The sequence below is a fragment of the Aythya marila genome (assembly GCF_965140915.1).
Source record: "Aythya marila genome assembly, chromosome: W".
Lineage (NCBI taxonomy): Eukaryota > Metazoa > Chordata > Aves > Anseriformes > Anatidae > Aythya > Aythya marila.
This window is the reverse complement of record NC_139081.1, coordinates 3,566,033-3,632,399: the sequence shown is the minus strand read 5'-3', so window position 1 is coordinate 3,632,399 and position 66,367 is coordinate 3,566,033. Positions and strand designations below refer to the sequence as shown.

Sequence of the window (66,367 nt, the reverse complement as noted above, 5' to 3'; positions counted from 1 at the left end):
TACTTCCCACAAATGAGCGATGATTGACCACGTCCTTGAAGCAAGGCCTCAACGCACACAGCCGGTGTTCGAGAGGAGGACTGATGTTTTCCCAACGAGAGCCCACCCCTCCCCTCTTCTTCCTGTTTCCACCTTTTATTGCTGAGTGTGACATCACATGGTATGGAATATCCCTTTGATTGGTTTAGGTCAGCTGCCCTAGTGATGTTTCTCTCCTCACTTTTTGCCCACCCCCTAGGAGGGTTAGAGAAAGGCCCAACGCTGTGCCACTGCTGCTCAGCAGTAGACACAACACTGGTGTGATTACACTGCTGTTCCAGCTACAAGTACAGAGTACGGCACTGTATGGGCTGCTGCAGGGAAAGTTAACATTCCAGCCAGACCCAGTACAAGGGACACCTAACTTGATGCCATCTGTTGTGGCTTTATGAGTGGGAGTTCAGATTTGAGTGAACTTGGGCACTTTTTTCCAAAGAACCTAAGATCTGGACACCAATACTTATGAATTCTAATGGAAACTGTATAGCCAAATCTTCTAATTAGCTCTAAAATGTGAGATTTGGAAGGCGGCTTCTGTCCTGTGCACGGTGGTTCTGCGTTCTTGCTGGTGTACTGTAGGTTTTTGTGACACCATGTGCTCTAAAACTGGTGACAGTCCTTCTCTTCCCACTGTTCTTTCATCTCTCTTAAGGCTTAAGTAAATGCAGTATTATTTGAGAAATGCAGTATTCTGGCAACTAGTGTATCCCTCAGAATAGGTGCTTATGGATCACTAGAGCAAATTCAATGCTGTAAGCTTTGTCAGGAGCAGCGGTGTGCTGAGCAAGTGCTTGCTGCTACAAATCACAGGTTTGAGGGGAGATTGCCTCATTGTATGAGGCTCAGAGGTGAAGCCTTGAAGCATGATGTCTCTAGGGATTAACGTGAAAGATCACTTACCACTAGGTAGATAGGCCTTAAGATAACCAAATTCTCACTGCAAGTACTTAAATCTCTGTGCTAGATTAAATCCTAGTGAAGACTGATAGAGGAGGTGTGTTCTCGACAATGCTGTAAGGGAAGGTACAAAAGGTTTTAAAAACTAAAAAAGGAATTTCATGGGCTAGGTTGCTAGAAGGCAAGGGTGCATGTGAGAGCTGGGCTACATTTAAACAGCACTTCTTCCAAGCTCAGGATTAGAGAGTACCCAGCTCCACCTGGGGGAGGGTGAAGAACAAGTGGAGAGCTTGTGGGTGAGAATTAAGGGGTGGGATGGTATGGGGGACACTGTTGTGGGGGTATACTACAGGTCACCAGATCAGGAGGAGGATGTCGACGAGGCCTTCTACAAGCAGCTGGTAGTAGCCTCACGATCCTGGGCACTGGTTCTCATGGGGGACTTCAATTATCCAGACATCTGTTGGGTAAGCAACTTGGCCAGGCACGCGCAGTCCAAACGGTTCCTACAATGCGTTGAAGACAATTTTCTGACACAGGTGGTGGAGGAGCCGATGAGGAGGGGGGTGCTTCTGGACCTTGTCCTTACCAACAGGGATGGGCTTGTTAGGGATGTGAAGGTTGGGGGAAGCTTGGGATGCAGCGACCATGAGATGGTGGAGTTCAAGATGGAACTTGGTGGAAGAAGGCTAAAAGCAGGTTTGCTACCCTGGAGCTTCGGAGAGCCAACTTCGACCTCTTCTGGGACCTGCTTGGGAGTATCTCATGGGCTAGGTTGCTAGAAGGCAAGGGTGCATGTGAGAGCTGGGCAACATTTAAACAGCACTTCTTCCAAGCTCAGGATCAGTGCATCCCTAAGAGTAGGAAATCGGGGAAGGAGGGCAGGAAAACTGCATGGATGAGCAAGGAGCTCAAAAGGATCCAAAGGAATCAGGATCAAAAGGAAGAGGAAGGTCTATGAAATGTGGAAAAAGCACCTGTCCTCTTGGGAGGAGTACAGAAGTGTTGTCAGGGCCTGCAGGGACGCAACGAGGAAGGCTAAAGCCCACCTAGAGATGAGGCTTACAAAAGAGATAAAGGATAATAAGAAGGTTTTTTTTTTTAAGTACGTAAACAGTAAAAGGAAGACTAGGGATAATGTGGGTCCCTTGCTGAACAAGGGGGGTGTCCTGGTAATGGGAGACACTGAGAAGGCAGAGAGATACTGAGTGCTTTCTTTGCTTCAGTCTTTGCTTCAAGGACTCTCCCCCGGGACTCCTCGACCCTGGAGGGAGGAGAAAGAGTCTGGGAAGTGGAGATCTCCCCCCTTGTTGACAAGGGAGTGGTTCGGGAGCGTCTGAGTGGGCTCAAAGCACACAAATCCATGGGTCCCGATGGGATGCATCCACGTGTGCTGAGGGAGTTGGGAGAGGTGATTGCCGAATCGCTCTCTATCATCTTTGAAAGGTCCTGGAGAACAGGAGAGGTGCCTGAAGACTGGCGGATAGCCAATGTCACTCCGGTCTTCCAGAAGGGCAAGAAGGAGGATCCGGGAAACTACAGGCCAGTCAGTCTCACCTCTGTTCCTGGAAAGGTGTTGGAACAGCTTGTTCTGGATGCCATCTCCAAGCAATTGGAAGAGAAGAAGGTTATGAGGCATAGTCAGCATGGATTCACCAAGGGGAAGTTGTGCTCAACCAACCTCGTTGCCTTCTATGGTGGCATCACCAGCTGGGTAGATGGGGGGAGAGCAGTGGATGTACCTTGACTTTAGCAAGGCTTTTGATACTGTCTCCCATGACATCCTGCTAGCAAAGCTGAGAAAGTGTGGGATAGAGGAGTGGACAGTGAGGTGGGTTGAGAACTGGCTGACTGGCCGAGCTCAGAGGGTGGTGATCGATAGCGTGGAGTCCGGCTGGAGGCCTGTGACTAGCAGTTTTCCCCAGGGGTCGGTGCTGGGTCCAGTCTTGTTCAACATCTTCATCGACGACCTTGATGAGGGAATAGCGTCCGCCCTCAGCAAGTACGCCGATGACACAAAGCTGGGAGGAGTGGCTGACACGCCAGAAGGCTGTGCTGCCATTCAGCAAGACCTGGACAGGCTGGAGAGCTGGTCAGGAAGAAACCAAATGAGGTTTAACAAGAGCAAGTGTAGAGTCCTGCACCTGGGAAGGAACAACCGCATCTATCAGTACAGGCTGGGGGACAACCTGCTGGAGAGGAACTCTGAGGAGAAGGACCTGGGGGTCCTGGTGGACGACAGGTTGACCATGAGCCAGCAGTGTGCCCTCATGGCCAAGAGGGCCAATGGGATCCTGGCATGCATTAAAAGGAGTGTGGCCAGCAGGTCAAGGGAGGTGATCCTCCCCCTCTACTCTGCCCTGGGCAGGCCTCACCTGGGGTACTGTGTCCAGTTCTGGGCTCCCCGGTACAAGAAAGACAGGGATCTCCTGGAAAGAGTCCAGCGGAGGGCCACAAAGATGATACGGGGCCTGGAGCATCTTCCTTATGAGGAAAGGCTGAGAGACCTGGGTCTGTTCAGCCTGGAGAAAAGAAGACTGAGAGGGGATCTCATCAATGTGTATAAATACCTGAGGTGTGGGAGACAGAGGGATTTGGCCAACCTCTTCTCAGTGGTTTGTGGGGCCAGGACAAGGAGTAATGGTCACGAGATAGAGCACAGGAAGTTCCGCATCAACATGCGAGAGACCTTCTTCACAGTGAGGGTGACGGAGCATTGGAACAGGCTGCCCAAGGAGGCTGTGGAGTCTCCTTCTCTGGAGATATTTAAGGCCTGTCTGTATGCCTTCCTGGGCAACCTGCTCTAAGGAACCTGCTTTGGCAGGGGGGTTGGACCCGATGATCTTTCGAGGTCCCTTCCAATCCCTTCAATTCTGTGATTCTGTAAATTAATAAATAGACTTACTAGGAGACGTAATAAAAATCATCACTTGAAACTGTGTGTTTTGGAAGTAGCAAGCCAAGAAATGGGTATGTTGACAGAACTAGTTCTTTCTATTGAATTTCCAAGGCTTTTGAATATGCTTGTTTCCTATTTCCACAATAAAGGTCCCAGTGGCTGGAAAAGGACAGCAGAGTTGCAAGAAGTTGAAGTATAGGCAAGGACCGTAACAAAAATCCTCAGAGTATGAAAAGGATAGAGAAGGAAATCAGAGTAACCCATGTGGCCGACAGAAGGAGGACACAATCCTCCTACTGCAAGATTGCATGAGAAGAAGCCTGGTGATTTTATAAAGCTTCAATACACTTCTGTCCCAGTGTGTTGCACAGTGCTGTTTACATACACATTTTCCCTCACAAGTTCAGAAATCATAACTTTGGATTTGGAGTTACCACTGGAGCATGTTTTACCAGTAAATTGGATCTAAGGTTTTTTTGGATGCAAATAAACTTGTGATTTCTCTGCTGCACTGATTCTGGCCTGGGTGGTTCCCTTTTTCCTCACAGTATTTCTTGAAGCTCACAGGTTTACTTTTTGCAACTTTGGCAGAGGAAGAAATGACTAGAGAAGACAACCAGTTGAAATTAAACAATTGTTTAGAGACCTGAATTTGTATGGAATGTCTTATTTGTGGAAATATTTGGTTATGGACACTCCCGATTCAGAATGGACATGCTCCCAGATGGTGTACTGTAGTGGGTTTACGTGGCAAGGTTTTGGTAGCAGGGGGCTATAGGGGTGGTTTCTGTGAGAAAGATCTAGAAGCTGCCCCATGTTTGGGAAGGGCCCCATTGTTTTCCAGATACCTTGCCACGTAAACCCACTACATGTACAAAGTCCCTAAAAGTAGGAACAGTGTGCAAGCATGGGCTGAAAGCACTGCATGCCTTCTTGAAAGGCACTGAAATGCAGGCTTGAGTCTTAAGGGAGCACAGCTTCTGAGTGGCCAGCTCTGGCTTTGTCTCCTGCAGTTCCTTTAGGTGATTCTGTCCTCCACTGGAAGTCCTTTGATCATGAGCACAGGTTATCAAGCTCAAGTAGATCAAGGAGCTGCTTTTCTGCGACTTGAATCCCTGGTGTCAGAAACAGTTTGGGTTCTTCTCGCTGTTGCATTAATAACAGAACATCGTTCATTTGGAGTATTTGATAACCAGCTGATTTTAGGGCTATTCCAGACTCCTTTTTCACTGTATCCCATATTCTAGTGCTTTATGCTCTGCCAAAAGAGTCTGGAGAAGGGTGTAATTTGAAGAGCTTTCAAACCCCTCTTATGACCATCAGGACCAGGTTCTTAGGTAAACCAGTCTATCAGACTGCATGTGATTTCTTGTGCTTTGTCTCCTGGAAGAGAAATTGAGTGACAATGTAGAACAAACCCCCTTGCCTCCCCCAGTCCTTCTTGGGGCCCAAAGAAGGACTTTGAAAGAAGTGGGCAAGTTTTCAAGCAATTGATGTTGGCTGAAAAATATTAAGAAAGGCCATATACTGAGGGTTTTGGCAAAGTGATTTATTGCAGCTTCTTCTAATTCTATTTATTTGATTCTATTTAAGTCTTCCTGCATTTTAAATGTGCAGACCTTGGGCAAAGTAAAATAGAGCTGTTGGTTGGTTGTCCCCCTTGGCAGACCAGTTCTGCAGAAATGGAGCAGGTGTACAGCCCTGACACAGGTGGGTTTCCTTGCCAGGCTGATTTGGAAACTGAACAGGCAGGACAGAGGAGGCTTCTCTGAACTAGATGTGCTACTGAAAATGGGTAATTTCTGTGCTGGCTGGCTGGAACTTCTCAAAGAAGGGCCTGCTCCCCATTGCTTACTTTTCTTCTGCCAGCTGTTTAATTAGCAATTAACAGCCCAAGTTGGATATGAGAAGTTTGATATGAGTGATGTGAAACAGCACTTCAAGGTGGCTACTTTAAGGTTCCTCTTGAAGTAAGAGCATTTAGCTCCTTTTCAACCCAGCAAAAAGTTTACTAAGGGAAATGTTGTGGTTTAACCCGGCCAGCAGCTAAGCACCACACAGCTGTTCACTCACCCTCCCCCCTCCCTCTCTGGGATGGGAGAGAGAATCAGGAAAATGAAGCCTGTGAGTTGAGATAGAGACAGTTTATTAGGACGGAAAAGAAAGGAAAATAATAATGATATGTATATACAATGTCCAACTCAGTTTGTGTAGCCCATGACTGACTTCGGGCTCCATCTGTCACAGCAGTCTTTTTAGAGCAGAAGAGATGGTGTGTGATGTTGGATTGTTGCACACTGAAGCCCGTTCTCGATCTATCACACCACTGTGCTTGTCCAATTCTATCAAAATTCATTCATCATTGCCTGCGTGCCTGTTACTGTGATACCATTAATGGGACATTGACATATAGCAATCACAACGGTGATGGCATGCAGTATTATATAATAATTAACATAATACAATTCAACTCATGGGCTATTCTCACCCAGTATTAAATCCCCTTGAGGTACACACCGGACCTCCCCATTCTTTTGCATTACCCACCAAGTGCATCCAGGTCCCTGGGCAAAAGCAATCCCACAAATGGGTTTGCCTTTTCCTGAGGCAGGAGTAGCCCAGACTGTTTTCCCCAGCATGTTTCTGATGTGCAGTACAGGAACTTTATCCCCTTCTAGAGTACGTAGCAGGTTTGATTAGGCAGGTCTAGCTCGGTTGGCAGATCCCCTAGTGTTGACTAACCAGGTGGCCTTTGCCAAATGCGTATCCCAATTTTTGAATGTCCCAGCATCCATTGCCTTCAGTGTAGTCTTTAACAGTCCATTGTATTGCTCCACTTTCCCAGAGGCTGGTGCATGATAGGGGATGTGATACACCCACTCAATACCATGTTCTTTGGCCCAAGTGTCTATAAGGTTGTTTTGGAAATGAGTCCCATTGTTTGACTCTATTCTTTCTGGGGTGCCATGTAGCCATAGGACTTGCTTTTCAAGGCCCAGGATAGTGTTCCGGGCGGTGGCATGGGGCACAGGCTATGTTTCCAGCCATCCGGTGGTTGCTTCCACCACTGTAAGTATGTGGCGCTTGCCGTTGCGGGTTTGAGGGAGCGTGATGCAATCAATCTGCCAGGCCTCTCCATATTTATATTTCAGCCATCGTCCTCCATACCAAAGAGGCTTTGACTGTTTGGCTTGCTTGATTGCAGCACATGTTTCACAATCATGAATAACCTGTGCTATAGCGTCCATGGTCAGGTCCACCCCTCGATCACGAGCCCATCTGTATGTTGCATCTCTACCTTGATGGCCCGAGGAGTCATGGGCCCATCGGGCTATTAATAATTCACCTTTATGTTGCCAGTCCAGGTCCACCTAAGCCACTTCAATCTTAGCAGCCTGATCCACCTGCTGGTTGTTTTCATGTTCTTCAGTAGCCTGATTCTTGGGCACATGAGCATCTATGTGGTGTACCTTTACAACCAGGTTCTCTACCCGGGCAGCAATATCTTGCCACAGTGCAGCAGCCCAGATGGCTTTGCCCCTGTGCTGCCAGTTGTTCTGCTTCCATTGCTGTAACCACCCCCACAGGGCATTTGTTACCATCCATGAATCCATGTAGAGGTAGAGAACTGGCCATTTTTCTCGTTCAGCAATATCTTAAGCCAGCTGCATGGCTTTCACTTCTGCAAACTGACTCGATTCACCTTCTCCCTCAGCAGCTTCTGCAACTCGTCGTGTAGGACTCCATACAGCAGCCTTCCATCTCCGATGCTTCCCCACAATAGGACAGGACCCATCAGTGAACAGGGATTATTCTCATTTTCTGGTAGCTTGTTGTACAGTGGGGCTTCTTCAGCACGACCCACCTCCTCCTCTGGTGATATCCCAAAATATTTGCCTTCTGGCCAGTCTACAATCACTTCCAGTATTCCTGGGTGACTGGGTTTTCGTATTAGAGCCCACTGAGTAATCAGTGCAACACACTTGCTCCATGTCGCATCAGTTGCATGGTGTGTAGAGGAGACACTTCCTTTGAACATCCAGCCTAGTACTGGCAGTCGGGGTGTCGTTGGGGTGGCAGTCAGTGTTTAATGTCCTCTGTCTCTAAGGCAGCTATGCCAAAAGCCCACCGGAACCCTTTTGGGTCCTTGAAATATCCTCTTCTAAGATAGTCTATGCCAAAGATGCACAGAGCATCCGGGCCAGTCACAATACAGTGCTTTTGCCACTCAGTCCCGGTTAGACTCACTTCAGCCTCCAATACAGTCAACTGCTGGGATCCCCCCGTCACTCCATAAATACAGATGGGCTCTGGCCCTTTATAGCTTGATGGCATTAGAGTGAGTACATTGTGCACCAGTGTCTACTAAAGCCTTATACTTCTGTGCGTCTGACATGCCAGGCCATCGAATCCACACAGTCCAATAAACTCGATTGTGCCTTTCCTCCCCCTGGCTGGAGGCAGGGCCCCTCTAGTCCTGGCCAGAACCTTCTTCGTTTCTGTGTTTAAAGGACTGCCTGCTGGAAGTTGGAGCAGCAAACTTTTCAGAGAACCCCTTTTTTCCAAATGTTTTCTTTTGCAACTCACACACCTGTGCCTCTAGGGTCAAGGTAGATTTTCCATCCCATTTTCTCATGTCCTCTCCATCGTCACGTAGGTAAAACCACAGAGTGGCATGGGGTGTTTACCTACCATATCGTCTTCCTCGCACGGAACGACACTTAACCCCTGATAGCTGAGACACCAGTTTGTACAGGTGGGGAGGAAGATAAATTCTCTTAAAGATGGTAGACCGCTTCAGAATGTTTCTCCACAGCTGACATGCAGGCATGTAGGGAAGAGGAGAGACTTCCTTCACACTGCCGGAGTTGTTTAGCCACTTCATCCACTGTGGGTTCCTCATCCTCTTTCCAGGCCATGATTGCCAATGAGCTGGCATATGATGATGGTGCACTCCGTACAAACTTCCGCCACGTGGGTCGTGTACACCTGACTTCATCTGGATCTTTGGATGTTTGTCTGAGGTCTGGGTCCTCATAAATCACCTCCCGTATGGCTAATTCCCTCAGGTACTGGATTCCCTTCTCCATAGTGGCCCACTTGCCTGGTAGTCATTCAAGTTCTTCCTTGAAGGGATACCTTTCCTTCACAGCTGACAGGAGACACCTCCAGAGGCTGTAGCCTGGTGCTCCATCTCCAATTGCTTTGTCAATGCCTGCACCTCTAGCAAGGGATCCCTTCTGCCTGGCTTCCCTGCCCTCTAATTCCAGACTATTGGCTCTGGTGTCCTAGTACCGGAGCAGCCAGGTGACAAGCTGCTCACCTATACAGCAACCAAAATCTTTTCGCACATCTTGTAGCTCACGTTGGTATAGGTTTCAGGTAGTTACTGTTGTTTTTGTGACATCTTCATCTTCATGCCCTGACACTGGTACAGTTTGTTTCCCTGGCTCAGCCTTGGGGCCCATTGTAGGGCTTGGAGTGGCTGCTGGGCTTGTCTCAGGGGTTGAAGTGGCCGCAGGGTCTGTCACTGGGGTTATATTGGCATTGAACGCAGCTCGGTAAGCATAGGCCAAGCCCCAGCACATTACAGTGATTTGTGTGTGTCTGGTACTGCCAGGGCGATGACACACCTTTTTCAAGCACTCTACCAGTTTTTTAGGATTTTGCAGTTGTTCGGGGACACATTTCCAAAGCACTTGAAGGTGCCCACTACTCTAGATGCCTGACCATATCCTCCCACTCTCCCTGCCACTCATAACTATCCTGCCTCAGGGCAGATCTCTGGATGACGCTCTTAAGTATTTATTTAACCTTAAACAAAACCTGAAGCGCATTCAGGAGACATAACAATATCACCATGCTGGTCTGAGTATCCCAAGGATATTCAAAATCTTGGAGAACTATTGTAACAAGCTCGGAGGATAAGAGGGTGGTGAAGGAGAAAGGGAGAGTGATCAAGGAGGATAATGGGGTGGTGAAGGAGAAAGGGAGAGTGAACGTGTAAGAAAAAATATCTTCCCCTTTCCCCTCCAGAGATTGACTCCCTAATGAAAAAAGGCAACAGATATAATTGCTAATAGTTTCTGAGATACGGTTTCCAAAGTATAGAGTCGACAGCGTTGCTGAGTACAAATACCAAGTTAGAGTCATGACCAGATATTTCATCGTCTCATAAGCCACTGTTACAACACGCAGTACCATAATGATCTGAAACCAGGGCCCGGAGAGGATAAACAACATGACAGAGAGAACATACAGAAAATAACGTGCTATAATACTCAATTTGGAAAACAGGCGCAGCAGACTTGAGATTAAAGCAATCAGCATTATGACAAGTGACTATTAAGCAGGTCTACTACTTATACCAATTTTAGTTTAACATACTCTGGTCAGATCTGCCGTTATCTCAACCCTTCAGGCCCCACTTTGGGTGCCAAAAGGACTGTCATGGTTTAACCTGGCTGGCAGCTAAACACCACGCAGCCGTTCGCTCACCCTCCCCCCTCCCTCTCTGGGATGGGAGAGAGAAATGGGAAAGTGAAGCCCGGGAGTTGAGATAAAGACAGTTTATTAAGACAGGAAAATAATAATAACAATAATAATAATGACAATAATGATGATAATAGTACTACTACTAATAATGTGTACAAAACAAGTGTTGCACAATGCAATTGCTTACCACCTGCTGACCGATGCCCAGCTGAACCCCGAGCAGTCCAGCCCCCCTCCCCTGGCTAGCCACCCCTATATATTGTTTAGCATGACGTCAGATGGTATGGAATACCCCTTTGGCTAGTTTGGGTCACCTGTCCTGGGTCTGTCCCCTCCCAGCTCTTGCTGCACCCCCAGCCTGCCCGCTGGAAGGACAGAGCAAGAAGCTGAGACATCCTTGGCTTGGTGTAAGCACTGCTCTGCAACAATTAAACCATTGGGGTGTTATCAGCACTCTTCTCATCCTAATCCAAAACATAGCATTCTACCAGCTACTAGGAAGAAAATTAACTCTGTCCTAAGTGAAACCAGGACGTTATCACAGTTAGATAAGCAGACATTTCTTCTCTATTGGAATTACTCCTGGTCCGTGGCGGTGGGGGGGGGAGTGAGTTCTTTCATTTTCTTGCATAGCTGCCTGGCAAATCATTCCCCTCCTAAACGTTCTTCTCCAGTGAATAACATACTCAAGATTGACATTCTCCCCCCCCCCCCCCCCCCCCCCCCCGCCGGAATACAAATTGGGCAATATAAATGAATTTGACTGTTCTGCTAGGCCCTCAATTAAAGACTTCCATTTCATGGCTTCCCGGTCCGGGTTATCAGCAGTTATTCCTGTGCCTGTACCATGTCTGTGCTGTGTCTGGGCTGTACCTGTGGTATGTCAGTGCTGGCCTCCCTTCTCCCCAGAGCTTCGCAGGGACTGTCTTCAGATTAACAGTATCGTTCCTTTGCTGACCTCAGCGAGATAACCCACCACCCCCAACGGGACCGCTGAAATCCTGCTCCCATTCTTCCATTCCTGGCTTCAATAATAACGATTGTTTTATTTAGAAATCATTAATGTGATTAAGCAAGCCTACATTCTTCTATCCCTGGCTTCAGTCCCCCATTTTCTAAATATTAGTAAATTCTTTTACTCACGGCAAAGATTCCCAACTTCTTCGGTACTGATCACTCAATGCCATACCATGGACACGCAACAAAGAAGTCAGCGTGGCTATCCAGTATAACCTTCTCTAGTTCCAGATTAGTATACAATACGAGACTTATACCAACTAAGATCAATATGATACTATGACTATGATCGGGTGACACAATCCATTGAGAATGCTATTTGCCGTTGGTGATCACCCGAAAAGTGTATCCCGCCAGTGATGACTAGCGTCTTATTTCACCCTTCATAGAACCTTACTTATTTCCTGTAATGGAAATGTATGGACAGTAATTAATGTCTTTTCTTCATTTTCCTGAATGCCTTTTAAAATTTTGATCAGGTCTTGGTGTTTAACTAATTGCCTCACTAACGTGAGGTTCATCCCAATAGGTAATAGGTAATAACTTGTGATACATTGTGTTTTTAGACTTGATCAGCTGGTGGGATACCACTGGTACCAAATATAGAAAATCACACGCAACGATTCTAACAAAGTTACAAATACAAAAGTTAGAATGATTTTTGCTAGGGAGAGTTATATTCTCCTTATCTACTTCTACAAAAGCACAAGCAGTTCTTAAACACACACAGCCTTGACCAATATATACAAGCACAGTCTATTGACTAGTATTTGGATGAATTTCAAAGTGGCAAACACCTTTCTCAGTGTCAAGACATTCGTCCTGAGGGTCAATTGTGTTGCTTTCACAAATAAATCCTTGTTGTTCCCAGGTAACACATGATTCTAGATTTACAGACTGACATTTCCCACTCCCCATCCGTGCCTATGTTCTATGCTCTGAAGGATAGAGCACTGTCTCCTCATGGTTTAATCCTAGTGCAATGATGGGGTGGATAACATAAACTGTGGCATTATTTATAGTAAGCACAAAGGCAGTAGCCATGTTAACAATGGGATTGTAGGTAAAATTTACCAGGGTCCACCAAGATTGGAACTTCCTCTCAAAATCATTGGCATTGTCCCAAACAGCCTTTCGGACTTCAACCGGGAAAACACCTTCACTTCCTTCCCTAATGATCTTCATTTCAGTGAAGGTAGTAAGGAGCACCTGGTATGGTCCTTCCCACTGTAGTTTCAAAGTTTTTTCTGCAAGAGACTTGACATATACATAATCTCCAGGCTGTATGTCATGCACTGGTCCATCCAGCTCTCTACTCTGAGTTCCAGCCACATGTTTTTCTATTTCTCTAAGTTGCTTACTCAAAGCCACCATATAGGTAGTCAGTGTCTCTTACCCAACCTGGGTAGACATTCCCTTCTGGACCTTGTATGGTTTCCCATAAAGCGTTTCAAAAGGACTTAATTTTTCTTTAGTTTGGGGCTTAGTCTGAATCCGCAGCAATGCTAGTAGGAGAGCTTGGGGCCAGGGCAAGTTAGCTTCTTGCCCTAACCTTACAATTTGTTGTTTGATCAAATGGTTCATTTTCTCCACTTGACCACTCGATTGAGGGTGGTATGGAGTGTGGAGTTCCCGATCTATGCCCAAATGCTGACTAATTTGCTGTACTGTTTTTGAGATAAAGTGTGGCCCCCTGTCTGAGGACAATGGTGGCTGGAACTCCAAAGCGTGGTATTATTTCCTGTAGCAATACCTTGGTTACCTCTTGGGCTTTGGCAATTCTAGTGGGTACTGCCTCTGGCCAACCTAAAAAAGTATCCGTTAATACCAGCAAATATCAATACCCCCTTTTCTTGGAAGTTCAGAAAAGTCAATCTGCCATTGTTGTCCAGGCCCATGGCCTTTTCCAATTTGGCCCAATTTTGGTTTGGGGGTATTTCTGGGGTTGGTCTGGAGGCAGAGGTCACATTGTTGGGTTACTTGTGTGACAGTAGCATACAAATTCCTAGCCGTGATTTTCCCAATCAGATAGTTATATAGGGAATTTATTCCCCAATGAGTTTTCCGGTGTTCTTCCCTTACTCGTGACCATAGCAAATTAGAAGGGACGACTAATTTCCCTTTCCCTTCTTTGGTAATAGCCCATCCCTCTTGGTTATACTCTCCCTTTTGACTTTCAATTAATTTTCTGTCCTTTTTGTTATATACTGGCTTACCTTCAAGGGGGGTCTGCCCATCTGGGATTAGGGCTCCCTCAGTTGCTATCTCACCTTTTGCTGCTTCTTTTGCCTCTCTGTCCACCAGATCGTTTCCTTCCTCCAATTCTGAGCTCACCTTCCGGTGTGCCTTAATATTCATGACTGCTACCTTTTCAGGTAGCTGGACTGCTTCCAATAAGCATATTATCTCTTTCGCATGTTTGATATTTTTTCCTTTGCGAGTTCAACAGTCCTCTTTCTTTCCAGATGGCTCCATGTGTGTGCACAACTCCAAATGCATACCTTGAGTCCGTATAGATGTTTATTTTCTTTCCTCTTGCTATTTCTAAGGCACGGGTCAGAGCAATTATCTCGGCCTTTTGTGCAGAGGTATCTGTTGGCAAAGGTCCGGATTCTATTACCTTTTTGCAAGTGGTAACTGCATACCCAACATGTCGTTTTCTGCTGATGATGTAGCTGCTCCCATATTTCCACATCATCAAAAGGAGTGTCCTTCAGATCTGGATGGCTGGAGTAGGTAGCTTCGATGGTCTCCAGGCAGTCATGGTGTACTGGCTCCCCTCGGTTTAACCTTTGTGGGGAAAGCCAGTGACCATCTTTCACTTCCAGCACTGCAGACACTGTGTGAGACACTAGCACAGTTATTTTCTGGCCCAAGGTGAACTTGCGTGCTTCCTGGATATTTAGCACCACTGCTACAACAGCTCTGAGGCATCCCGGCCATCCCTTGGCAGCAGCATCCAGCTGTTTATTAAAATAAGCAACTGCCCTTCAATATGGGCCCAGGTCCTGTGCTAGTATTCCCAGGACAATCCCCTGTTTCTCATGGGAGAAGAGAAAGAATGGTTTATTCACATCTGGAAGTCCCAGAGCTGGAGCTGACATGAGAGACTTCTTTAGTTGGTCCTAAGATCGCGTGGCCTCCTTTGTCCATTGGAGGTCCTTGTTCCCATTTGCAATGAGCACATACAGCAGTTTTACAAGCAATCTGTAATTATAGATCCACAATCTGCACCACCCCGTCATTCTCAAAAAGGTTCGCAGTTCCTTTATTGTCTCGGGTTTTGGGGTTTGACATATCGCTTCTTTGCAGTCCTGCCCCAAGGTCCACTGCCCATCACTAACCTCATAACCCAGGTAACTCACCTTCTGCTTTACCACCTGAGCCTTCTTCTTCAATACCCTGTACCCCTGGAGTCCCAGAAAGTTTAGGAGGCTTACCGTCCAGGCCACACATGCTTCTTCTGTCTGGGTGGCTATTAGGAGGTCATTTACATACTGCAACAGCCTTCCTTCTCCTGATGGGGCTTCCCAGGTCTCCAAGTCCTTTGTAAGTTGTTCTCTGAACAAGGTGGGTGAGTTCTTAAAGCCCTGAGGCAGCCTTGTCCATGTGATCTGTGTTTTGCACCCACTCTTTGGGCTTTTCCAATCAAATGCAAAGATTTTCTGGCTGGCTTCATGGAGAGGGAGGCAAAAGTAGGCATCCTTCAGGTCTAAAACAGTAAACCAAGTTAGCTCTGGTGTTAAGCATGTTAATAAAGTATATGGGTTTGCCACCACAGGGTAAAGATTAATGATCCTGTGATCTAAAGATTAACGATCCTGTACTACCCAATATGATACATCAGGTTTTCGAACAGGTAAAATGGGAGTGTTGAAGTCAGACTGGCACTCTTTTAGCATCCCTAATTGTAAGAAATTTTCAATTATCAGGCTAATTCCTTCTTCACTAATTTCCTTTCTTGTTTCAGTAGCCGTCATCATCAAACTCAACACTTCCACATATCTTTGATCATTTACCTCCAGAATAGTCTCCCCATTTTTAAATGAAATGGTTGCTTGTAATCTTTCCAATAAATCTCTCCCTAGGAGTGACTCCAGGGAGTTGGGCATGTCTAGGAACTTGTGAATGCCCCACTGTTTCCCATATTTATATCTCAATGGTTTGCAGAAATATGCTATTTCAGATTGGCCAATTGCCCCCTTCACTACAATGTAATAATTCCCCACTGGTACTAATGTTTTATTTAAAACTGAATACGTTGCCCCCGTATCCACCATAAGCTCCACCTCTTTTCCCTCCTTCCCCAGCTTCATTTTTATAACCAGTGGATCTGCTGGGGTAGATTTCCCCAGTCTTCCCCAGTTGTTTTTTGCATGTGCAACCACCACCTCCCTTCCCTGGTTCCCTTTTCGATTACTTTTCTGTTCCAGGTATTCGTTTTTCCAATGCCCAAATTTCTTACATAGGGAACACTGATCCTTGCCTAGCTAGGACTGTTCCTGTCTAGGCCTCCTTTTTCCTTCTTCCCTAATAACTGCTATCAGCCTCTTCTGCATGTTTAAATGGATAAAAGTCCTCTATCCTTCCAAATTGCCCTGTGTGCATACACCACACCAAAGGCATATTTCAAATCTGTCCAAATGTTTGCCAGCTCAAAAGCTCTTATGCCTGTGTGAGTTTCTCCACAGACAGAGAAAAATGGGCTCTTTGGGAGCTGTTTGAGCTGTGGGTCTGAGCTATGGGGTCTATTCATCAGGAGCAGGTTCATCTGGCTTGGGACCCCTGAGAGAGGGAGTTCGGAGAATACAATAAAACACTAACCTTTTAGAAAAGAATTTATTAACTTTTAGAAAAGGGGAAACTGAGAGAAGAAGTTAGGGGAATCTTATCAAGTAGAGATAGAGTGATAGACAGCATGAAGCTAGGATGCTCAAATTAATTAAAACAAGAAGCCTTGGGCCCCTTTACCAAGGTCAGTCTCCTAATAAGAGTGTGAGCCTATCTTAAGAAACTGGTCCTGCAGATAGACAAGAGCCAAGGAGCAACTGAGTCTGCGCAGAGACAAGAGGTCAACTAGCGGTGACGAGGCAGAGTCATCAATCTTCAACCCCACGACCCCCGAAAACCACCACCAGAATACACTGCGCAAGCGCAGATGGGAGGATGTTGTCGACGGAAGGAAGACACAGACACTCAATATGAGTGAACAATGAACTTCAACTTTAATGGATAGCTCAGTCGCCTTTTATCTAGTTCGAACATAATCAACTCATACATATTGCAAAAACTAAGCTCAGGATTGGCTAACACTTCCCGCTCTTTTCAGGTAGTTCCTCCTTCTTTTAGCCACCGTCCCGCCTTAGGGACTTTCCCAATCGCTCAAGGGCATCGTGTCCTTGAGCCTGATTGGCTCTCAGCCAGCTGCGTACGTGCCAGACTCATGTGAGTTGAGTATGGTACTTCACTAGCCCATTGCCTCCTAACTGCCCAACATCCACGTGTCTTATTTCACTTAACCATTCCTCCACAATTCCCCCGTTTTTATTTTGCGCTACAAATACCTTCTCTGTGAGTTGCTCTAGTTTCTTAGTTAGGCAGTTAAAAGATTATACGTGCAGCAACTATAATCAATATAATTATAAGTAGAAAGCGAAGTCCCTCTTTAACTAACAAAACCCATCCACCCATGTTCCCAAAAACAGATTTAAGCCAACCTTCAAACCAACTATCTTGTACTACAATTTTTTGCGTATGATCCCTTAACCATTTCAACTGGTCGTGAATTGACTAACCATGGTCGGAAAGAGAAAAGCAACACATTCCTTCTACATCTTCACACCCATGTCCCTGAGCCAGCAACAAGAAATCAATAGCGGCCCTATTTTGCAATACAGCATGTCTTAGACTCTCCATATCTTGTGACATTTCAGAAAGAACTTGTGTTGTTACATTTGATTGTTTAACAGCCCAACAAGCAAGCTTATTAATGTTAGTCAAAGCGTGTGCAGTTCCCACACCAGGCACCAAAGAAGCAAAGAATCTTTCTGCTGGACCCCACAATTCTACATCATCATTACAGTCAGAACCCAAAGTTTTTAGTTCTCGTTTAATTCTTCTGCTCCTTGTCGAGTTCTGCCACGAGAGTAAATCTGGAGCGAAAAGTGTGAGTCGCCCTAGGTAACACGGTCCTCCAAAAACATTGGCTGGTACTCCTTGCCATGCACGGTCTCCACAGATCAAAAACATGCCAGAGAGAAGCAGCACAGCCGCCGCTGCTTCCATGGTTACGTCAGACAGGCTGCAGGGTCCTGATGTCCGTCCCTCTGCTCTGTGCCGACTCGCCACACGGTGAGCTCCAAGCGCAGCGCTGCTCGTGGCGGTGACTGAGGGGGGGGAGGCTCCCATTGCCCCGTAGCCCCCTGAGGCAGCGTTACCGTCCTCACTGAAGGCGGCAGTGGGCAATGCCCAGCTCCAGCACTTCCCGGCAATCCCAGTCGCTCTGTAGCGGCACCAGCGACTCTCTGCTCAGCCTGATGTGTAGCTAAAGCGCTAGTGACTGTTCTCCAAGGCTTCAATACTTTTTTAGCAGACTTAATATCATTAATAACATCAAACAATTTATCTCCAAATTTACGCCACTCTGTTTGTTCAAAAACTGTATCAGGATTTGTAAAACAACCCTGCGCTACTGCACATGCTAACAACCCTGGTAATTCTTTTTTACAATCTATATCTAAAATGCTCCGCTTTTCTAAAAAGCATCTGAGCAAATTATACGCCGCTTGTCTTTCATACCTTTATATATACAGTTGCAGCCTTTGCAAAGACCTCGGCGGCGCTTTTCCGGAGGGACCCTTTATAGGCTCATCCCGAGTGCGGGGACTCCCTTCCACCTTCCGAGCTGCGGGTGCGGGGACTCCTGTCCCTTTCACCTTTCAGACCTCGGCGACGCGTGACCGGCGGGATCCTCTCCCGGGTGCGGGGACTCCACGTCCCTTTCACCTTCCCGACGCGGGTGCGGGGATTCTTGTCCCTTCCACCTCCTGGGCTGCGTTGCAGGACCGGTTCCTCCCTTATTCCGTCCAACTGTGGCCCAGGATCACTGCCAGCAGTGTCCAAATCCCCTTCAGACTGGTCCCTGTTCGGGCGCCAATTTGTTGTCGACGGAAGGAAGACACAGACACTCAATATGAGTGAACAATGAACTTCAACTTTAATGGATAGCTCAGTCGCCTTTTATCTAGTTCGAACATAATCAACTCATACATATTGCAAAAACTAAGCTCAGGATTGGCTAACACTTCCCGCTCTTTTCAGGTAGTTCCTCCTTCTTTTAGCCACCGTCCCGCCTTAGGGACTTTCCCAATCGCTCAAGGGCATCGTGTCCTTGAGCCTGATTGGCTCTCAGCCAGCTGCGTACGTGCCAGACTCATGTGAGTTGAGTATGGTACTTCACTAGCCCATTGCCTCCTAACTGCCCAACATCCACGTGTCTTATTTCACTTAACCATTCCTCCACAGGAGGAGTTTATGGAAATGACTCATTGGGACTAATTTTAATACGAAGCGGGGACAGGTTATGAATATGTATAGGCATAGTGTGAAACTTCATGCATATGTAACTCTTTGCTGCATATAACCAAGGCAAGTTGCCACGTCAGGTGCACACGATTTCAGTGGGGCTACCCCCCCCCCCCCCCCCCCCCCCGTACTGCCCAGCACTGAATAAACATACATACTTTACAATCTTACTGATTGTGGAGTCCGTTTTCCACACGTCACCCTCTGCCCCCCCCGAATCACCTGCTCCTGCAGGAGCTCCTCTCCATGCACTGCAGCATGGACATCTGCTCTGCCGTGGTACACCATAGTCTTGGGGGGGGGGACACACGACAGCCTGCTCCACCAGGGGCCTGTCTGTGGGCTGCAGGGAGGCTTCGGCTCCAGCACCTGGAGCACCTCTGCACTGCACTCCCCCTCCTCTGCACTGACCTTGGTGTCTGCTGGGAGGTTTCTCACTCCTCACTCTCCCAGCTGCTGTTGTACAGCAGTTTTTTTCCTTTTCTTGGATGTGCTCTCACAGAGGCACAAACTGCATTGCTCATGGCTTGGCTCTGGGCAGTGGTGGGCCCCTTTGGAGCCAGCTGAAACTGGCCCTTATCTAACCTGGGGCAGCTGCTGGATTCTTCTCACAGGGGCTACCACTGCAGCCCCCCCACTACCAGAACCTTGCCATGCAAACCCAATACACTGGGGCAGCTAGGTCATTACTGGCCTGTAAAGTATCAAGGGTTAAATTAACTAATGAAACCCTAAATGTGATAGGGATAGAAGGGGCTGGAATAACAGTGCCACTTTTTGGGGACACCAAGCTGAGACTAGGGGATAAAAAGATCATTGGGCAATTATTGTATGCACCCGAGGCAGGGACTAACTTGTTGGGAAAGGATTTAATAATGAAAATGGGCATTCAAATAGCAAATTGTCAGGCTGGAATAACGGTGTTATTAATGGGGTGCTCTCAGACCCTGGGAGCAAAGATATATTTGCCTTTGAGTGGAAAGACCCTGAAATGGGGCGGAAGCAGCAATGCAGATGGACAATTTCACCTCAGGGCTTTACAGGGCCACCAATTTATTTGGGCACGTTCTAGAAGAAATTTTGAACAATTACAACCTCCAAAGGAGGTGTTAATGTTACAATATGTGGATGATCTTTTATTGTCAGGACAGGAGAAAACAGTCGTGAAGGAAGCTACTAACAAGCTATTCAAATTTCTGGGAAAACAGGGCTTGGGAGTATTGGGAAAAAAAAACAAAAACAAACAATATATAGAAAGAGACATCAAGTATTTAGGGCATGTATTGTCTGAAGGCGAATGTAGAATAAATCCAGAGGGGATTCAGGGAATTGTTGAGCTACCCCTACACTAAACAAAAAGAAGTACTTTTGGACTGTGAACTTAGGCACATGGTCTGAACTTTTGGGTAGACCTGTGCGGTGTCAAGAGTTGGACTTGATGATCCTTAAGGGTCCCTTCCAACTCAGGATATTCTATGATTCTATGATTCTATGATAAGTAAAAATTTTTAAGAGAAAGAGGTTTTTAAGGAATTAGGAGTCACGAAGCCCAAAGGAAAACAGATACTCCCTGAGGGGAGAGAAATTATGAATAAAGTGCTAATGAGGCAAATATTAACTGTTTTACATCAAGAGGGTCATTGGGGAACTCAAGCAATGTGTGACGCTGTGCTATGGAAATATGTATGCGTAGGAATATATATATATACTCTGGTTGAACAAGTATGCAGGAGTTGTGTAGTATGTCAAAAGGTAAATAGGAAAATTATCCAGTCAGCCCAAGGGAGGGGGGGCGAGAATCACGAATTCACCGCTTCCAAAATGTACAGGTAGATTTTACAGAGCTCCTTAGAGTAGGTAGATGTAAATACTTATTAGTCTTGGTTGATCATTTGTCAGGGTGGGTAGAAGCTTTCCCTTCAGTATCTGCTAATGTGAATATAGTAACTAAAGTAACTACAAATAATTCCCAGGTATGGAATTGTTGAAAATATTGACTAAGTTCTGGAAACTCAGCTTCCCCAAACAAAGTGCTTACCTTTGCCACTTCTCCGAATTCAAACTGCACCAAGAAAAGATGTGGGAGTTTCACCATATGAAATATTATTTGGATTGCTGTACCTGGACAAAGGGAATGAATTACCTCAATTTGAAACAAAAGATTCTTTTCTTAAGAACTATATACTTATTACTTATATACTTTGATCATTAGCTCAAACTGCACCCTTGGAAGTCCTGATCCATCCATTCCGAACAGGAGATTGGGATCTTGTTGCAGGAAGAACAGCCAAAAACATGACAGACACTAGTATGGTCAGATCATGCTCCTCTTTATTACCCGAATAGCCTAACTTTTATAGCAAACTTAACAGGGGCGGATAGTGTCTCACACAAGATTATTGGTCAAAAGCACTGAGACAAACAACTGCAAGAAAACAACCCCACCTGCAAGAAAACAACCTCCTTGTGATTAGCAGTCACGTAGACCTTGTCCTTGAAGCCAGCTGCTGGTAACAATATTTTTCTAAATTCCTCAATTGGGCGATGTGGGAACACTGTCATGGGAACTTCTCATAGTCATCCTGGTAGCTTGGTTTGCTCAGCTGCAGCAAGCCATGGGATCTTTGCTGTTTCAAAAATCCCTCAATAGGATCTGATGTGAACATGGAGAGAATTGAAACTGCAACCTGACTGGGACAGACTGTTCCAAGTGCTCCTGACTACTGAGACGACAGTAAGAACGGCTGAGAGAGGGTGGACTCATTCCTGGGTAAAAGCATCAGTTAACCCTGATGCCTGAGAGACTGCCTTAACAAAGACTTTTAAGGTTAAAACTGTTAAAAACTATCTATTGTAAACCTTTAACTTCTCCTTAGAAGAATTCTTAATGAAATAATGAGTAAAAGGGATTGAATTACACAGAATTGGAGTGTTTCCAGGGAACAGTCCCCGGAAGTGGGAGAAGGAGAGGCATTTAATCCCCACCAGAAGAATCCTTATCAGTTTGTAATTTTTATTGTTTTTCTTAATTATTATTTCTGAATTATTATTTCTTAATTATTATATGTGTGTATATATACATATAGAAATGATGTATTTCAAGTTTATCTTAGTAATATCTATTCTCAGTGGATTAGTGATAGGATGGAGGGAAAGTTCGGCATTTCCAATTAATCCAGAACATCTCTCGCGTTCTATCTCGAAATAATTGTTGTATTTGTACCCAGATGCCTAGAAAGACTGAAAACGCCTTGTCCCTGATTGCTATTTCCAGCAGCAACTGTCTGGATTCTCTAGATTTCTAAAAACGACAGATCTTACTCGGTCCCGGGAAGGAATAGATTTTGAAGTTGAGCTCCCTACGCATAGTCCTGGCTACAACATACTGTGTTATCAAAGGTGCCTTTTAAACAACAATGATAGAAAACTCAGGGGGCAATATTACTGACCCTGGATGTGTTAATATTATCCATGAAGTAGGGAATAATCCATAGTGTAATATGGTAGCCACAGGAATGCTAATATACATAATGCACACCAGATACAACATGAGAATCCTGTAAGCGGATGGCCTGTCCCAAATGGTAAAGGGGTGGTGCTAGCTATGTAGCAATAAATCCAGGAAGGTGTTGCCCCTAGGATGGAAGGGAGCTTGCACCCTGGAGGCAATAATTCCAAATGTAACCATTATTGAAGACCCACAAAGCCAAAGCCCCCTTGTGACCACACGCAGAATTACACAGACTCTAGATAATCCTTTAGTAAAATTCTCTAGCATTTCACAGTTTTGAAAGGTGGTTTTTACCTTGGTTAGGGGTGAGTGAATTAGAAAAAGTTATTGTAAATATCTCAGCTATAATTGAAGAACTAGGAAATAACAGCCTAGATGCAAGAAAAAGGTTTGCAAAAATACTCTAGAATTGAATGGTACTAGATCTGTTTATTAATTAATAAATCTAATAAATTTGTAATTAATACTAGTTGCTGTATATATGTAGATCAAATGGGATGAATTTGACTGATCTCAAAAATATTTGGGGAAAAAGACACACCAAGATCCTACATAGAGTAGCTCAAGATGACAATTCCTGGGGATTTAGAAACATTTGGGAGAAACTAACTTTGTGGTTACTGTTGCCTTCAGGGGGCAGTGGCGACCTGGTTCAGGAACGGCACGGCGACCAACCCCAGGCCGCTCGGTCCATCGGCTCACAGACACCAATGTGGTGGATGGCAAATGGCATTTATTGTCGAGTCACATGGTGTTATATAGCCGAGGCCCATAACATCACTTCCGCTTGCTTACATCACAGACCACGTGCTACTGTCCATCAAGGGACAGGCTCCACCTTTCCGTACAGCGCGACATCTTCCGGCCGCCAGACCCTAACTACCCACATTTCCCCCCTCCCTATGCACAACCAAATTAGCTAAAATGTAACAATCTTAAGAGGTAGACATGATAACTTAGATAAAAAACATAAGGCACAATAACCAGGAGAAAACTAGGAGGTAACTGGTAACCCTGAGTAAGTACACTCTTAAAGTAGTTGTTGGTGTTCTACCAACATAATGCTAACTTTCTCTAACCAACTTTTAACAAACACAAACTTATTTAGTATACAAGGTCCAAAGATAAGATCATACAAAGGCATCGCAGACCCCCGCCCACGGAGGCCGCTTCGCTGTTTTCTGGTCTGGATTCTGCCAGTGTGGAACTCTCAGGCTTAGACAGGCTTGCTGACTTATTGCCTTCTCTTGTCACCGGGGTATACAGATTACGGGGGTGTCCGATGATCCGTTCCTGTGAACAGAAACTCAGTTTTCATTAGTTTTATTCTGAGTCACGGTTGGGTCACTGCACCAAACTGGCGCCAGCGCCTGATCCACCGTGATCTGGCAGATAATAGGCGAGTTGATCATTCCTTGGGGCAGCATTTTCCACTGGAAGTTGGGGCGTTGGCTGTTTGGAACTTCTCTGGCTGCACGAGTAGTTGCCATAACTTCATGGGCCCGCAGGCCCTGGGCTTGTGCCTGGGGGGTGATCACTGTTGGGTCCATACCCATTAGCCGCTGCACGCTAGAGCCATATAGTGGGTGATCCACCCCAGTTACTTGGGCCAGTAGTCTCATACAGTTGTCCTCCCATTCTTGTTTAAAAACGATCATCCCCCCCGTCAAAGATCAGTCTACAAGTTTGTTTTATATCAAACAGGAGCATATCGTCTCCCCCGAAAACACCATCTATGAGGGTGGAGACCATTGCAGAATGAAGCCCTTTATCCGCATTGGCTTTAACAATCGCTTGTACATCCTTAGGGTTTATTGGCAAGTGAACCCTCTGCCCCCCATCTGTCACCCAGACCAGGAACGCTAGCGTGGCCGATAGAGCCCAGTCGGCGCACGCAATCTTAATTTTCCTCCAATCCGTGAGAGGAATTTCTCCCCCTCGCAGTGCAGCTTTATTTCGGATGGGGATATTTTTGCTATCTGTCCCCATTTCCTCCTTCGAATTTGAATCAGTATCTGATCCGGAGTCAGAACTCGACTGACTGGTCACCTCTGAGTTCCGCTACCCTCCCATCGAGTTCCGGCCCTGCCCACCACCCCTGCGGGCAGGCCGCTCTCTCCCTCGTGGCTCGCCCCGCCGCCTTCTCGGCAAGGTGTTTGCCCCACAAGAGCATTTTTTCGGATGGACGTTCCGATTGGCTCTCTGCCCCTCTCTCGCGCTTCTACCTCCTCCCCGGTCGCCCCCACAGCCATCCTTTCTCCCATTTGCACGTGTTAGTAAAACCTAGCACTTCATCCCCGTTCCCGCCGGAGGCTTCTTCACCCCACCCTTTGTCTTCTAGTTCGGCACCATATTGGGGCGCATATGGCGGTGATCTCTCCCAGATTTCCTCAGGCTCTGGTTCCCCACCGGCACCCCTGGCTTCCTCAGCTGAGCCACCCCATAGCTTCCGTAATTTTGATACGACCTTCACAAGGGTTTCCATCTTCCTTGTTGGTCCGGGAGCGTCCTCCCCGCCGGGCTGGTCCTGCCGCTCCAGTCGCCGTTCACCCGAATCCAGGAGTTTTCCCGGGTTTCAGCACCACTTGTTGCCTTCAGGGGGCAGTGGCGACCTGGTTCAGGAATGGCATGGCGACCAACCCCAGGCCGCTCGGTCCATCGGCTCACAGACACCAATGTGGTGGATGGCAAATGGCGTTTATTGTCAAGTCACATGGTATTATATACCCGAGGCCCATAGCGTCACTTCCACTTGCTTACATCACAGACCACATGCTACTGTCCATCAAGGGAGGGGCTCCACCTTTCCGTACAGCGCGACATCTTCCGGCCACCAGACCCTAACTACCCACAGGTTACCTGAATAGAATTGGCTCAAACAACCGTTTGTTGGTATTGTAATAATAATGGCATTGTATATCTATCATCCCCCATGACAGCCAAAGAAGAATATTGCACCTTAATGTTGGAAAAACTCAAGAGTGCGGTATGTGAAGAGGTACAAAAACAACAATAGGAGTAAGAAAAGGTGAGGGGGGAATTGTGAGAAACTAAGTTGTGTTTTTGCAGTAAAGAACTAATTTTCTGTATGTTATGGTTTCAGTTAGGATAGAGTTAATTTTCCTCCTAGTAGCTGGTAGGGTGCTATGTTTTGGATTAGGATGAGAAAAGTGCTGATAACATAATGATGTTTTAATTGTTCCAGAGCAGTGCTTACACCAAGCCAAGGACTTTTCAGCTTCTCACTCTGTCCTGCCAATGGGCAGGCTAGGGGTGCAGCAAGAGCTAGGAGGGGACAGACCCAGGATAGCTGACCCAAACTGGCCAAAGGGGTATTCCATACCATATGATGTCATGCTAAACAATATATAGGGGTAGCTAGCCAGGGTGGGGGGCTGGCTGCTTGGGGATAGGCTGGGCAACGGTCAGCGGGTGGTGAGCAATTGCTCTCTGCTATGTGGGCAACAGTTGTGGTGGATGAAACTAGTCGCCGTGTCCAGGCTCACTTCAGTGTTGCTTTCGCAGTTCTAGGCATCCCAAATGAAATAAAAACCAACAATGGGCCTGCCTATGGTAGTCACATAGAACAGGTTGGGAAAGGCACTTTATGTAGTGAATCACCTATCATTACCCTTTCTTCATAAAGAGGTACCACTCATAGTAAAACATTACAAAAGTATGAATTCTGCCCTGTCACGGGTGCCACAATCAGAGCAGGCCTTAGTAATGGTAAAAAATTTTAAATACAGGTCTTTGGGAGGGACCCCAGCCTCTAATAACTTGGGGTCGAGGATATACTTGCATCTCCACAGGTCACGGACCAAGATGGGTACCAGCAAGGGGGGTAAGGCCATGGTTGGCCTCCTCCTCACAATTGCCACTGTCATCGGTTATTGCCAGCCCTGGGTCTCCATCCAACCACGCCGCAACATCTGGGTCACCCTCACCAACATGACAGGACAAGAAGCGATGTGCCTGTCCCTGGCTAGTGCTAACGACCCGTTTATGACATGTCTGGTGGGGATCCCAGCAGATAACAATTGGACTGTCTACTTACCATAAGGACCCCTAGAGCCACAGGAATTAGATATCCTGGGAAGTGTAACAGCAACAGCATGTGTAAGGTTCAATTGCTTGGGCAAAAAAAAGCAAATCATGAAACAAATGGTCAATGCCACACTCCCTCCTTATCGCAATGCATCTCTTTGGTGCAATTATATAAAACTATAATAGCATCATTCCTTGTGCCAGGAGCCACTCTGCTCGGCTGCGGGATCGACTGTGGAGCGGATGTCCCTAGGTGCACCCCAAGCATTTTCCTTGGAGGGGTCTCCACTCTCAGCTGCTCATGGGAGTAGACAAGGACCTCCTGAAGCCATGGATAAATTATTTTAAGTGATATTTTCTTGTGGTATGAATGAGAAGTGCAAGAGGCCTCTTTGCATGATTATGTGATTGTGCTGTGTGAGTGAGAAGCAGCATCGCTCCGAAGCAACATCTGTAGTGCTTAGTGGCTTGTTGACTGATGTACATTCTAGTAGGCACGCTACTTTACAATTGTAACTCTGCTTGTGATTTTCACCCTGTTGCTTACTGTACCTTGCTTATTGCAATGTCTGCGGTGCTTGATAGAAAAATCTATAGAAAGCATTTGGTTGATTGAAAATAAAAATGGGGGAATTGTGGAAAAGGAATTTGGAGGTGGCTTCGCGGTTTCACACAGCCCTGAATTAGAGATAATGAGGAAACAAGTGGTAGAAACAAAAACTTGAGCAAAGTCAAGATAAAGTAACTTGGCTACAGTGTTAAAGATGAGCTTTGGGCAGTGGCCAATTGCTGGCTGGCTCAAGGCGCATCTGAGGGTCTCTAACCAATTGTATGACAGATTCGGGTGTGTGGACAGTGAATGGGGCTATGGGGAAAGTATATGTAGTAGTGAAAAAGGGCAATGTCTCCTATTCAAAAGCCATCAGGAGTCCGTGTCTTACAGCCCTTCAAGCAATTGCATTGTGCATCACTTATTTCGTACACATTATTATTAGTAGTACTATTATAATTTTAATTATTATTATTATTGTTATTATTTTCCTGTCTTAATACACTGTCTTTATCTCAACTCATGGGCTTCACTTTCCTGTTTCTCTCCTCCATCTCAGAGAGGGAGGGGGGATGGTGAGAGAATGGCTGTGTGCTGTTTAGCTGCCAGCCAAGTTAAACCACAAAACTGTATTCCATGGTAGTTGTGTAGTCATAACAAGAAATGCTAAGTAGATAAGTGGACAGCAGGAGGCCTCACTGTTCCAAAATAAGGTAGAAGCTTGAGAAAAACAGGATGAGCAGTGTGAGAACAGTAAAACAAAGATCACAAGTTCTCAAAACATAACGGAGAAATTAAAGGGTTGAAAAAAGAAGAAAAATTGTACATATATGGTACAGAGGAACATTGAGTAGCTTGTGAACCTGTAGTACTCAGCCAATGAGGAAACAGGGGAGGTGATGAGGTGTCAGGTAATAGGGAATAAAAGGTTATGATAAAAGGCGGTATGCTGGCTGGGCAGCTGCATCGCTTCTGGGCTGCCAGCTGAGACGACGAGTATTTTACTGACTCGATTCACCTTCTCCCTCAGCAGCTTCTGCAACTCGTCGTGTAGGACTCCATACTGCAGTTTTCCATCTCCGATGCTTCCCCACAATACGACAGGACCCATCAGTGAACAGGGCATATTGCTTCTCATTCTCTGGTAGCTTGTTGTACAGTGGGGCTTCTTCAGCATGACCCACCTCCTCCTCCAGTGATATCATAGAATCATAGAATCACAGACTATCCCGGGTTGGAAGGGACACATAAGGATCATCAAGTCCAACTCCTGGCACCGCACAGGTCTGCCCAAAAGTTTAGACCATGTGGCTAAGTGCACAGTCCAATCACTTCTTAAATTCAGACAGGCTTGGTGCAGTGACTACGTCCCTGGGGAGCCTGTTCCAGTGTGCAACCACCCTTTCAGTGAAGAACCTCTTCCTGATGTCCAGCCTAAACACCTATCACTGGTGTTTACAGAGAATAGGTCACCTGCCTCTCCACTCCCCCTCGCGAGGAAGTTGTAACCGTGATGAGATCCCCCCTCAGCTTCCTCTTCTCCAGGCTGAACAGGCCCAGTGCCTTCAGCCACTCCTCATACATCTTCCCCTCTAGGCCATTCACCATCTTCGTCGCCCTCCTCTGGCCACTCTCCAAAAGTTTAATGTCCTTTTTGTACTGTGGTGCTCAGAACTGCACACAGTACTCGAGGTGAGGCCGCACCAGCACAGAGTAGAGCAGGACAATCACCTCCCTCGACTGACTAGCGATGCTGTGCTTGATGCATCCCAGGATACGGTTGGCCCTCCTGGCTGCCAGGGCACACTTTCTTTTTTCCGTCTAAGCTCAAGTAGAAGATCCCTGGTCAGCCAGGCCGGCCTTCTGCCCCGCCTGCCTTCCGATATTTTGGAATCGCCTGATCTTGTGCTTTTAGGAGGCAGTGCTTAAAGACTGACCTTCCCATGATCGAAAAACCTGAAATTCGGTCAGTTTCTGATATCTGGCCAGGAGATTAAGGAGACGGGGAGAGCTGAAGAACAACTAAAAGACAAAGCTTGCAGGGGACATTGCACTAGTCTCTGACATACAGCCAAGTTAGACAAAGGAGAAGGACAAGAGGGAGGAAGACTATGAGCCTTCAGCACAAGAGACCCCCAGAGGGACCACCAGAGACTAATACGCATGCTCCAGTAGGAGGGTTTGGATTCCGGAAACTAATTATAATAACCCTGGTGTTTTTTTAGAAGTAGTAATGAATATGTATTAGCCTAGGAGCATAAAAATCAGCTGCTTCATGTGACTGGTGTTATAAATGGCTCAGGATTCAAATTAGGATTAAATAAAAAATAGGATTTATTGAAAGAATATAAAGGAATAGAGGTAAGCAAACAGCGCTGGGTGCACCGGGAGTCTCCGCTCCACCAGGACGCACACCAGTTACATCAAGCAGCTGATGTACAAGCTTGTAACCTGCTTGCGTAGAACCTGACCATGGTATCAACCAGGCAGAAAACCGTGGCCTCCGCATCTCGTGCGGCATCTCCAGCCACGGTCACCAGTGTGGCTACTCAGACGGAGGGATTGGGGAAACACGTAGCTGTCCAAGTCCTGGGCTGCAGAGTGTGCCCCAGCCTTCTGTCGGTCTCCGACAGCAGTAGTGGGTATGCCTGTGGGAGGTGTGCCCAGGTTGAAGAACTGCTCAGCCAGGTAGCGGAGCTCCGGGAGGAGGTGAACAGGCTCAGGAGCATCAGGGAATCAGAGATGGAAATTGACTGGTGGAGGTGCACTCTACCCTCTCTGAGGCAGGCTCATGAGTCCGGCCCTCCTCCCAGCCTGCCTGCTGACAGGACAGTGAGAAGCTGAATTTGGCTTGGTCCTTGGCTTGGTGTAAGCACTGCTCTGTAACAATTAAAAACAATTAAAACATCAGCATATTATTAACATTCTTCTCATCCTAAACCAGAACATAACATTCTATCAGCTACTAGGAAGAAACACCCTTTTTATCAATCTTTAAACAGCAATTACTAAAGCTAAATTTTCCACAGACTTCTCCTTCTTGTGCTAGTAAATAATCCAAAGCTAGGCAATTTTGATACAAAGCAGTTCTCATCTTTAAAACTCATTTAGATCAGTTCTCATCATTTATAACTATTTCTATTACAGCTAATAACCTAATTATTCTATTAAGTATATATACTGAGGTCCTATAGCCCCAGGATCTGTCTTCTGCCCACATAGCTGGATCATAATAGGCAAACGCCTTCAGGGTCTATTCAGGTTTGTGTTACCGTTCGGCCTGTCAGGGTGATCCAGCTCCTGTAAAACGAATCACAATTTTATATGGGTTTAAAAAAGGTTCTTATGTTATTTTCTCGGGACAACCTGATCTTAGTGTGGGAGAAGTCCGGTCGAGGCCCTCTCACTCGGCAGTCAATACCCATAGGGGTTGCCTCCCTCGGTAGACCATACATACCGCAGTGGAGGGTCCTGCCCCGGTCTTGCCTTCTCCCTTTCCTCCCTTTAGGCTTGTCCCCTTTATTTAGCATCCTTAATTCATGCAGAGTCTTGTTGCCAGAATATTAGTTCTTCCTTAGCTTGAGTTTCAGTTTCCCAGGAGCAGGACTCAACCCTCCAAGTTTCAGTAGTTACTGGTCCTTTTATTCTGGATGCGTGGGTCCCTTTCTGCGGTTCTCACAGCTGTTTCAGTAGTCAGTGAAACAAGGTACAGTCCCTCACATCGGGGGTTCAGTGATTCTTCCCTCTCGTGGCTGCTTGTTGAAACACTTTCTTTTTTATCTTCTGACAAGTTAAGCAATGGTTATGTAGTTTGCTTTGCTGTAGCAGGATTCATCTGATAGCCATGGCTACATTCACATTTGTAGCCACCTTTCAGGTTGATACAGATTTGACTACAGATACCAGGATTTTGGCATTCATCACTATCTCCACAGTTTCCCAGCTGGACAGTCACATTCATTTATGATGCATTCCTCCAAGGGCTCATCACCCCAGTCCTTGCAGTCTCTCTGCTGGTTACACACTTTATTGATATCTATGCATTCTCCACTTCTGCACTTGAATTTGCCAGGTCCAGAGCACTGAATAACATTGTTACAGTTTGCTTCATCAGTGCCATCCAGACAGTCTCTCACACCACTGCACTGCCTACTCCCATGGACACAGTTCCCATCTTCACATCTGAACTGGTCTGGCCTGCAGGTCCAGGAAGGGCAGTTAATTTCATCACTTCCATCCTTACAATAAGGATCTCTGGCACATCGACACAATTCTCTTCATCTTCTCCACTGTCACAGTCTTTTTCACCATCACATTTCCATGACACTGTTCTCATATGACACAGCTCAGCACTTTCGTCAGACCCATCTTCACAATCCGGGTCCCCATCACACTGCCATCTGTTTGGCACACACTGACCACTGTTGCACACAAAGTCAGATTCAGCACACATCTTCTTCACACAAGCACTCTCATCACTGCCATCTGAGCAGTCTTCACATTTTGCTCTAGCACCATCGGCAGCAGTGCACAGGCCGGCGAGGGCGAGCAGCAGGCAGAGTGCCCTGCACCGTCACCTGTGTCACTTATACTACTCCTATTACCCATGCTGTTAGTGTCAGTGGCATCCTCCTGGTACCGTTTCTGTCTTTGTCTCCCCCCTTTTCTTTTTGCCACTGGCCATTCACCACAAATGGATGAGACACATCATTACTAGTTAGGAAAGAGAGTGTAACGTCTACTATATGGCTGCAGGCAGTGCCAGCTGCAACCTTAGGTTTGTGAAAGAGCCTGCCGGTGGTCATTTGGCAGTGTAATCTGTGTCTCTGCACTCCTGCCCTGCAATAGAGCTAAGTCGTCATTAGTAATAGTTATAACACCGATCTGGGGACTAATAGTCTTTTTTGCATTGCAAGATAAACCTTTTATGAAAAGAATGCTAGAGTGAAGCAGCACAGCCGCTGCTGCCTCCATGGTTATGTCAGACAGACTGCAGGGTCCTGATGTCCGCCCCTCTGCTCTGTGCCAACTCGCCACACGGTGAGAGTCGACTGCCTGTGTCCACTGACGCCTCTGATCTCCCATAGCAACTCGATCTCGGATGTCCCGCAATTACTTCAATTTCCCCGCGTTTTGCAGCTTCTGTCAGGTCTATTCTGTGTCTCTCAGAGCCGTCCAAGGCTCTGCAGCATCTCTCAGGGCTCTCTCTGTCCAGCGGTAGTCCCTCCGTAGTTTCTCTGGTCTCCCAGCGCTGCTCCAGTCTCTCGGCGCCGCTCCGGTCTCTCGGCCTCTTCAGGTCTCAGCGAGTCCAGGTCTCGGCCTGTGCGGGCCTCATATGTTGCAGGAAGCACAGCCGAAAGCACCAGTAGAGTCAGATCATGCTCCTGCCTTTTTCTTGTCACAGTCAAAACATTTAAGAGCAAAAATAGGATACACAAGATACACAAGATACACCGGGCCCATATATTAGGCAGCACCACTCAAAACTTGGATAAAACAGCACTTCTTTTCAGTCTGTCAAGCACTTCATTCGTCTCTGCCCACTCCCCTTGCGGAGAGTACGGAACAACGGATCGGAACTCTGCACTCGCTTTGCAGCAATGCTGCGTCTCACTCACACAGCACAATCGCACATGGAGGCCTCCAGCACATCTCATTCATACCACAGGAATATAATTTAGAATGATAACCAACCAAATAAATATTGTCTCTGACTGTGTTCTTCGTGAAGTGACTTGTAACACTTTGTTTCAAACCCTTACACTTACACAAATACTTTCAACACAAAATACATACAATATGCAAATATTACAATATACAAAATGTCAACACAAAATACATACATAAAAACACATACAATTATTAACACTCCAGTTAGTATCCCTCCAGCAGCCAAAAACATACCGTTTGTCTGCAGTTTCAGGAGATCTTTGCTCCTGCGGTGAGCAGCTGAGAGTGGAGTCCCCTCCGAGCAAAACACTCAGGGTGCACCTAGGGGCGTCCACGCTGCAGCCGATCCCGCAGCTGAGCAGAGTGTCTCCTGCCTGGCTCACCAAAATGACTCACAGAAAGCTGACTCCACAATCAGTAAGATTGTAAAGTAGGTATGTTTACTCAGTTCCATGCAGCACGGGGCGGGTAGTCCCACCAGAGTCATGCACGCCTAAAGTGGCAAATTGCTCTAGTAAAGAGTTACGTATACATGAACATTCCTATACATATACATATTCCTAACCTGTCCCTTTGTGAACAGTCCTCCTTATCTCAGACCCCTTGATTAAAGTCTGAACCATGAGGTTTTTTTTGATCTGGTTCTCGGGGTCCGAGAGGCTCCTGTTATCTGGTGGTATAAGTGCAGCACAGGCACAAATGTAGCACATATTCATTCTTAATCAATTGCTCTCTAATTCCTAATTCCAATGTTTCAGCTTGCTCTTTTCCGGATCCACGGGTATTCTACTATTAATGTTCAAAGCCTGACAGACCCCGTCCTCCGTGGATCAAAATACATGGGGTCTTAAGGGTTCTTTTGGTCATTCTATCATATAATACTGGATCATTTTCAATTTACTCTTTAATTTTCTGGGGCCCCTATTGTTCCAATTTCTAATCATTATTCATAATGGACTTTTTGGTCATATATCTGGTAATTTGCTCCCTTTCTGGTCCTTGGTCTTCGATTTTATCTGACCCATCCGGGAATTTTACTAGTGGCAATTCCCACAGCCCTTGGTTGCCCCCAGTGAGAGTGTCTTGCAGGGGGTTTAGGACCTATCACCCACCCACGTATCACTCCATTCACCGGCCCAGCCCCCCCCAACAGGAGATTAGAACCAGTGAGAAAACAAAAAGACCTCCACACTGACTTTAGAAGTCTCAGTTACACTCTCACACACAAACACTGGCAACCGCACCTTTACCCAACCGGACGGTATCTTACGAATCAGTCGTCTTCATCCAGAATCCAACTGGACGGTATCCACAAGCATCTCTGCTGTCTTCGTCTGGGATTGAACCAGACGGTATCCACAAACGACTGTCGTCTTCATCCGGTTCGATTCTGGACACCGGAATCCAACCGAACGGTATCCAAACGACCCTGTCGTCTTCGTCCGGATCTTCGCGCGCAGAATTACGGGCAAAAAACAGCGGGCAAGGGAGCTCAAAAAAAAATCAAATTCTTTGCTTACCTTTATTCAGGTTCAGGATGGCATTAGTCCCCATCCGACTCAAACAGGAGCCACCAAATGGTGGGGCGCCTCTCCTAGATTAAATCAGAATTCAGGAACTATAGCCATCCCGGACGAGCCCCCAAATTGTTATAAATGGCTCAGGATTCAAATTAGGATTAAATAAAAAATAGGATTTATTGAAAGAATATAAAGGAATAGAGGTAAGCAAACAGCGCTGGGTGCACCGGGAGTCTCTGCTCCACCAGGACGCACACCAGTTACATCAAGCAGCTGATTTTTATGCTCCTAGACTAATACATATTCATTACTACTTCTAAAAAAAAATAGATTATTATAATTAGCTTCCGGGGTCCAGTCCCTCCTACTGGAGCATGCGCAGTCTCCTCTGGGGGTCTCTTCTGGGGGTCTCTAGGGGTCTTTCATGCTGAAGGCTCATAGTCTTCCTCTCCCCCTTTGTACTTACTTGGCACCATGCCAAGTTTATAGAACATTCTCTGCAGGTCTTGTCTCCCAGCCGTCCTTCAGCTTCTTTTTCCTTCCTCTTAATCTCTCGGCCCCCCTAACCAGATACCAAAGATCCGCATAGTATCCCATAACAGTCACTAGTTGTTATCAGTTGTTCTGAAACTCCCAGACATCAAACACAAACAGCTTTCTTATTTGACGCTTCACGAGTAATTAAAACATTCTTCCCCAGCCATTCACAGACACATCTATAGCAGTGTTAAGTTAATCTCGAAGAAGACAGGAAAAAAGGCTGTAACTGTTAGAAATAGAAGTCCGGAATAACAAAAGCAAACAGGTTCATAAATTTAAGGAGTATTTTCTGAAGACTTGATAAATTGACTAGAATGAGGGGGAGACTGGGACACACTGCATCTGTGGTTCAAGAATTAAATTGCCAGTGCAGGGCCCAGAGGCAGACAGGATTCAAACAGAATTGTTCTTTATGGACACGAATTGTTAAAACATTCCTCACACTGGTGTGCATCTTGGTGGAGCAGAGACATCACAAATACCCAGAAGAAGTAAAAGAAATTTAGGCGTATCATTTTTTTGCTGAGGCGATTGGCTCTGGGGCAGACGTGTTCTGCAGCGGAGCAGGGGACTGAGGCGGGCAGGGCTTTTTGTCCGGCATCGAGGCCACTCGGGGGAGCCGCCGGGACCCGGCAGTCCTCGCGAGGGAGGCTGATGAGGCGCGGGCGGAGCCAGCAGCGCCCCCTCCCAGGCTGTTTAAAAGTTGCCCCTAGGGAGCGTGAGCGACCAGGAGCGCAGCGAACAGGACGGGCAAACAGGGCGTGGCGCGTTGAAGGGCGTGGCGCAGCAGTTTGCGCGGCAGTTTGCGTGGGCAGGGTGAGCGGGGGGCCCATCGTCGCTCTGTTGCAGCTGCCTCTCCCTTCGGTGCTTGTAACCTGCTTGCTTAGAACCTGACCATGGTATCAACCAGGCAGAAAACCGTGGCCTCCGCATCTCGTGCGGCATCTCCAGCCACGGTCACCAGTGTGGCTACTCAGACGGAGGGATCGGGGAAACACGTAGCTGTCCAGGTCCTGGGCTGCAGAGTGTGCCCCAGCCTTCTGTCGGTCTCCGACAGCAGTGGTGGGTATGCCTGTGGGAGGTGTGCCCAGGTTGAAGAACTGCTCAGCCAGGTAGCGGAGCTCCGGGAGGAGGTGAACAGGCTCAGGAGCATCAGGGAATCAGAGATGGAAATTGACTGGTGGAGGTGCACTCTACCCTCTCTGAGGCAGGCTCACGAGCCTGCCACAGCACAGGCGTCTCCTGTTATGCAGAAGACGGAGGTTCCCTCCTCCTGCCAGGCAGCGGGAGGAGACCTAGATCAAGGGGGGGAATGGAGGCAGGTGCCTATTCGGGGTGGTAGGCGAGCCCTCTCTCTGCCCACCTCACCTTCTCATCTACCCTTAAATAATTGATATGAAGGACTAGAACAAGACAATCTGAATGACAAAGTAGATAAAAACCCGTCCCAGTTGGAGGGGGCGCCTAAGACAAGGCGACCTACACATCGCATTGCCACATCATCCTTCAAAAAAGAAAGAAGGGCCATTGTTATGGGGGGCTCCCTTCTGAAAGGGACAGAGGGACCGATATGCCGACCGGACCCAACCCGCAGAGAAGTCTGTTGCCTCCCTGGGGCTCGAGTGAGAGACTTTGCCAAGAAAGTCAAGCGCCTGGTACGGCCCACTGACTACTACCCGCTACTGGTCTTTCAGGCTGGTAGCGATGAAGTAGCAACGAGAAGTCCGAAGGCGATCAAAAGAGACTTTAGGGATTTGGGGCGACTACTTAGAGGATCAGGGGCGCAGGTTGTGTTTGCCTCTGTCCTTCCGATAGGGGGGATCGAAGCTGAAAGGCGTGCTGTTCACATAAACTCATGGCTTCGAGACTGGTGTGACCGGCAGAACTTTGGGTTCTTTGATCACGGGAAGGTCTATGCTACACCGGGCCTGATGGCACCGGATGGGATGCGCCTCTCTCGGAGAGGGGTAAGGATCTTTGGTCAGGAGTTGGCAGGGCTGATAGATAGGGCTTTAAACTAGAGTCGAAGGGGGAAGGGGCTAAAACCAGGCACGCCGGTGAAGACCTAAGGGATGGTACGCTAGAATCAGAGGGGCTGTGTGCCAGTGAGGTCCTTTGGTCAGATCCACAAGGTGCTGAGTGTAAGGAGACGCACCTGAAGTGCTTCTACACGAACGCACGCAGTATGAGGAATAAAATGGATGAGCTAGAAGTCCTGGCCCAGTCCCGCAACTACGACATCATCGGCATAAGCGAAACCTGGTGGGATGAGTCCTGTGACTGGGGTGTTGCGATAGATGGTTACAGGCTCTTCAGGAGGGACAGGCAGGGTAGGCGAGGTGGAGGGGTGGCGATGTATGTGAAGCAGGGGCTGGACTGTGTGGAACTTCAGGTCGGCAATGGCAAAGTTGAGAGCCTCTGGGTAAGGATCAAGGGACGAACGAATAAAGGGGATGTCGTTGTGGGAGTCTATTACAGACCGCCTGGCCAGGACGATAGCGCCGATAAATTATTCTTTACAGAACTAAGAGAGGCCTCGAGATTAACTCCCCTTGTCCTTATGGGGGACTTCAACTTGCCAGACGTTAACTGGGAGTGCCACACGGCTGACACGAGCAAGTCCAGGAGGTTCATGAAGCACCTATACGATAACTTCTTGGTGCAGGTGCTAACGGAGCCAACTAGGAAAGGAGCCCTCCTAGACCTGTTGCTGGAAAACAGAGAGGGTCTGGTGGGAGATGTGGTGATTGGTGGCCGCCTTGGTCATAGCGACCATGAAGTGGTTGAGTTCAAAATTTACGGTGACAGAAGGAAAAGTGCCACCAAAACCTCATCCCTAGATATGGGGAAAGCGGACTTCAGGCTGCTCAGGGAACTAGTCAGCAAGGTCCCCTGGGAAACTGCTCTTGAAGGCCTCGATGTCCACCAGTGCTGGTCATTCTTTAAGCGATGCCTCCTAGAAGCACAAGATCAGGCAATTCCTAAATATCGCAAGTCAGGCAGGCGGGGCAGGAGGCCGGCGTGGCTGACCAGGAACATTCTAATGGAGATTAGGCGGAGAGTGTTTCGCTACTGGAAGGAGGGCCAGGTGTCATGGAAAGAATACAGGGATGCTGTTCGTGTTTGTAGGGAGAAAATTCATGTGGCCAAAGCACACCTAGAGTTGAAGCTGGCTGTGTCTGTGAGAGAAAATAAAAAGGTTTTTTTTAGATATGTGAATGGAAAAAGGAGAACTAAAGAATACATAGGGCCGCTCCTTGATAGGGAAGGTCTCCTCACAGACAATGACATAGGCAAAGCAGAGATGCTTAACGCCTTCTTTGCCTCTGTCTTCAATGCCGATGATGGGCTTCGGGACCCAGGGTGCCCTGAGCTGGAGGACCGGGACGGTGGGGATGACAAACTCCCAACCGACCCTGAACGTGTGCGGGATTTGCTACTCCACCTGGATCCCTACAAGTCCATGGGTCCGGATGGGATTCATCCCCGGGTGCTGAAAGAGCTGGCGGACGTCATCGCGGAACCTCTCTCAATTATTTTTCAATGATCCTGGGAATTTGGAGAGGTCCCAGTAGACTGGAAGCTGGCAAATGTTGTGCCGATTTTCAAGAAGGGTCAGAAAGAAGACCCTAGCAATTACAGGCCTGTCAGTCTCACGTCAGTGCCTGGTAAAATCATGGAGAAGATGGTTCTTGAACTTATTGAGGCGCACCTGGGGGACAATGCAGTCATTGGTCCCAGCCAGCATGGGTTTGTGAAGGGTAGGTCCTGCCTAACTAACCTGATTTCCTTTTATGATAAGATCACCCGTATGGTGGACCAAGGGAAACCAGCTGATGTGATTTTTTTGGACTTCAGCAAGGCTTTTGACACGGTTTCCCATAGGATCCTACTGGACAAAATGTCCACCATACAGCTAATTAAAAACATCATACGATGGGTGAGCAATTGGCTAACGGGCAGGGCCCAAAGGGTTATGGTAAATGGGGCTGCGTCAGGCTGGCGGGCGGTCACCAGTGGGGTCCCTCAAGGCTCCATTTTAGGGCCGGTACTTTTCAATATTTTTATAAACGATCTGGATGTAGGAATAGAAGGTATTTTGAGCAAGTTTGCTGATGACACCAAACTTGGAGGAGTTGTGGACTCGAATGAGGGCGGAAAGGCCTTGCAGAGGGATCTGGATAGGTTGGAGAGCTGGGCGATCACCAACCGCATGAAGTTCAATAAGAGCAAGTGCCGGGTCCTGCACCTGGGATGGGGAAACCCTGGCTGCATGTACAGACTGGGCGATGAGACGCTGGAGAGCAGCCTAGAAGAGAGGGATCTGGGGGTCGTGGTAGACAGCAAGTTGAATATGAGCCAGCAGTGTGCCCTGGCAGCCAGGAGGGCCAACCGTGTCCTGGGGTGCATCAAGCACGGCATCGCTAGTAGGTCAAGGGAGGTGATTGTCCCGCTCTACTCTGCGCTGGTGCGGCCTCACCTCGAGTACTGTGTGCAGTTCTGGGCACCACAGTATAAAAAGGACATGAAACTGTTGGAAAGTGTCCAGAGGAGGGCTACGAAGATGGTGAAAGGCCTGGAGGGGAAGACGTACGAAGAACGGCTGAGGTCACTGGGCCTGTTCAGCCTGGAGAAGAGGAGGCTGAGGGGAGACCTCATCACAGTCTACAACTTCCTCGTAAGGGGGTGTCGAGAGGCAGGAGACCTTTTCTCCATTAACACCAGTGACAGGACCCGCGGGAACGGGGTTAAGCTGAGGCAGGGGAAATTTAGGCTTGACATCAGGAGGGGGTTCTTCACAGAGAGGGTGGTTGCACACTGGAACAGGCTCCCCAGGGAAGTGGTCACTGCACCGAGCCTGTCTGAATTTAAGAAGAGATTGGACTGTGCACTTAGTCACATGGTCTGAACTTTTGGGTAGACCTGTGCGGTGTCAAGAGTTGGACTTGATGATCCTTAAGGGTCCCTTCCAACTCAGGATATTCTATGATTCTATGATTCAATGACAGAGTATACATAGATTCTATTGGGGTGCCTAGAGTAGTTTCCGATGAACAGAAAGCCAGGAATCAAATTGCTGCAGGGTTTGAGTCACTGTTCTGGTGGGTAACAAACAATAAAAATGTGGATTGGATTAATTATATCTATTCTAATCAGCAGAGATTCATAATTTATACAAGGGATGCGATGAGAGGAATCACTGAACAACTAGATGCCACCAGCAAAATGGCTTGGGAAAAGAGAATAGCATTAGATATGATGCTGGAGGCGGAAGGAGGGGTATGTGTGATACTGAGCAACCATTGTTGCACTCTTATACCCAACAATACTGTCCCAGATGGCTCAGTAACTAGAGCATTGCAAGGGCTTACCGCCCTTGCCAGTGAATTGGCAGAAAAAGTAGGCATATCGTAGTTGTAGGAGTTTTGATAGCCATTGGTTGCTGCATTATCCCCTGTGTAAGAGGACTAGTACAGTGGTTAACTGAAACCGCACTATTGAAACAAATGACCATGGAGCCACCAACTTACTCTGATAAGGTGATAATGAGGGGATTGAAAAGCAAAGAAAGCAAAGAAGAAGAAGAAATCTACCAAATTACACCTTAGAGAAGGGTTTTGCAAAAATCAACAGTTTATAAAGAAGAAAAGGGGGGAATTGTGGGAATAGAAATGTTGTTTTTGTAGAGTTACATTGTTTGGGGGAAAGTAATGTGGTACTGAGATATGCTTACAGTGATAAGAAAGCTTAGCAGGCGACCTTGTAAAATGCAGACAAACAGACTCCTTAGGACAATTAGGTGAAAATCACGGTGTTAAGTCAAGTCAGATAAGTGAAGAAACATTACCCCTTCAAGCAGTTAAAACGTCAAAAGAAATTTGAAATTTAACAGGCCAGCAACTGAAGGCCATGCATTGTTTGTGAAGCATCAGACAGATTGTGAACCTGGATTACCCACTCAGTGGGTGTCCTGGTTTCAGTTAGAACAGAATTAATTTTCTTCACCAAGACAAGGATGTCTCAGCTTCTTGCTTTGTCCTGCCAACGGGCAGGCTTTGGGTGCAGCAGGAGCTGGGAGGGGACAGACCCAGGACAGGTGACCCAAACTAGCCAAAGGGGTATTCCATACCATCTGACGTCATGCTAAACAATATATAGGGGTGGCTAGCCAGGGGGAGGGGGCCGGACTGCTCGGGGTTAAGCTGGGCATCGGTCAGCGGGTGGTGAGCAATTGCATTGTGCATCACTTGTTTGTACATATTATTATTACTTTCCTATTATCACCATTGTATCATTATTATTATTATTGTTATTATTATTTTGTTATTATTATTTTCCTGTCTTATTAAACTGTCTTTATCTCAACTCACGGGCTTCACTTTCCATTTCTCTCCCCCGTCCCAGAGAGGGAGGGGGGAGGGTGAGCGAACAGCTGCGTGGTGTTTAGCTGCCGGCCGGGTTAAACCACGACAGTCTTTTTGGCGCCCAACGTGGGGCTCGAAAGGTTGAGATAACGGCAGATCTGACCAGAGTGTGTTAAACTAAAATTGGTGTAAATATTAGACCTGCTTAATAGTCACTTGTCATAATGCTGATTGCTTTAATCTCAACTCTGCTGCGCCTGTTTTCCAAATTGAGTATTATAATACATTATTTTCCGTATTTGCTCTCTGTCATGTTGTTTATCCTCTCCGGGCCCTGGTTTCAGATCATTATGGTACTGAGTGTTGTAGCAGTGCAAGTTGATCCTTCAGAGGGTATTCCAACCCCTGTGGCAGACCCTGTAATGGGGTCAGAGAAACGAGCTGTAGCAGTGCAAGTTGATCCTGCAGAGGGTATTCCAACCTCTGTGGCAGACCCTGTAACGGGGTCAGAGAAACGAGCTGTAGCAGTGCAAGTTGACCCTGCAGAGGGTATTCCAACCTCTGTGGCAGACCCTGTAACAAGGTCAGAGAAACGAGCAGTAGCAGTGCAAGCTGCCCCTGTAGAGAAGGTGAAAAAATGGTATAGAGATTCAGGTAATTTAGAACGCAGAGAGTCTTCTGCCAAATCTAGGTATAGAGACAACGGAGACGACGACGACGCTGGGCCATCAAGGGTTCAGGAGGAGGAAGATGAGGATGCCGAAAAATCAACAGTAACTACCCGAAGCTTAAACGAGCGTGAGTTACGAGATGTGCGAAAAGATTTTGGTCGCTGTATAGGTGAGCAGCTTGTCACCTGGCTGCTCCAATGCTGGGACACTGGAGCCAATTGTGTGGAATTAGACGGCAGGGAAGCCAAGCGACTGGGATCCCTTGCTAGAGACGCTGGCATTGACAAAGCAATTGCAGATGGAGCACAATCTCACAGCCTCTGGAGGCGTCTCCTCTCAGCTGTGAGGGAAAGGTATCCCTTCAAGGAAGAACTTTTATGTCTACCAGGCAAGTGGACCACTATGGAGAAGGGAATCTAGTACCTGAGGGAATTAGCCGTACGGGAGGTGATTTATGAGGATCCAGACCTCAGACAAACATCCAAAGATCCAGATGAAGTCAGATGTACACAATGCATGTGGCGGAAGTTTGTACGGAGTGCACCATCATCATATGCCAGCTCATTGGCAATAATGGCCTGGAAAGAGGATGAGGAACCCACAGTGGATGAAGTGGATAAACAACTCCGGCAGTACGAAGAAAGTCTCTCCTCTTCCTTACAGGCCTGCGTCTCAGCTGTGGAGAAACTTTCTGAAAAGGTTCACCAACTTGAAGAGAATCTATCGTCCTCCCCACCTGAACAAACCAGTGTCCACCAACCAAAAGAGAACACTTGGGAGAAACTTTCTGAAAAGTTCCACCAACTTGAAGAGAGATTATTCTCCTCCGCACCTGTACAGAGCAGTGTCTCAGCTATCAGGAGTAGGCGTTCATCCACACAAGGAAGACGATATGGTGGGTACTCACCCCGTGCCACCCTGTGGTTTTACTTACGAGACCATGGAGAGGACATGAGAAAATGGGATGGAAAATCTACCGCGACCCTAGAGGCACGGGTACATGAGTTGCAAAAGAAAACAATCAAGAAAAAGGGATTCTCTGAAAAGTTTGCTGCTCCAACTTCCAGCAGACAGTCCTTCAAACACAGAAACGAAGAAGATTCTGACCAGGATTAGGGGGGCCCTGCCTCCAGCCAGGGGGAGGAAAGGGACAATCGAGTTTATTGGACTGTGTGGATTCGATGGCCTGGCACGTCAGACGCACAGAAGTATAAGGCTTTAGTAGACACCGGTGCACAATGTACTATAATGCCATCGAGCTATAAAGGACCAGAGCCCATCTGTATTTGTGGAGTGACAGGGGGATCTCAGCAGTTGACTGTATTGGAGGCTGAAGTGAGTCTGACTGGGAATGAGTGGCAAATCACCGCATTGTGACTGGCCCGGGATGCTCCATGTATCCTTGGCATAGACTATCTTAGAAGAGGATATTGCAAGGACCCAAAAGGGTTCCGGTGGGCTTTTGGTATAGCTGCCTTAGAGACAGAGGGCATTAAACAATTATCTACCTTGCCTGGTCTCTCAGAGGACCCCTCTGTTGTGGGGTTGCTGAGGGTCGAAGAACAGCAAGTGCCAATCGCTACCACAACTGTGCACCGGCGGCAATATCGCACTAACCGAGACTCCCTGATTCCCATCCATAAGCTAATTCGTCAATTGGAGAGCCAAGGAGTGATCAGCAAGACTCATTCACCTTTCAATAGTCCCATATGGCCAGTGCGAAAGTCTAATGGTGAGTGGAGACTAACAGTGGACTATCGTGGCCTGAACGAAGTGACGCCACCACTGAGTGCTGCAGTGAATCGAAGGCAGCCAAGTGGTACGCCACAATTGATATCGCTAATGCATTTTTCTCCATCCCTCTAGCAGCAGAGTGCAGGCCACAATTTGCCTTCACTTGGAGGGGAGTCCAATATACTTGGAATCGGCTGCCCCAGGGGTGGAAACATAGCCCTACCATTTGCCATGGGCTGATCCAGTCTGCGCTAGAGCAGGGGGAAGCTCCTGAACACCCGCAGTACATCGATGACATTATTGTGTGGGGTAACACAGCAGAGGAAGTTTTTGAGAAAGGGAAGAAAATAGTCCAAATCCTTCTGAAAGCCGGTTTTGCCATAAAACAAAATAAAGTCAGAGGACCTGCACGAGAGATCCAGTTTTTAGGAATAAAATGGCAAGATGGACGTCGTCAAATCCCAATGGATGTGATCAACAAAATAACAGCTATGTCTCCACCAACTAACAAAAAAGAAACACAGACTTTCCTAGGTGTTGTGGGGTTTTGGAGAATGCACATCCCAAATTACAGTCTGATTGTAAACCCGCTCTACCAAGTAACCCGTAAGAAGAATGAGTTTGAATGGGGCCCTGAACAACGACAAGCCTTTGAACAAATCAAGCAGGAAATAGTCCATGCAGTAGCCCTTGGGCCAGTTCGAACAGGACCAGATGTAAAGAATGTGCTCTACACTGCAGCCGGGGAGAACGGCCCCACCTGGAGCCTCTGGCAGAAAGAACCTGGGGAAACTCGAGGTCGGCCCCTGGGGTTTTGGAGTCGGGGATACAGAGGATCTGAGGCCCGCTATACTCCAACTGAAAAGGAGATATTGGCAGCATATGAAGGATTTTGATCTGCTTCGGAGGTGGTCGGTACTGAAGCGCAGCTCCTCCTAGCACCCCGATTGCCGGTACTAGGCTGGATGTTCAAGGGAAGGGTCTCTTCTACGCATCATGCAACTGATGCTACATGGAGCAAGTGGGTTGCACTGATTACTCAGCTGGCTCGAATAGGAAACCCCATTCGCCCAGGAATCTTGGAAGTGATTATGGACTGGCCAGAAGGCAAATACTTTGGGATATCATCAGACGAGGAGGTGGGTCGTGCTGAAGAAGCCCCACTGTACAACCAGTTACCAGAAAATGAAAAGAAATATGCCCTGTTCACTGATGGGTCCTGTCGTATTGTGGGGAAGCATCGGAGATGGAAGGCTGCTGTATGGAGTCCTACACGACGAGTTGCAGAAGCTGCTGAGGGAGAAGGTGAATCGAGTCAGTTTGCAGAAGTGAAAGCCATTCAGCTGGCTTTAGACATTGCTGAACGAGAGAAATGGCCAGTTCTCTATCTCTACACCGATTCATGGATGGTAGCAAATGCCCTGTGGGGATGGTTACAGCAATGGAAGCAAAACAACTGGCAGCGCAGGGGCAAACCCATCTGGGCTGCTGCATTGTGGCAAGACATTGCTGCTCGGGTAGAGAACCTGGCTGTGAAAGTACGTCACGTAGATGCTCATGTTCCCAAGAATCGGGCTACTGAAGAACATCAAAATAACCAGCAGGTGGATCAGGCTGCTAAGATTGAAGTAGCTCAGGTGGACCTGGATTGGCAGCATAAAGGTGAATTATTTATAGCCCGATGGGCCCATGACACCTCAGGCCATCAAGGTAGAGATGCAACATACAGATGGGCTCGTGATTGAGGGGTGGACCTGACCATGGACGCTATAGCACAGGTTATTCATGACTGTGAAATATGCACTGCAATCAAGCAAGCCAAACGGTCAAAGCCTCTTTGGTATGGAGGACGATGGCTGAAATATAAAAATGGAGAGGCCTGGCAGATTGATTACATCACACTCCCTCAAACTCGCAATGGCAAGCGCCACGTACTTACAATGGTGGAAGCAACCACCGGATGGCTGGAAACATATCCTGTGCCCCATGCCACCACCCGGAACACTATCCTGGGCCTTGAAAAGCAAGTCCTATGGCGACATGGTACCCCAGAAAGAATAGAGTCAGACAATGGAACTCATTTCCGAAACAACCTTTTAGACACTTGGGCCAAAGAACATGGTATTGAGTGGGTGTATCACATCCCCTATCATGCACCAGCCTCCGGGCAAGTTGAACGATACAATGGACTGTTAAAGACTACATTGAAAGCAATGGGCGCTGGGACATTCAAAAATCGGGATACGCATTTGACAAAGGCCACCTGGTTAGTCAATACTAGGGGATCTGCCAACCGAGCTGGACCTGCCCAATCAAACCTGTTACGTACTTGTAGTGGGTTTACGTGGCAAGGTTTTGGTAGCAGGGAGCCATAGGGGTGGTTTCTGTTAGAAAGATCTAGAAGCTGCCCCATGTTTGGGAAGGGCCCCATTGTTTTCCAGATCCGAGCCAATAAGCGATGTTGTTTTGCGCCTCTGTGAGAGCATATTTAAGACAGGGAAAAAACGCTGCGCCACACAGCAGCCGGGAGAGTCAAGGGAGTGGGAGAACAGCCTTGCACCAAGGTCAGTGTAGAAGGAGGGGGAGAGGTGCTCCAGGCGCCGGAGCAGAAGTCCCCTGCGGCCTGTGGTGAGGACCATGGTGAAGCAGGATGTCCCCCTGCAGTCCATGGAGTACCACGGTGGAGCAGGGTTCCACGCTGCAGCCCGTGGAGGAGACCACGGTGGAGCAGGTGGCCCTGCACCGACGGAGGCTGCCGCCTGTGGAAGACCCCTGCCGGAGCAGATTCCGGGCCGGACCTGTAGCCCGTGGAGAGGAGACCACGCAGGAGCAGGTGATCTGGCAGGAGCTGCTGCCCGTAGGGGAGCCAGGTTGGAGCAGTTTTCTCCTGAGGGATGGACCCCGTGGTACGGACCCATATCTGGAGCAGTTCTGGAAGAGCTGCTGCCTTTGGGAAGCCCACGCCGGATCAGTTCATCAAGGACTGCACCCCGTGGGTGGGACCCCACAGCACAGGGGACGAGAGTGATCGAGAAGGAGCGGCAGAGAAGAAGTGCTGTAGACTGACCATAACCCCCATTCCCCGTTCCCCTGCGCCGCTCGGGGGGAGGAGGTGGAAGAGGGTGGATGGGGGGGAAGGTGCTTTTGTTTTTTTTTTTTTCCTTTGTTTTCTCACTTCTCTCGCTTGTTAGTTGTAGGCAATAAATCTTACTATCTCCTTATGCCGAGTCTGTTTTGCCCGTTACAATAATTATTGCGTGATTTTCTCGTCCTTATCTCAATCCTTGAGCCCTTTTCACATATTTTCTCCCCATTCCTCTTTGAGGAGGGGGAGTGAGAGAGCGGCTGTGGTGGAGCTCGGCTGCCCACTCGAGCGGAACCACGACAGTACTGTAGATGGGGATAAAGTTCCTGTAGTGCATGTAAGAAATATGCTGGGTAAAACAGTCTGGGCTACTCCTGCCTCAGGAAAAGGCAAACCCATTTGTGGAATTGTTTTCGCTCAGGGACCTGGATACACTTGGTGGGTGATGCAAAAGAACGGAGAGGTCCGGTGTGTACCTCAAGGAGATTTAATACTGGGTGAGAATAGCCCATGAACTGAATTGTACCATGTTAATTACTATATAATACCGTATGTTATCACTACTATGACTACTATAGGTGACTAATTAGAATGTATGGAAAAGAGTGTAACCTGAGCATGACATAAATGGTATGGAATAATGTTGAGGGATTTCTTGAAACAGCAAAAATCCCATGGCTTGCTGTAGCTGAGCAAACCAAGCTACCAGGGCAACTATGAGAAGTTCCCATGACAGTGTTCCCACATCGCCCAATTGAGGAATTCAGGAAAATATTGTTACCAGTAGCTGGCCTCAAGGACAAGGTCTATGTGACTGCTAATCACAAGGGGGTTGTTTTCTTGCAGGTGGGGTTGTTTTCTTGTAGCTGTTTGTCTGAGTGCTTTTGACCAATAATCTTGTGTGAAACACTGTCCGCCCCTGTTAAGTTCTCTATAAAAGGTAGGCTATTCGGGCAATAAAATGGAGCATGATCTGACTCTACTCGTGTCTGTCGTGCTTTCGGCCGTGCTTCCTGCAACATATGGTGCCCGAACAGGCTGAGACCCGAACAGGCTGAGGCCGGGACATCGGAGCGGTGCCGGGACATCGGAGCGGCGCCGGGACAGAGATCCGAGGCACACGGCAAGCCGACCACCGCACAGAGAGAAGCATTGAAACACCCTACTAACCGACCTGGGCAACGGCCTCGGGGTGAGAAAAGGAATCGCGGAGAGACACGGAAAAAGGAATCGCGGTGAGACGCGGAATCGCGGAGAGACGCGGAAAAGGGAATCGCGGAGAGACGCGGAATCGCGGAGAGACGCGGAAAAGGGAATCGCGGAGAGACGCGGAATCGCGGAGAGACACGGAATCGCGGTGAGACGCGGAAAAGGGAATCGCAGAGAGACGCGGAATCGCGGAGAGACGCGGAATCGCGGAGAGACGCGGAATCGCGGGGGGACGCGGGAAATTTGAAGTAATCGCATGAAATTGAAGTAATCGCGGTGCGATACGGGCCATCCGAGATCGAGTTGCTACGGGAGACCAGAGGCGTCAGTGGACAATGGCGGCCGACCCTCACCGTGTGGCGAGTCGGCACAGAGCAGAGGGGCGGAGATCAGGACCCTGCAGCCTGTCTGACGTAACCATGGAGACAGCGGCAGCAGCGGCTGTGCTGCTTCTCTCTGGCATTCTTTTTATAAGAAGTTATCTCGCAATGCAAAAAAAGACTATTCGTCCCCAGATCGGTGTTATAACTATGTTTCTGGATAACATTCCGTGGGGTTGCCACATTCTACAGACTATTAATGACGATTTAGCTCTATTGCAGGGCAGGAGAGCAGAGACGCCAAATGACAACCGTCAGTCAGGCTCGTTCACAAACAGCTTCTAGGGTTGCAGCTGGCACGGCCTGCAGCCGTATAGCAGACGTTACACTCTCTTTCCTAACTAGTAATCATGTGTCTCACCCATTTGTGGTGAATGGTCAGTGGTAAAAAAGAAAAGGGGGAGAGTAAGGGGCGACAAAGACAGAAACGGTACCAGGTGGATGCCACTGACACTAACGGCATGGGTAATAGGAGCAGTATAAGTGACACAGGTGCAGGGCGGCGGTGGGTGCTGCCGCGCTGCGGGGCACTCTACCTGCTGCTCGCCCTCGCCGGCCTGTGCACTGCTGCCGACGGTGCTAGAGCAAAATGTGAAGACTGCTTAGATGGCAGTGATGAGAGTGCTTGTGTGAAGAAGACGTGTGCTGAATCTGACTTTGTGTGCAACAGTGGTCAGTGTGTGCCAAATAGATGGCAGTGTGATGGGGATCCGGACTGTGAAAATGGGTCTGATGAGAGTGCTGAGCTGTGTCATACGAGAACATGCCGGGTAAATGAAATCAGCTGTGGTCCTCAGTCAACCCAGTGTATCCCAGTGTCCTGGAAATGTGATGGTGAAAAGGACTGTGACAGTGGAGAAGATGAAGAGAATTGTGGCATTGTGACTTGTAGTGCAGCAGAATTCACATGCAGTAGTGGGCAATGTATTTCCAAAAGCTTTGTCTGCAATGTTCAAGATGACTGCAGTGATGGTAGCGATGAGCTGGAGTGTGCACCTTCTACCTGTGGTGTTCATGAGTTTCAGTGCAAGAGTTCTACCTGCATCCCTATCAGCTGGGTGTGTGTTGATGATGCTAACTGCTCCGACCACTCGGATGAATCTTTGGAGCAGTGTGGCCGCCAGCCTGCACCTCCAGTGAAGTATTCTACGAGTGAGGTGCAGTGCGGCTCAGGTGAATGTATCCACAAGAAGTGGTGATGTGATGGAGATCCTGATTGCAAGGATGGAAGTGATGAAATTAACTGCCCTTCTCGGACCTGCAGGCCAGACCAGTTCAGATGTGAAGATGGGAACAGTGTCCATGGGAGTAGGCAGTGCAGTGGTGTGAGAGACTGTCTGGATGGCACTGATGAAGCAAACTGTAACAATGTTATTCAGTGTTCTGGACCTGGCAAATTCAAGTGCAGAAGTGGAGAATGCATAGATATCAATAAAGTGTGTAACCAGCAGAGAGACTGCAAGGACTGGGGTGATGAGCCCTTGGAGGAATGCATCATAAATGAATGTGACTGTCCAGCTGGGTTTGAGTTTATAGACAAGAGAAACTGTGGAGACATTGATGAATGTCAAAACCTTGGTATCTGTAGTCAAATGTGTATCAACCTGAAAGGTGGCTACAAAAGTGAACGTAGCCGTGGCTATCAGATGATTCCTGCTACAGGAACCTGGAAAAGGCCATACTGGTACAAAGACACAAATAACACCTGTGATTGCAATGGCGCTGCTAAGCAGGGTTTAGGGGTTTATAGCATGGAGACAAGGGGTAACAACTACAGTGTTTGGAACAATTGTACAGCTTTGGCCTTACCTCCTGATGTGCTTCTGATTTGTGGGGATGGGGCCTGGCAAGGTATCCCTGCAAATGCTATCAGATGTCCATGTTACATAGATAAACTCATTGTATTTGCTCCTAGCTTGTTACAGTTGCGTGAGATCACCAGACATAAATGGACATTGCTTGCATTGGATTGCAATGATAATGTTGAATTGTGTGGGGTTGCAGCTAGAGCGGCATTAGCAATTTCAGTGCCTGGAGTGGCATCTGCGGCCGCATGTAACAACTTAGAAAAATTGGTATGCTGGGCCGAGAGGCAAGCCTATACCACGACAGAGATACTTGAGGAGATGTTACCAGATCAAAATAGTCTGCGACATCTGCTTTTACAGGATCAAGCTGCTATTGACATCTTGCTTTTGGCTCAAAGGAATGGGTGTGAGGACTTTAAGGGAATGTACTGTTTAAACCTTTCTGATCATAATGAGTCAATTCACAAATCCATTACTTTCCTGAAAGAGCACATGAGAAAGATTCAATATGGTATCAATCCTTTCAATCAATGGTTCACTGACTTGTTTGAAACAAAGTGTAGATGGTTGCTGGGTTTAATCACAAGGGGATTAAGGATTTGGTTTATGGTGGTGGTAATCATCCTTGTGTGTTGTAAGTATAGCTAAAGAGTTACTTGTAAAACTGCTGTGTCAGGCTTGGTTTGCTCAAAAGAAGAAGGGGGAATTGTTGAGGGATTTCTTGAAACAGCAAAAATCCCATGGCTTGCTGTAGCTGAGCAAACCAAGCTACCAGGGCAACTATGAGAAGTTCCCATGACAGTGTTCCCACATTGCCCAATTGAGGAATTCAGAAAAGTATTGTTACCAGTAGCTGGCCTCAAGGACAAGGTCTATGTGACTGCTAATCACAAGGGGGTTGTTTTCTTGCAGGTGGGGTTGTTTTCTTGTAGCTGTTTGTCTGAGTGCTTTTGACCAATAATCTTGTGTGAAACACTGTCCACCCCTGTTAAGTTCTCTATAAAAGGTAGGCTATTCGGGCAATAAAATGGAGCATGATCTGACTCTACTGGTGTCTGTCGTGCTTTCGGCCGTGCTTCCTGCAACAGAATAAGGGGTGGATAGATGTCCTGGTTTCAGTTAGAACAGAATTAATTTTCTTCCTGGTAGCTGGTGGAATGCTGTGTTTTGGCTTAGGATGAGAAGAGTGCTGATAACACCCTGATGTTTTAATTGTTGCAGAGCAGTGCTTATACCAAGCCAAGGACACCTCAGCCTTTGGCTCTGTCCTGCCAACAGGCAGGCTGGGGGTGCAGTAAGAGCTGGGAGGGGACAGACCCAGGACAGTTGACCCAAACTAGCCAAAGGGGTATTCCATACCATCTGACGTCATGCTAAACAATATATAGGGGTGGCTAGCCAGGGGGAGGGGGCCGGACTGCTCGGGGTTAGGCTGGGCATTGGTCAGCGGGTGGTGAGCAATTGCATTGTGCATCACTTGTTTGTACATATTATTATTACTTTCCTATTATCACCATTGTATTATTATTATTATTATTATTATTATTATTATTATTATTATTGTTATTATTATTTTGTTATTATTATTTTCCTGTCTTATTAAACTGTCTTTATCTCAACTCACGGGCTTCACTTTCCATTTCTCTCCCCCGTCCCAGAGAGGGAGGGGGGAGGGTGAGCGAACGGCTGCGTGGTGTTTAGCTGCCGGCCGGGTTAAACCACGACAGTGGGGAAACAGGGGAGGGTCCTGTCATCAAAAAGTATATAAACTGTATTTTGGAACTAGTAGGCGCTCTCTCCTGCTTGTGGGGCGCCCACCATTGGAATCGCGAATAAATTACTACTTCACTGAGATCCTCGCCTGAGCCTAAGTTATTGGCTACAGAGTGTTTCTCACATCCACAGACAAAACAATTTGTTACATTTAATGTCTTCACAATATTCTCTGCAAGATTTATAAACAAGTTTTTAGCAATGGTTGGAATCCCATATTTAGCTCCTGTTTCAATTTCATGGTAATATTGCACCCAACTCATTATTCCACAGGGTGTATAATAATCGTGTCTAGCAGCATAACATACATCAAATTCTATTGATAAAGGCTTACTAAGATTTATGGTGATGCGACTTTTCCCAGTTAACCTTCCTCCTTACCTCTATCTATCATTGATAGGGGACCTCTTTGAGCTCATAACAGGCTATCTTATTGCTTCCATTACATCGAGCATACTCTGTTTGGTTTCCATAGCATGAGTTTAACAGGCATAGTTACTAGTGTTTGTTCCTGAATTCTTCCTTTCCGAGTGTTAACAATATATTCACTACAATTCTGAGAATGTCCCTGGACCAATAGAATTATGCATGTAATTAGAAGAGGTCCGGTAAAGGCCATGTTACCCGGCGGTTATTACCCTAAGGGGTTGAAGCCCTTGGTAAACTTTCTTCAGCCACAGTACTGGTCCCTTCTCTAGTCTTGCCCTCTCCCTGATGCTTCTTAGGAAATGGTCCAGGCTTACACACCCGAAGGCTTTCCTACTTGCATTCAGCTTTTCCACGAGTTAGCAGGGGCTCGATTCAAAGGAGATAACCAATCCTCTAAGTAAATTTTCCCAACTATTATTTTAAATTTTAAGGACCAGGGTAATTCAAGATGTTGTGGGTATGTCTATTGTGGAGGAATGGTTAAGTGAAATAAGACACGTGGATGTTGGGCAGTTAGGAGGCAATGGGCTAGTGAAGTACCGTACTCAACTCACATGAGTCTGGCACGTACGCAGCTGGCTGAGAGCCAATCAGGCTCAAGGACATGATGCCCTTGAGCGATTGGGAAAGTCCCTAAGGCGGGACGGTGGCTAAAAGAAGGAGGAACTACCTGAAAAGAGCGGGAAGTGTTAGCCAATCCTGAGCTTAGTTTTTGCAATATGTATGAGTTGATTATGTTCGAACTAGATAAAAGGTGACTGAGCTATCCATTAAAGATGAAGTTCATTGTTCACTCATATTGAGTGTCTGTGTCTTCCTTCCGTCGACAACAAATTGGCGCCCGAACAGGGACCAGTCTGAAGGGGATTTGGACACTGCTGGCAGTGATCCTGGGCCACAGTTGGACGGAATAAGGGAGGAACCGGTCCTGCAACGCAGCCCAGGAGGTGGAAGGGACAAGAATCCCCGCACCCGCGTCGGGAAGGTGAAAGGGACGTGGAGTCCCCGCACCCGGGAGAGGATCCCGCCGGTCACGCGTCGCCGAGGTCTGAAAGGTGAAAGGGACAGGAGTCCCCGCACCCGCAGCTCGGAAGGTGGAAGGGAGTCCCCGCACTCGGGATGAGCCTATAAAGGGTCCCTCCGGAAAAGCGCCGCCGAGGTCTTTGCAAAGGCTGCAACTGTATATATAAAGGTATGAAAGACAAGCGGCGTATAATTTGCTCAGATGCTTTTTAGAAAAGCGGAGCATTTTAGATATAGATTGTAAAAAAGAATTACCAGGGTTGTTAGCATGTGCAGTAGCGCAGGGTTGTTTTACAAATCCTGATACAGTTTTTGAACAAACAGAGTGGCGTAAATTTGGAGATAAATTGTTTGATGTTATTAATGATATTAAGTCTGCTAAAAAAGTATTGAAGCCTTGGAGAACAGTCACTAGCGCTTTAGCTACACATCAGGCTGAGCAGAGAGTCGCTGGTGCCGCTACAGAGCGACTGGGATTGCCGGGAAGTGCTGGAGCTGGGCATTGCCCACTGCCGCCTTCAGTGAGGACGGTAACGCTGCCTCAGGGGGCTACGGGGCAATGGGAGCCTCCCCCCCCTCAGTCACCGCCACGAGCAGCGCTGCGCTTGGAGCTCACCGTGTGGCGAGTCGGCACAGAGCAGAGGGACGGACATCAGGACCCTGCAGCCTGTCTGACGTAACCATGGAAGCAGCGGCGGCTGTGCTGCTTCTCTCTGGCATGTTTTTGATCTGTGGAGACCGTGCATGGCAAGGAGTACCAGCCAATGTTTTTGGAGGACCGTGTTACCTAGGGCGACTCACACTTTTCGCTCCAGATTTACTCTCGTGGCAGAACTCGACAAGGAGCAGAAGAATTAAACGAGAACTAAAAACTTTGGGTTCTGACTGTAATGATGATGTAGAATTGTGGGGTCCAGCAGAAAGATTCTTTGCTTCTTTGGTGCCTGGTGTGGGAACTGCACACGCTTTGACTAACATTAATAAGCTTGCTTGTTGGGCTGTTAAACAATCAAATGTAACAACACAAGTTCTTTCTGAAATGTCACAAGATATGGAGAGTCTAAGACATGCTGTATTGCAAAATAGGGCCGCTATTGATTTCTTGTTGCTGGCTCAGGGACATGGGTGTGAAGATGTAGAAGGAATGTGTTGCTTTTCTCTTTCCGACCATGGTTAGTCAATTCACGACCAGTTGAAATGGTTAAGGGATCATACGCAAAAAATTGTAGTACAAGATAGTTGGTTTGAAGGTTGGCTTAAATCTGTTTTTGGGAACATGGGTGGATGGGTTTTGTTAGTTAAAGAGGGACTTCGCTTTCTACTTATAATTATATTGATTATAGTTGCTGCACGTATAATCTTTTAACTGCCTAACTAAGAAACTAGAGCAACTCACAGAGAAGGTATTTGTAGCGCAAAATAAAAACGGGGGAATTGTGGAGGAATGGTTAAGTGAAATAAGACACGTGGATGTTGGGCAGTTAGGAGGCAATGGGCTAGTGAAGTACCATACTCAACTCACATGAGTCTGGCACGTACGCAGCTGGCTGAGAGCCAATCAGGCTCAAGGACACGATGCCCTTGAGCGATTGGGAAAGTCCCTAAGGCGGGACGGTGGCTAAAAGAAGGAGGAACTACCTGAAAAGAGCGGGAAGTGTTAGCCAATCCTGAGCTTAGTTTTTGCAATATGTATGAGTTGATTATGTTCGAACTAGATAAAAGGCGACTGAGCTATCCATTAAAGATGAAGTTCACTGTTCACTCATATTGAGCATCTGTGTCTTCCTTCCGTCGACAACAGTCTATCGGAGGTGACACACCCCCCAAGGGGTTTTGGGGTCCCCAAATCCTTCTATTAGAGCCTTTATATGAGTTTCCAGCAATCGCTAATATTCTAATTAATACAAGTTTTAATACACATACAATTAGCATCCAAAGGGTAGCTATGCCCCGATACACTTCAAATTCTTTTAAGCTTAACTTTCAGATCTCCAGGAGTAGACTCAACCTTCCAGGTTCCTGTTACAGGTCACTTTACTCGCGATGCATGCATCCACCCCTTTTCCGCAGTTCTTATAGCTGTTTCTTTGGTAGTTCAGTAAAGTCCACCTGCATTCTCTCAAATAGTTGATATGCAATCCTTCTTCCTCCAGTAGGTGCTTGCCTAATCACCTTCTTATTTACCTTTTGACATGTTAAGCATCCTTGGACGGTTTGTTTGGCTATCTCATATATTCCTACACACATAAAATTTTAGAAATTGATCACTCAATGCTTTTGTTCCCCAATGGGTTTGTGTTGCAAGAAGAACGGCCGAAAGCACAACAGACACCAGTATGGTCAGATCATGCTCCATTTTATTGCCCGAATAGCCTAGCTTTTATAGTGAACTTAACAGGGGCGGATAGTGTCTCACACAAGATTATTGGTCAAAAGCACTCAGACAAACAACTGCAAGAAAACAACCCCACCTGCAAGAAAACAACCCCCTTGTGATTAGCAGTCACATAGACCTTGTCCTTGAAGCCAGCTGCTGGTAACAATATTTTCCTGAATTCCTCAATTGGGCGATGTGGGAACACTGTCATGGGAACTTCTCATAGTCATCCTGGTAGCTTGGTTTGCTCAGCTGCAGCAAGCCATGGGATTTTTGCTGTTTCAAAAAATCCCTCAACAATTCCCAACCCCCCCCCTTTTTTTTTTGAGCAAACCAAGCCTGATGTAACAGTTTTGCAAGTAACCCTTTAACCACATTTATTACAATAAAATACACAATGATGATTAACATCACAACAGAATCCTTAATACCTCTTTGAATAATCCCAGTAACCATCTATGCATTGTCCCAAACAAATCAGTGAGCCATTGATTGAGAGGACTGAGGGCTGCCCTGGCACCCGTCCTCTTCTGGGAAGGTGGAGCGAATGAATCAGACATTAAAGAAGCAATTAACTAAATTAGTGTTAGAAACCCAACTTCCTTGGGTAAAATGCTTACTCCTACAGGTTCAAACAGCACCAAGAAAGGATATAGGAATATTACCATATGAGATGCTGTTCGGATTGCCCTATCTGGGCAGAAGGGATGAGATACCACAATTCAAAACAAGAGAGTTTTCTTACGAACTGTATGCTGGGGTTGTCCTCTTCTTTGTCATCTCTCAGGACCTGTGGGTTGTTGGCTCAAACCCCACCTTTGGAATTCCCCATTCACCACCATCACCCTGGAAACCGGGTCCTGATTCGGACCTGGAAAGAGTTAACTCCGGCCTGAATGGGAAGGACAATTACTGACCACTGAAACAGCCGTAAGAACTGCGGAAAAAGGTTGGACTCACTATACTCGAGTGAAGGCATCCGCCGACGCTAGTACCTGGGAAGCTGTTCCTACAGAAGACTTGTTGGAAGTTGAAATCAAAGAGAAAAATCTCATAGTGGACTCTGAGTGGGATAAAAGCTTACAACTGTAAACTAACCTTATATTTTCACAGGTAACTAATGTGTGTGGCTTGTGATTGAGAGAAAGGACAGACCTATAGCGAATTGCAGTGCTCCCAAGGGGGGGGGGTTGTTATAGTAGTAGTGCACATCTTATTCTTTGTATTGATAATAATTTGGAAACCTAAGATTTAAAGATAATGACAGGGAAAAATTTATTACTAATTTTGATTTAGTGATTGTAGGCCTCAGAGAAGGCCTCGGTCAATTGGCAACTTGGAAAAGGCATGACCAGATAATAGCAAAAACGGGATACCCCATCAAAATATGGGTGACTGTGATAGGGGGTTATGTACCACAAGCTGTCATGTTTGATGATTGTGAGGTGTTAGCTTGGGGAGATTTAAATTCCCCATGGCAACTGAGCAGAGAGAACAAATAACTAGGAGAGACCGAACAGCTAGATTGAGAATGGCTGTATGGAAACAATCCTTCATTGCCATCAGAGAAAGGGAGAAACTCAAGGAGAAAACAGGAGAGAAAACAGGAGGCCCTCTGAAATGTGGCAGTTCAAACATCTGAGATTGAAACAGGGTATGGGGATGTGAATGCCTGGATAGACTGGGTCAAATACTCTTTCCAGAGTCTCAACCATAGCAATTGCTGTGCTTGTGCCTCGGGAAGACCGATTGCTCAGATAGTGCCCTTCCCATAGGGGTGGACCAAGGATTCCCAGGGGATGTGATGTATGATTGCATTGTACCAAGAGAAGACTGCCTGGGGAAATGAGGCCTGTAAGTCTCTCTCTTTGCTGTTCCTTGCATGATAGCAATATTGCGGTTCCCCCTGCATTCTCTACAGTTATAGGTAACCATACATCTTGCCTCTCACGGCAGGGTGTGAGTGCTACCCAGAATCTGGGAAAATTTGCCTTGTGCTACCAAGGACTTGATGGGAAACTGCTCAAGACTTGAGATCCCCAGGGCAGATCTCTGCTGGTACTGTGGAGGGAAGATCTTACGGTCCACCCTACCATCTAATTGGGGAGGCACTTGTGCACTTGTTCAATTAGCTATACACTTCACCCTTGCATTTGGAAGGAAAACATCACTAATACCCATGTTATAAATGAGGTCTGAATTCAATCTGAATTTTGTAATATTTATAAAACAAATATTTCTAAAAGGTATAAAAGCTATAAAAGGTATAAAAGGCAAGTAAACAGCGCTGGGTGTGCAGGGAGTCTATGCTCCACCAACATGCCCACACGAACATCAAACATTCTAAATACATGTATACAGAACATTGCTTTACATACTAACCCGAGTATGCCTATACATATGTACAAATGATTGAGAGGATTGATATATTGAATCTTTCTCATGTGCTCTTTCAGGAAAGTAATGGATTTGTGAATTGACTCATTATGATCAGAAAGGTTTAAACAGCACATTCCCTCAAAATCCTCACACCCATGCCCTTGAACCAAAACCAAGAAGTCAATAGCAGCTAGATCCTGTAAGAGCGCATGGCGCAGACTATTTTGATCTGGTAACATCTCCTCAAGTATCTCTGTCGTGGCATGGGCTTGCTTCTCGGCCCAGCATACCAATTTTTCTAAGTTGTTAAGTGAGGCCACAGCTGCTGCTCCTGGAACGAAAATTGCCAATGCTGCTCTAGCTGCAACACCAAGCAATTCAACATTATCATTGCAATGCAGTGCGAGCAATGCCCATTTATGTCTGGTGATCTCCCACAACTGTGAAAAGCTAGGAGCAAACATAGTAAGTTTACCTAAGTAACATGGACCTCCGATAGCATTCGCAGGGATACCTTGCCAGGCCCTATCCCCACAAATCAGAAAAGCATCAGGAGGTAAGGCTATAGCTGTACGATTGTTCCAAATGCTATAGTTGTTACCCCTTGTCTCCGTACCATAAGCCCCTAAACCCTGCCTAGCAGTGTCATTGTAACCACAGGTGTTACTTGTATTTCTGTACCCGCATGGCCCTTTCCAAGTTCCTGTAGCAGGATCTCGGTAATTCATTCTTATTTGTGGTAACACATTTGGTGCTGCTATATTTATTGTTTGAAAATGAATACTCGCAGGAGGGTCTTCTCGGTCCCTAGTCAAAGATAAGTGATTCAAGACACCCAATGCCTCGGACAATCACTCATCGATGTTCTTGATCTCTTTTAATCTCACTAATTGTTCCTTTAAAACCTGATGTGATCGTTCAACCATCACTTGGCCCGTGGGAGAAAATGGAACACTCGTTTTAGGCTGAATCTGTAGGAAAATCCATTCCAGAGCTCGAAAATGCTGCCCTATCATTCCACCCTTGCCATCACCTGTGTCACTTATACTATTCCTATTACCCATGCTGTTAGTGTCAGTGGCATCCTCCTGTTTCTGTCTTTGTCACCCCTTACTCTCCCCCTTTCTTTTTGCCACTGACCAATCACTGCAAATGGATGAGACACACGATTGCTAATTAGGAAGGAGAGTGCAATGTCTGCTATAGGTCTGCAAGCAGTGCCGGTTGCAACCTTAGAAGCTGTTTGTGAAAGAGCCTGCCGGTGGTCATTTGGCAGTGTAATCTGCGGCTCTGCACTCCTGCACTGCAATAAAGGTAGTAATATAGCTAAGTCATCATTAGTAATCCGTACAATGTGGCAACCCCACTGAATATTATGCAGGAACATTTGTACATTTATCAAATTATGTAACACCATAGTTATAACACCCATCTGGGGACGAATAGTCTTTTTTGCATTGCAAGATATGCCTCTCATAGTGAGAATGCTAGAGAGAAGCAGCACAGCCGCCGCTGCCTCCATGGTTACGTCAGACAGGCTGCAGGGTCCTGATGTCCGCCCCTCTGCTATGTGCCATCTCGCCACATGGTGGCGGTCGTCTGCCGTTGTCCACTGACGCCTCTGGTCTCCCGTAGCAACTCGATCCCGGATGTCCCGCGTCGCACCGTGATGACGTCAATTTCCTGCGTCCTACCGTGAGTCCTTTGTCCGGGTCGGTGCTTGGAGTTTCTCAATGTCTCTCAGGTGTTCCGGCTTCTGTCAGGGCTCTCCGTGTCTCTCAGAGCCATCCGTGGCTCTGAAGCGTCTCTCAGGGCTCTCTCCGTGCGGCTGTAGTGTCTCCGTGTGCCTCGGATCTCTCGGCGCCTCTCGGGTCGTTTCTCTCAGCGTCTCCCCGTCTGGCAGCCTGTTCGGGTCTCAGCCTGTTCAGGCGCCATATGTTGCAGGAAGCACAGCCAAACGCACAACAGACACTAGTATGGTCAGATCATGCTCCATTTTATTGCCCGAAAAGCCTAGCTTTTATAGTGAACTTAACAGGGGCGGATAGTGTCTCACACAAGATTATTGGTCAAAAGCACTCAGACAAACAGCTACAAGAAAACAACCCCACCTGCAAGAAAACAACCCCCTTGTGATTAGCAGTCACGTAGACCTTGTCCTTGAAGCCAGCTGCTGGTAACAATATTTTTCTAAATTCCTCAATTGGGCGATGTGGGAACACTGTCATGGGAACTTCTCATAGTTGCCCTGGTAGCTTGGTTTGCTCAGCTGCAGCAAGCCATGGGATTTTTGCTGTTTCAAAAAATCCCTCAGCAGGTTTGTAGGTGTAATCGGCTCTCACATATTAACCTTGTCAATCAGTAGGTTTCAGAGTTCCCACTGATGAAGGGGAAACTGAGGCAGTGGCAGGGCGTCACCCAGGGCCATGAGATGACACGGTGGTGATGGGGGACAGATTGGGAAGCTCTGGGAGCTGCCCCAGCACACAGCCCCAGGGCTCCAGCTGGGAGCCCTCCGTGCCAGCGGGACCCCATGGAGGCCAGGAGGAGCCCTGAGCATGGCAAAACCTCTCCCAGCCCTGCTCCTGGAGGGGGACTGTCCTGGTTTCAGTTAGGCTTATTCACAGGTAGCCTTGCGTTGTTTGACACATCCCTGAACTAGGGATAATGAGGAAATAAGCGGTAGAAACAGGAACTTGAGCCAAGTCCAGATAAACAACTTAGCTGCAATGTTGAAGATAAGTTTTGCGCAATGGCCAGTTGCTGGCTAGCTTGAGGCACATTCCTAAGGCTCTCTGACCAATTGTATGACAGATACGAGTGCATGAACAGTGTATGGGGCTACCGGAAAAGTATATAGTGTGGAAGAAAATTGCAATAAAGGTCTCCTGTTCAGTAGCCATCAGGAGTCTGTGTTGCTAATCCCTTCAAATGGTGACCCCGACGTGATCGGAAGAGAGCATTGCTGAGAGAAGCGTCCAGAGGGACCCCAGCCGAACGACTCAAGCTCGTGGCGAGACCGCGGCTTTAATCTTGGGACATCACCTCAAGAAGCAGGTGAGCGACTGGGGCACTAACTATGGGAGCTAATCTATCGGCTGAGGAGGAGGTGATAGTTAAGTTATTGATTCAACTCCTGATAAAAAGAGGAGTGAATTATGACCCGTATAAAGTGAAATTACTGCTAAAGTTCTTACAGAAGAATGGGGCCCCGTCGACAGTTTTGGTGGTGTTTGATGTAAAAACTTGGGAAAACGCAGGGACAACTACATGGGACGCTGCCTTGAGGGGAGATACAACAGCTGCTGAGGTGATTGTAGTGGGTTTACGTGGCAAGGTTTTGGTAGCAGGGAGCCATAGGGGTGGTTTCTGTGAGAAAGATCTAGAAGCTGCCCCATGTTTGGGAAGGGCCCCATTGTTTTCCAGATCTGAGCCAATAAGCGATGTTGTTTGCGCCTCTGTGAGAGCATATTTAAGACAGGGAAAAAAATGCTGCGCCAGACAGCAGCCGGGAGTGAGAGAACAGCCTTGCAGGTGCCAAGGTCAGTGTAGAGGGAGGGGGAGAGGTGCTCCAGGCGCCGGAGCAGAAGTCCCCTGCGGCCTGTGGTGAGGACCATGGTGAAGCAGGATGTCCCCCTGCAGCCCATGGAGTACCACGGTGGAGCAGGGTTCCACGCTGCAGCCCGTGGAGGAGACCACGGTGGAGCAGGTGGCCCTGCACCGACGGAGGCTGCCGCCTGTGGAAGACCCCTGCCGGTGCAGATTCCGGGCCGGACCTGTAGCCTGTGGAGAGGGGCCCACGCAGGAGCAGGTGACCCGGCAGGAGCTGCTGCCCGTAGGGGAGCCAGGTTGGAGCAGTTTTCTCCTGAGGGATGGACCCCGTGGTACAGACCCATATCTGGAGCAGTTCTGAAAGAGCTGCTGCCTGTGGGAAGCCCACGCCGGATCAGTTCATCAAGGACTGCATCCCGTGGGTGGGACCCCACAGCACAGGGGACAAGAGTGACCGAGAAGGAGCGGCAGAGAAGAAGTGCTGTAGACTGACCATAACCCCCATTCCCCCGTTCCCCTGTGCCGCTCGGGGGTAGGAGGTGGAAGAGGGTGGATGGGGGGGAAAGTGCTTTTGTTTTTTTTTTCCTTTGTTTTCTCACTTCTCTCGCTTGTTAGTAAAAGGCAATAAATCTTACTATCTCCTTATGCCGAGTCTGTTTTGCCCGTTACAATAATTATTGCGTGATTTTCTTGTCCTTATCTCAACCCTTGAGCCCTTTTCACATATTTTCTCCCCATTCTTCTTTGAGGAGGGGGAGTGAGAGAGCGGCTGTGGTGGAGCTCGGCTGCCCACTCGAGTGGAACCACGACAGTGATGATGACCTGGCACTTAGTAACTGAAACATTGAGGTCATGGCAAGTGGAAAAGCTGGTACAGACAGCGGCCACTCAGGCTACACAGGCAGGTGAAATAAAAAGCGGTGACTGCGTACCACCAGAGAAAGCAAACCTGGATAGACTTGGGAACAGAGGCAGACACGATACCCCCAACCCATGGCGGCCACTCCGCGCTCGATGCCATTGCGATCATCAGCGTCGCCGTCACTGCCGCCCACAAGGCCAGCGGCGCTGCCTGTGGGAGATCCCTTTGACCCCTGAGACCGTTGGGAACATCTTCAGAGAGAAGCAATAAAGAATGGGGAGCCACAGGGCTTGTTTTTCCAGTGCAAATGGATCACGGGCCAAATGACTGGAACCCCTTCCAGTGGGACCTTATTAAAGAACTGCGGTGTTGAGGGATTTTTTGAAACAGCAAAAATCCCATGGCTTGCTGCAGCTGAGCAAGCCAAGCTACCAGGGCAACTATGAGAAGTTCCCATGACAGTGTTTCCACATCGCCCAATTGAGGAATTTAGAAAAATATTGTTACCAGCAGCTGTAATAAAGAAATATAATAAAGAAAACCTAATAAAGAAAGGACATGAGAGAATAGTTGAATTAACGGGAGAAGAGCCCAATCTCATTGTATTTCCCGTAGTAAAAGACTATTTCAACTGGTGTTTGCAGAATAGTTTAGAGCTCCAAATAGCGTTGGCGGAATTCAACGGACATGTTGATACCCACCATTCGCCTCATAAAATGTTCTCCTTTTATAATGATAGAAAGATTGAAGAGCGACCATTGTGCCAACGGCAACCAGTGAATGGGTGGACGGTCTTTACAGATGGGTCTGGAAAAACAGGCAAAGCTGTAGTAACCTGGGAAGAAGGTGGAAAGTGGCAACACCAAATTGAGCAGATCCAAGATTCCCCACAGATAGCTAAATTACACGCTATTATAATGGCTTTTAAGTGCTGGCCAACAGTACCTTTGAATATTGTATTGGACTCGCAATATGCTGTAGGTGTCGCTCAGCACATTGAGAGGGCACATTTGAGACATATCCCAAAGGAAAACTTGTTTCTAAAATTTAAGGAGCTGTTATTTTTGGTAGAGCAGCGAGTGCACCCATATTGTATTATTCACATGCGGAGCCACACCATGTTACCCGGTATTTTTGCAGAGGGTAATGCACGCACTGACCAGCTAGCTAATGTGACCATAACTGCCCCGGTGCCTAAGGTGCTGGAGCAAGCACGGTTATCCCATGCCTTTTTCCATCAATCCGCCAAAGTCAATTCGCTATAACGATTACTGACAACAAATTGATTGTCCAAAGATGACCTGACTGTCAACAATTTGTTTCAACCATATCTTTAACAGTAAACTCTAGAGGTCTACGGTCCCTACAGTTATGGCAGGCTGAAGTAACTCATATTCCATAATTTGGTCGCTTGAAATATGTTCACGTATCAGTAGATACTTTCTCTCATTCTATTTGGGCAACAGCTGCAGCGGGAGAAACTAGTCGCCATGTCCAGGCTCACTTCTGTGTTGCTTTCGCAGAGCTAGGCATCCCAAAGGAAATAAAACCCAACAATGGCCCTGCCTATACTAGTCAAACCTTTTTTCAAAGTTGGGGTATCCAACATATCACAGGAATTCCTCATTCCCCCACGGGCCAAGCCATTGTAGAGTGCACACATCGCACCTTGAAAGCACTGCTAAATAAACAAAAAGGGGGAGACACCCAGGAAACACCACAGAACAGGTTGGGAAAGGCACTTTACGTAATGAATCACCTATCATTACCCTTTCCTCACAAAGAGGTGCCACCCATAGTAAAACATTACAGAAGTATGAATTCTGCCCTGTCACAGGTGCCACAATCAGAGCAGGCCTTAGTAATGGTAAAAAAATATATATAAATACAGGTCTTTGGGAGGGACTCCATCCACTAATAACTTGGGGTTGAGGGTATGCTTGTGTCTCCACAGGTCATGGACCAAGATAGGTACCAGCAAGGGGAGTAAGGCTGTGGTTGGCCTCCTCCTCACAATTGCCGCTGTCATCAGTTATTTCCAGCCCTGGGTCTCCATCCAATCACGCCGCAACATCTGGGTCACACTCGCCAACATGACAGGACAAGAAGCGATGTGCCTGTCCCTGGTTAGTGCTAAGAACCTGTTTACGACATGTCTGGTGGGGGATCCCAGCAGATAACAAAGATTGGACTGAAATAAGCAGCCAGATGAGCAGCGGACAATTGGCAATAAAGAATGGAAGCTCCGTGGTAGACAGCTGGGATGGATGGACTGTCCAATTACCACAAGCACCCCTAGAGCCTCAGGAATTAGATATCCTGGGAAGTGTAACAGCAACAGCATGTATAAGGTTCAATTACATGGGCAAAAACCAAACCATGAAACAAATCGTCAACGCCACACTCGCTCCTTATCATAATGTATCTCCTTGGGTTGAGATGGGATGGGTAGGGTGGGACGAGTTGGGTTGGGGTGGGATGGGGTGGGATGGACACGACCGCCCTCGTCCACAAGGCCACCAAATATCCTGCCTCCATTGCCTCTTGCAGGAGCATCCCATGCTGCAATTACAGCCCCACAGCGATGCTTTGTGCACCTTCACATCACCCCCAGCCATCGTACCCATACATGAGCCCTAGGTATGGATGGGTTTGGTGAGGGACTGCTCCAAGCAAGGGCAGAGTGCCCTGGGGTAAAGCTGTTATTTTTTCCTAACACCAGCCAGCCACTAGGTCTCTTTTCATTAGGGTGTGATGCAAAATTGCTTAGAGGATTGTTCTGGGGGTGATGGTGCTGCCTGCACGTGGCTTAGCATCTCCCAGATTTTGGGGCCACATTAGTGTTGTCTGTGCTGCTCTTGTGTTTTCTGTCATTGTCACTTGCACTTCTTGGGACACAGTCACTGGTCCTGCTGCCCTTTACACAGTAATCAGCCCGGTCCTTCACCTGCTGCAGGTCTGGCAGCACCTTTTAATCCCCGTGTGTTCCCTTTTGGGATCTCTCCATTGCAGAGGCGGCTCTTACCCTGGAACAGCCCTCGGGAAGAAGCAAAGGGAGAGGGGAGGCTGTTTATCTAGCTTAGTCATCCCTGTGCTATTACATCAACTCTCCATGGTCCAAAATTAGGAGTTAGGCTCGTAGAAAACGTGTGATGGGCTTTATATTTCTGAGAGCAGAAACTGAAAACAAACAGGACAAACGAACAGCGGGTGCTGAGTTCCCCACAGTTGTCCCCATGCCCGAGCCCTGGTGAGATGTTTCTTGGGTCTTCTCTGCTGAGAAAGAGGCAGATTTTCTTGTACTTGCATGGCTCTGGAAATGAAAGTTTGAAGGAAATAACAGAGCTTCAGTCCCTCTGCCCAGCTTTGGCTTTGACCTCACCACCCAAAGACACCTCCAGAGGAGATGGTGGTGGCTTCACGCATGCCATTTGCCCCTTATCAGTGCCAGCAGCCAGCAGTGGGGCTTCTGCTCCTTCCTCACTGGAGTTTCATCCTCCCTGTGGCTGACAGCACCATGTATGTTCCCCCAGGTGGGACATGAGCCACTTCAAGAGGATGGGAGGAGTCCAGCGAGGCAGCTACACCATCCACCCCGAGTTTTTCTTGGAGGCTTACTTTGCCCAGGAGTGCTGGTGAAGAGCAAAGGCGGGCTTTCATTAAAACCGCTTTGGGCAAACCGCTCCCGTCAGCTCCTTTCCTATTGCCTTGGGACAGTCACTGGAGAGGGAAGACGGGATGAAATCCAAGTCTGTGCACTCTGTGCTGCTGCCTTGGAGTGCACGGGAACAAATCTCGGGGACCGGTGCCCAAACCAAAGCATGCGGGGATGTCCTGGTTTCAGTTAGAACAGAATTAATTTTCTTCCTGGTAGCTGGTGGAATGCTGTGTTTTGGCTTAGGATGAGAAGAGTGCTGATAACACCCCGATGTTTTAATTGTTGCAGAGCAG

At 47.5% G+C, this 66,367-nt stretch overlaps 1 pseudogene across 1 annotated transcript; it reads left to right on the top strand.

Moving 5' to 3' along the window:
• Positions 1 to 26,294: 26,294 nt before the first annotated feature.
• On the top strand, positions 26,295 to 66,055 carry LOC309889467 (very low-density lipoprotein receptor-like; annotated as a pseudogene). The gene is made up of 4 exons: positions 26,295 to 26,443; positions 48,797 to 49,897; positions 59,638 to 59,697; positions 65,950 to 66,055. The product of its transcript is annotated as a very low-density lipoprotein receptor-like (transcript).
• The last annotated feature ends 312 nt before the right edge of the window (positions 66,056 to 66,367 follow it).